This window comes from Prunus persica, chromosome G4 (assembly GCF_000346465.2).
Source record: "Prunus persica cultivar Lovell chromosome G4, Prunus_persica_NCBIv2, whole genome shotgun sequence".
Taxonomy (NCBI): Eukaryota; Viridiplantae; Streptophyta; class Magnoliopsida; order Rosales; family Rosaceae; genus Prunus; species Prunus persica.
Genome location: NC_034012.1, coordinates 11,004,609 through 11,073,409, shown reverse-complemented (window position 1 = coordinate 11,073,409; position 68,801 = coordinate 11,004,609). Strand labels below are relative to the sequence as shown.

The 68,801-nt window shown below is 36.7% G+C and overlaps 10 protein-coding genes across 10 annotated transcripts; 5 read left to right on the top strand and 5 right to left on the bottom strand.

Annotated features, from left to right (window-relative positions):
• Positions 1,422-3,524, bottom strand: LOC18780810 (peroxidase 47). The gene is made up of 4 exons (XM_007211588.2): positions 3,101-3,524; positions 2,412-2,600; positions 2,140-2,302; positions 1,422-1,938 (listed from the first exon to the last, which is right to left on the bottom strand). The coding sequence occupies exons 1-4, from the start codon at positions 3,311-3,313 to the stop codon at positions 1,556-1,558; spliced, it is 948 nt and encodes a 315-aa protein (XP_007211650.1). The 5' UTR covers positions 3,314-3,524; the 3' UTR covers positions 1,422-1,555.
• LOC18780465 (disease resistance protein RPP5) lies at positions 7,232-8,613 on the bottom strand. The gene is made up of 2 exons (XM_007214017.2): positions 7,896-8,613; positions 7,232-7,508 (listed from the first exon to the last, which is right to left on the bottom strand). The coding sequence occupies exons 1-2, from the start codon at positions 8,381-8,383 to the stop codon at positions 7,397-7,399; spliced, it is 600 nt and encodes a 199-aa protein (XP_007214079.1). The 5' UTR covers positions 8,384-8,613; the 3' UTR covers positions 7,232-7,396.
• LOC18779486 lies at positions 21,152-27,848 on the top strand. Its single transcript, XM_007213662.2, has 9 exons — positions 21,152-21,523; positions 21,656-21,835; positions 22,222-22,334; positions 22,819-22,853; positions 22,954-23,006; positions 23,115-23,267; positions 23,589-23,857; positions 24,154-25,943; positions 26,401-27,848. The coding sequence occupies exons 1-9, from the start codon at positions 21,465-21,467 to the stop codon at positions 27,442-27,444; spliced, it is 3,696 nt and encodes a 1,231-aa protein (XP_007213724.1). The 5' UTR covers positions 21,152-21,464; the 3' UTR covers positions 27,445-27,848.
• Positions 28,363-30,716, bottom strand: LOC18778888. Its single transcript, XM_007212674.1, has 5 exons — positions 30,646-30,716; positions 29,798-29,930; positions 29,559-29,662; positions 29,106-29,409; positions 28,363-28,932 (listed from the first exon to the last, which is right to left on the bottom strand). The coding sequence occupies exons 1-5, from the start codon at positions 30,714-30,716 to the stop codon at positions 28,363-28,365; spliced, it is 1,182 nt and encodes a 393-aa protein (XP_007212736.1).
• LOC18781349 lies at positions 34,475-36,594 on the top strand. Its single transcript, XM_007212062.2, has 3 exons — positions 34,475-34,710; positions 35,688-35,893; positions 36,074-36,594. Exons 1-3 carry the CDS (start codon positions 34,621-34,623, stop codon positions 36,330-36,332), a joined length of 555 nt encoding a protein of 184 aa, XP_007212124.1. The 5' UTR covers positions 34,475-34,620; the 3' UTR covers positions 36,333-36,594.
• Positions 46,474-52,842, top strand: LOC18779099 (WD repeat-containing protein 44). Its single transcript, XM_020562524.1, has 7 exons — positions 46,474-48,598; positions 50,138-50,228; positions 50,647-50,804; positions 50,887-50,938; positions 51,079-51,161; positions 51,353-51,446; positions 51,865-52,842. Exons 1-7 carry the CDS (start codon positions 47,036-47,038, stop codon positions 52,452-52,454), a joined length of 2,631 nt encoding a protein of 876 aa, XP_020418113.1. The 5' UTR covers positions 46,474-47,035; the 3' UTR covers positions 52,455-52,842.
• Positions 54,415-56,597, top strand: LOC18779061 (protochlorophyllide reductase, chloroplastic). Its single transcript, XM_020561741.1, has 5 exons — positions 54,415-54,687; positions 54,797-54,895; positions 55,153-55,672; positions 55,779-56,137; positions 56,248-56,597. Exons 1-5 carry the CDS (start codon positions 54,634-54,636, stop codon positions 56,401-56,403), a joined length of 1,188 nt encoding a protein of 395 aa, XP_020417330.1. The 5' UTR covers positions 54,415-54,633; the 3' UTR covers positions 56,404-56,597.
• Positions 56,545-60,338, bottom strand: LOC18778436 (lanC-like protein GCR2). Its single transcript, XM_007212246.2, has 6 exons — positions 60,016-60,338; positions 59,563-59,741; positions 58,234-58,345; positions 58,010-58,126; positions 57,606-57,920; positions 56,545-57,095 (listed from the first exon to the last, which is right to left on the bottom strand). Exons 1-6 carry the CDS (start codon positions 60,148-60,150, stop codon positions 56,757-56,759), a joined length of 1,197 nt encoding a protein of 398 aa, XP_007212308.1. The 5' UTR covers positions 60,151-60,338; the 3' UTR covers positions 56,545-56,756.
• On the top strand, positions 60,929-65,117 carry LOC18778677 (ribosome biogenesis protein BRX1 homolog 2). Its single transcript, XM_007211585.2, has 9 exons — positions 60,929-61,102; positions 61,197-61,417; positions 61,874-62,015; positions 62,312-62,390; positions 62,515-62,639; positions 62,796-62,897; positions 64,350-64,418; positions 64,501-64,599; positions 64,799-65,117. Exons 2-9 carry the CDS (start codon positions 61,215-61,217, stop codon positions 64,928-64,930), a joined length of 951 nt encoding a protein of 316 aa, XP_007211647.1. The 5' UTR covers positions 60,929-61,102; positions 61,197-61,214; the 3' UTR covers positions 64,931-65,117.
• Positions 65,477-67,021, bottom strand: LOC18781403 (stem-specific protein TSJT1). Its single transcript, XM_007211833.2, has 4 exons — positions 66,655-67,021; positions 66,189-66,429; positions 65,953-66,073; positions 65,477-65,862 (listed from the first exon to the last, which is right to left on the bottom strand). Exons 1-4 carry the CDS (start codon positions 66,867-66,869, stop codon positions 65,672-65,674), a joined length of 768 nt encoding a protein of 255 aa, XP_007211895.1. The 5' UTR covers positions 66,870-67,021; the 3' UTR covers positions 65,477-65,671.

The window sequence follows — 68,801 nt, the reverse complement described above, 5'->3', positions numbered from 1 at the left end:
GTTTGGGCTAAAGCAATCCCAGGATGGGTGACCCATTAGGAAGTTGTTCGTGAGTTCCCATAAACAAAACGTGAGGGCATGGAGTCCAAAGCGAATAATATCATGCTACGGCACTATCAAAAATCCAATTTGCATTACTATAGCCTTCTAGAACTGGTGGATATTTTGTATAATGTAATCCATAATCTTGGGTGCATTTCAAATATCTTAACACTTTAATTAATGCCTCCTAATGATCATGTCTAGGATTGCTTGTGTATCTACTAAGCCTGCTTACTGAATAAGCTAAGTCTGGCCTAATAGAATTCATTAAAATACTTAGGCTCCCAATTACTTGGGAATACTCAAATTGGGAAATTTCATTTCCATTATTCTTCTTTAACTTGCAATTTACATCAAAATGAGTCACAGCATGTTTGCAGTCAAATTGACCAAACTTTCTTTAAAAAAAATTTGCATAATGGGATTGAGTAAGAATTACCCATCTCTATTTCTTTTGATTTGAATTCCCAGAATGACATCAACTTGACCTAAGACTTTCATGTCAAAACTTGAATTCAACATCTTCTTTTATAGATTTTACTACATCCTTATTTGTTCCCATTATAAGCATGTCATCAACATATAAACATACAAGAACACAAGAATTCTTGTTGTTCTTTATGTAAACACACTTGTCAGATTCATTGATCTTAAATCCGTTTGACATCATTGTATGATCAAATTTTTGATGCCATTGTTTTGGAGTTTGTTTAAGTCCATATAAAGACTTAACAAGTTTACAGACTTTAGTTTCTTGACCTTTTACCACAAAATCTTCTGGTTATTCCATGTATATTTCTTCATCTAATTCTTCATTTAAGAAAGCTATTTCTACATCCATTTGATGTATGTCCATATTGTGTATGGCAGCTATAGCAATTAACATCTTTATAAATGTAATTCTTGATGCTGGAGAATAAGTGTCGAAATAATCCAACCCTTCCTTTTTGTTGACACCCTTTAGCAACTAAGCATGCCTTGTATTTATCAATAGTGCCATCGGCTTTTAACTTTCTTTTAAAAATTAATTTAACTCTGAAAGTGTCCAAATTGATTTTGAAGTCCAATCGGCTTCCTCTTAGCCCAACTGAGTACAATTTCAGTGAAAAACTTTTATTCTTTTATTTGGGTCAGTTACGTGATGACTGGGCCCGAGCTGGTATGGCCCAGCTCAAATTTGTTGTTAGGCTTTTGGGCTTCAGCTCTAATTTATTTAACAATAGATTTCTACATCATGGCTTCAGACCCAAAAATAAAATAAAATAAAATAAAGATTTCTACATATCATGGCCGGAAAAAAAAAAAAAAAACTATATATTTCTACAAAGCACATTTTCTCCCATTCATACACCGCTGTAAACAAGGAGAAATAATACAAATAAAACATAAGCTCAAAGGACCTTTATTATGTAATATACTATTTAACTATTAAACAATGACGGATGTTTTTAGCCATCAATACACAATGAAGAGCAAACGAATTCTTCAAGTCTCTTTACACAAAACTCCTCCCTTAATTGATTTTGCGGCAGTTTTGTCGCACTTCTCCTTTGAAACCTTCCTTAACATCCAGCATGCTCATTTTCACCATTGCCTGTTGAAAATCAAAGAAGAACATGGCTTGGTTGAAGGCATAACCATTTACAATGTTTCTGGTTCTTGCAGATGAAAAGAGAGTTTGATCAGAAGCCAGCAGTCCGGTGTTATGCTGCAGTGCATTGAAGTAAAGGTTATCGAAATGGTTTCTCGTCCCGTCGAAGGGCTGCTCGGTATTGTCCCCGGCACTGCAGGTTTTGGTCAGTTGCTTTGCAAACCCTGAATCTAAGTTTGGATCCACAGCATCAACCAATCGGTTTTTGAATGAAGAGCACCTGGCTACACCTAGTGTATGTGCACCTACGAAGTACAAAACCAATATATATGAACCCTTAAATTAAGAGAAAAACTTATGTGGAAATTCTGCCATAATGAGTGGCAGGTATCGTCTAGTTAAAATATAACATATGTTACATGATTTGACCGGACAATATCTGCCACTCAATCGGCTACATAACATGGTCGTTTGTAAATTTTAAGAGGGAGTATGTATATGTTTACCAGATAGAGCCACCATTTCTTGAGCAGTAAAACCATGTTGCCCGAACATTTTAATGAGTTGAGAGGCATTCAAGGTGGGTGGAGGCAGGTTGATTGTGTCTTGTATTTTAGACCTACTTCCGTCCTTTCTTCCTTTGGGTATGTCATATACTGGACCTCCAGCCTGTTGTTAATCAAATCCCACAGCAAACAGTAAAGTCTAATGATTAATTTCACACACATAAAAAAGAACAAAATTTAATTTATGAATGAGTTTATATGTCCTTAATTACCTCAAAAACTGCATATGTAGAAGCCATTGCAACTATGTCAGCGCATGAGACAACGCCAGGGCATTCTTTTTCAAGCTCCTCTTTTGCAGCGTCAATAACTTCATAGCCTCTCAGGCTCAAATTTGCAGGGGAGTCCTTCTCTGCTGTGTTGTCTTTTGTTGAATCTAGGAGAATTGAAGCATCACATCCCTAAATATTCAACAAGGAAACACAAGGTTTTATTTTTTTTGGTAATTTAGAAATTACAATGTGGAGTTATTAAATCCCTTAAAAAAATAATTTAACATGAACTTGGCATTTGAAAAAGAACACTTTACACAAGAAAACAAAACATTATACTATTTGGGTGTGTGTTGCGTGTAATTAATGTGCTGATTGAAAAGTAATATATGAATAACAAAGGAAGAGTGTAGATGTAGCACACATAGCACCCAATAGAAAAAGCATAAAGTTAAAAATAGTAAACTAAATGTTACTCTAATAGTGTTATGATATTACATTTAGTGGTTCGTAAAGAAGCACTCTTCTGTTTTTTCATAAAGCACTTTCAAATAAATATGCTAGAAAACCTTTTGCTTTTCTTAATAAAAATTTCGTGTACTTCTAACAAAACCTAAAAAATTTAAACAAATTTAAACAATATGCTTTGTGTTGTGTGTGGAGAGAGAGAGAGAGAGAGAGAGAGAGACCTCTATGAAGCAGTCATGGAAATGCATTCTGATTAGGCCTGCTGCTAAGGTTGGATCAGCTTGCAAGGCTCTGATGACTGAATTTCTGACGATCAATTCAGCCATCGGGCAGCTCATAACGTAATATCCCATACTCAAACCATGTGCTCCAAATCTGAAGCCACTCATCATTTCCATTACTAGAAACACACCAAGAAGCTTAGGAATTCCCATGTTTCTGTGTGTGTGTGGTCAAAACAAATTAGCTTAGTTGATAGAAGAAGGCGTAACTGGTAGAACTGAAGAGTGAAGAGAAGGCAATGTGCATTTATATAGATGCAAAGTAATGATTAAACAAAGTTTGCCGCCCCAAAACCAAAGGAAGAGAAAAAGTTGAAGACGACAGTGGTTTATGCTGATCAATTATCCACCTAATCAATCTCATTTGTCTAGATAATGCAATAATTGAAGTCAAAATCCATACTAATTACATGTAGATCGACACATAAATGCACCACAGAACTAATGAATGAGAAATTCACCGTAATTAGTAAATATAGTACAAATAACAGGACTAAAAAAATATTAATTAAAGCCAAATCATGCATGCATGAAATCAAAAATTAAAAGATGACAAAGATCAGACAACAACAAATGGCACTGTTAATTGATAATCACATTGTCACTAACAAATTAAATATGATATAATAAAGTGTTGAAGTTTTGCATGGATAGTGGATTAATTAATATAAATATGTGGGCTAGCTAGACATGGAAGTCAAATGTCAAAATGAAAGTGGAGAGTGTCAAGTGTATCGAGCACTATGTAGGCCACGACCAGGAAACACAGATAGGGCGGGCGGCATATATGTATGTAACTCAGCTGGCTTCCATTTGAAAAGGAGGAGCATACCTACTCTAGAGACGCCATGTCGTTTTGTGACAAGTGGGGAGAATTGTTTGGGCAAAAGAAAGATACATTTACGCGTGCAGATTCCACAGGCTATCCATTAGTGTCTTACACACGTTCAACAACATGTGGTGTGGTGGTACCATATTTTACTCACATCATATTATCATATATATATATATATATATATATATATATATATATATATATATATATACTTACATATGACATGCTTTCACTTCAAGCAAGCGATATATGTGGTAGTGGTGTCATGTCTTGTCTTCTTCTTTGTTTGGTTTTTTCTTTGAAATGCGGTCTGACTTTTTAATGGGTGTTTTTGGAGTTAAACTGGTATTAATTATAATAATCTTTATTGCAAGATGAATGGATCTAATGAAATCACAGATAGAAAACATTGAGAAAGGCATCCAAGTTAAAGGTCAAAAGGTGCAATATCATCCAAATATTCTTTGATGCCTTTGTGAGAAGCGGTTTACACAAATATTCCTTGAATCACAATGTCAGAATATGTGCTTCAAGGCCCATGACTCATGAGTGTGAATCATACCTTACGGTATTTCTTTTGACAAATCTTAGTAATAGTATATTTTGAAATAACACCTAATTTTGGTTTGAAGTTAGAATTGGATTTTTGGCTTCTCAGAAGCACATGTGAAAGCCTTTATAATTTGGTAAACCTCATTTTTAAACTTGTCAAATAAGAAACTTTGACTATATGGGATTTCTAAGTCCCATATCACCCCAAAATCATATCTCCAAAGTTCTTCACCCAAAAGCACCCTAACCGCTAGCGACTCAAGACCAACTACGGACATGCCCACACTTTATTGAATTTTTCAAGCTTTAGACGCCAAATTTACACAACAAAGTGGTCTCAGAGTACTACTTAACTTAATAGCTTCAACTTCAACTTCAGCGCTCACAAAGTTCTTTTTTCTTTGTAATTACGAAAATTAGTTTCTACAATTTAATCCACAGCCCATCACGTCTCAAGTTTTCAATTTTGTCCTTTCAATTAAAAACAAAACAAAAAAATAGAAAAATTAAAATTAAAAGGGAAAACGGACCCACCTCTCCCCTACCCCTACCCTTCCTCTCTTTTGCAGCTGACAATTCCATCAAAGACCCATGCATAGTCAACAACAGAGATTGAAAGCATAAGCAAGCAACCCTAATCTCTTGTGAGGATTCTCATCACTTATTAGTCAACTACTACGCTCAACTCTTATTCATAATTAACAAGTATTTGTTATGTGTATAACTACATACTACATATTTTAATTGAGAATGACTCCATGGCTGCTGTTTGCTTGGATCCCAACTCTATTGACGCTACTCGCCCTATTTTTAGGGTTCTGATTAATTCCAAAGATTTAATTAGTAGGAATTAGGTTCGCGTTTATTTTTACTTTTTTAGTACAAGCAATTGGAAGAAGGGGTTTACACAAATATTCATTGAGCGTCTGGGAGTTTTAAATCTCTGCCTGCATAGATGGAGATGAAAGAGCTTAACTAACTGAGTTATACTTCACTGGCTATGTTCGCATTTATTTGATGCGTTAAGTATGGCAAGGACCATAGCTATTCCTTTGTAGTTTTTTTTTCTTCTTAAAAAGGTTTCAATAACCTGCCTTAGTACCCGGGGCGGAACTAATAAGACTGATTGTGAAATTGGTTTTTAGATTGAAGACTGTTTATACCGGAAACAAACGGCCTATGACCACCGAACACGTGGACAGGATCGATATTGATCGCAGAAACCCTTCGGCATGCTGCCTACCGAAGCCGTTTTTCTTGACCCTTTTACTACCGGACACGTGTCATGCTCACAATCCGCGTCCACAGTCCCACATCGGAAATATGAGCACAGTGCACACCTCCCAAGGCATATATAAGAAGACCCCTATCCCCAAAAGGAAGGGATCAGAACGAACGGTACGCTACTGATTGATCTGTCAGTTAACATTACTAAAACCGTACTTACTAAAGCATCGGAGAGCTTTCGGTCGGTACCACACCGGTACCCCAAGGACTTACCGAACGCGTCCTTTTTGCAGGTACTCACCCTTCCGAAGCAAGACGTCTTCCGAAGATAGTCACCTGTCGAAGGCATAATATAACTAAGTTGGTGAAATATGTGTCGAACCACTTTTTCGCATCAACAAAGACCAACTAATCAAGTTAGGACATTGCATCACAACTTCACAAAAATTAATTCAAAGTGCTAATTTATTCACGTTTCAATTGGTCAGTTTCTTCAAAGTACCAAGCTATGATTATATTTGGCCATACCAACTCCCAATCTTCGGATTTTAATGGTTCATATTGTGCCACATTTATCCCATTTAAGTTTCTCCTTAATATTAATTTTTTAGAAAACCCAAGAGGAAATTTTGGATTTGGACAATGGAAAAGAAAAAAAAAACGAAGTTTATCATTTTTGGCATCTACTCAATACCTCCACATCAGTATCCATTAAAAAAAATCCAAATTTTTATGAACTTGATTGCATGACAACAATAAAAATACACATTAAAATAAGTACACTTGGAATTCTATTGTTAAATATATTTTTATTTTGATAATATGTGTTTTGCGATTGCATCTTTAATATGTATTTGTTTTATATTAAAGTTTACTGAAAATTCGAGTGGTTTATAAGATTTAAAGCATACTTTTATTTCTAGAAAGACTATAGAAACTATAAGCAAAATATAAATGATTATTAAATTTTAAGCTAATAACTGTAGCTAGTCTACTGGTTAACAAATTCATGGTTCCGCCCTTGCTTAGTACCAAACTTTTTTATTATTTTGAATTGTTAGATTGTCTTAATTTTGCTGTTAGATTGCTCCATTATTGTAATACAATCCCAAAATTTCTCAACCCAAAAAAAGAAAAAAGAAAAAAAAAGAAGCTGACGAATGAAAAAATGAAATGATTTTTGGACTATAACAAATTATTAGAAAAGGGAACCTTGAAAAGCATTAGAATTATATTTCTCTGAGAAGGTTTTAACGAGGCCGTCGTTAACATGCTAGTTCTTACCACGTAATGTTCATTTCGGTTGAATGAAAAACCATCTTTTCTCAAAAAAAATATAGGTTGATTACCAAAGCAGAATGAATTAAATTAATGAACAAATTAAAGATTGTGTCACACATCTTTATTAAACATTTTGTAATACATACAACTAAAAATAATTTAAAGTATACATGTTATCAGGTGAGCTTTACACGGTGCTCTACAAAGAAAGTTACAAATGAACAAATGGGAAGTAATTAAAGAAATGGATGTGTATATTGAACTTTTATTTACCAAACAAGAGGAGTAATGCAGAACGAATTAACGAAAGTAATCAAGGATCAGTTTGCTAGAGCCAGAAATTAGAAATGAAATGGAGTTTTCGGACGACGCATAGAATGCTTTTCGTTCTCAATCTCTATCAGGCTGTTGATTACAATATTTGCAGCCCTTGTTACAACATCTGCCAAATTCCTACAAAACCCAAAAGAAAAACCGATCGGAATTAATTCAGGAAATTCAGTAGGAAATTCTATGAAAATGTAGTAGTCATATCATGTCTTTGAATATTAATAATTACAACCTTAAAAACCAAATACTCAAAAGACAGTTATTTGATGAAATATTATTAGCACGGGTAATGTTGGGAAGACCATATAGTTATAGACCACCTTGTGTACTATCTTTCTAACAGAGGTTTGATGTGTGACCCATTATATAAGTGGACTCCACTTTTATTAGAAAAGTCGTACACAATGTGATCTATAAATGCGATCTCCTTAGCATTTTCTTATTAGCACTGCTGCAAGTTGAACCCTAAAAATAAAGAAGGAATATGCTCTGTGTGTTCATGGAACTTACCCTTTTGAGGAGTCGTAAGTCAGCCCAACAGTGTTCTTGGCCTGTTCAAGAGCCAACCTAAACTTTGGAAGCTTCTCCGGTGGACATTGCCCGTTCTCAACGACACGAAGCTGAGAGGGCTTAATATCACAGAAGATTGGAATAACCTTCTTCTTAGACTCCATGAAGAGGGCCAATTCATGAAGGCAAAAGTAAGAGTCGCAATATCGCGGTGAAAACACAGCAACGCCAACCTTACATCCCTTTATCGCACTATCAATTTTATCGAACAGTTTGTCTCCAGGTTTCATGGTCCTGTTATCTAAGAAAGGGCGCAAGTTGAGGAGAGAAAGATGGTCGTAAAGCAAAGAGACTATTGTTCTTTTTGTGTCTATACCTCGATGATTAAGGAACACATCACAGGGTTTGGTAACCCGTTTGGCCAATTGGGTTTGGCTTTGGAGGAGGAAAAGGTTGCGGTGGAAGTTAATTGCCGCTGAACGATGCATGGTTTTTCTCTGAGCCTGAGTTTTTGTGTTCGTCTCTTCCTTGTTCTTCTTTCTCTATGTTGTTATAATGAGAATTGTACCTTTTGTACTCGGATTTGCACGGCCTTAAATAGAGCCTCAAGTCCACATGTTTTTTTTTTCCTCCCAAATTTTCTTGTAGAAATTTTGTTTTTTTAAGATGGAATTTCTTACTGTTGAAGTTGATTTTGAAATAATTTATCAAGTATGCTGAAAAGAACAAAAATTTTGACCAGCGGTAAGCAAATACAAAGGGAAAAACCCTTCAAACACGGTGAAGGTCTCTCTCTCTCTATGTGAAAATGTTTCCTCCTCCACACCTCAATATAACATGCACTGGGTCCTGTTCTGGAAAAATTTAAAATGCTTCCAGTTTTTTTTTCCACCAAATTGTCGAGGACCAAAATATTAAAATCCCTGTGGAAAATTTAAATCAGCACATGCCTTGGGGAGTTCTATCCCCTTCGAATTTCAAGACAAATTCAAAGTACTTTAAACTGTATGTTTTTTTTCTGAGAAAATGAAGAAATTAATATATTACTTTAGTGCAAGTTATACAAACCATTAAAAGGGTTTCTTTGACTGTTTGAATGAGGTAAATATTCCACTGAAAAATTACACAGACCATTTTTTTTACATTGACATAATTTTATTTCTAGGCAGCTTCTAGCTAGTTATTTTATTTTATTTTTAATTTGTGAGAATTAACTGTTTCCCCGAACCCTTGATGCTTTGTCACTCATCTCATGTACGTCAACAAAAACCCTAGTTGCCGTACACTCGTTCCAAGCCTTTGGACCTTTGATTTGATTACCCCTTCTTACTTGACATGTATAGTTCCGTGTTGGCTTTGTTCTCCTGTCCCACTTGGTCAATATATATTATCTTACCAAATAAAAGATTGTAGCGATGGTGTTTGGAAAAACAGAGTGGTTTGAATTATGAACTAAATTACATAATGAACTTCATATGTAATTACGGGTACGACTGGCAATACATGTTTGTAGGGTGTGTTCGTGTTGTGTCACTTTGTGTTTGTATTGATTAATCAGTAGTCAGTCTTAACTGTATACATTAATTAATTGCGTCTATTGATTCGACACTAACACAACCCGTTTAATAATCATGTTGCATTAGGGCATGGTTGTTTATGAAATTTAGAAGGTCATGTGCAGAAATAAAAGATGACCCTCTTTTAGTTTAATATATCAAAGGACTTTGGAAACTAGAAATGGGTTCTTCTAATTTGAGATCAAATTGCCCCAATTTTATTCCAATTAATACTCCTATTAACAAGAAAACCAGCTATAAGGAGTCCTCTTTGGATTTCAGTCCAACTTAACAAAGAGAAAAACAGAACAAACAAACAAAAATAATGTACCAATGGGGTGTTAGTTGGATTGAGCTTAGTTTTTGGTGTGCTCCACGCGGTCTTGGATTCAGCTGATGTGTTTTCTTCGAAGGCCGTGGTGCCTTCTCAAAAATATGATCGGGCACTTTCCTTTGCAAAAGTGGTCAGGCATATCCTTGCAAAAGTAGCCGGGCATATCCTTACAAAAGTGGCCAAATGCTTCCTTCTCAAAAAGTTAGGCCGGGTACTCCTTGAATACCTTGGTCGGCCACTCCTCTTACAAAAAGCTGGGGTGAATATTTGAATATAGTCCAACATAGGGCCAAGCCCAACATCCAAATATTTGGAGCTCCCATACCACCCACCTTGGCGGATAGTCGGCAGATGGTCAGCCAACTCTAGAATTCTAAAACCTCAAGGGGCACGAGGTTCCACCAGATGTCAAGATGAAATCTCGGAGGTCAAGGCCCAAACCACGGATTCACGCCCAAGATTTTCAGAGGTTAATATGCATGTGATGGAGGCCTCACAAGGAAACAAATCAAGGAGATTGATGATAGTTCAGCACATTCCAAAACATGAGAGAATTAAGCAATCAGAATATTTCCAATCCCACAAATTCAAGGGGCTTCAAAAGAAAAGAGTTTTAAAAGAGTTGACATTTGGCCATTCAATGGCCAGCCCATGGGCTGACGGAAGCCCTATATAAACCTTACCAAACGAAGGCAGAAGACACAACATCAGACAAACAAACCTACTTTTCGTCTTGCACTTTTCTTTTCCTAGACTTAGGATTTTACTTTTCAAGCACCTAGTGTAGTGAGTTCTTCCTTTTTCTAGTGTAAGTTTATATTTTTCTTGTCATTTAAATTCTTGTTCGATTTATATTTCTTGTCATTTAAATTCAAGTTTATTTCGATTACTTTACCTTTCATTGTTATCGCACTTCAATTAAGTTTAATTTCAAGTTTGTTTTATTTTATCGTTCTTATCGTTCTTATCGTTCTTATCGTTCTTATCGTTTTTATCGTTTTTATTTCGTTCTTGCTTTATTTATCGCTCTAATTTATTTTATCGCACTTCAATTCTTGTCTTTATGTTTATACGCATATTTAGTTTAATTGCATTATTTTTACTTAAAATCCTAAAAATCATAAAAACATCTGTACGAAACCTAACCATCTTCGAGCCCGAGGAAGTGAAAGAATCTAGGCCAAGATGAGGTTCCTTGCTTGGCCGATCAATCGTTTGGTCAGAAGTTAGAAGCGCAACACATCCATCTATTCACATTCCATTTAAGCCCAAATTCGGGGCTTGGTGGTGGCACGCCCCGCACTCAAAAGAAGAAGGACCAAAAGTTCCTTCCGTCAACTACCTCGGCCGAAAAGAGGGAAACAATTTGGAACTGAAAGGAACATCAGACAAACAAACTCCATGATGAACTATTTACACTAGATGAACGTAGCATCACAGAGGAGTAACAAAGCTAGGCAAAAGTCTGGGAAATTTGAAGAACCCCACATCTTAAAAGGGTGAGACAAAATGTCTTGTGATGAGCCTCTTTATTGTTGTTTCCCTCTTTTAGAATTAATTAATTCTTTTTTTTTTTGTTGGGCCGTGTTTTGGGCCCCTTTGTTCTCTACCAATTGGTTTATCTTGTGCCACTTCGCTTTGCTTTGCGCTTTGTTTGTTGTTTTCCTTGCTACTCATTTCTCATGTTATTCAAAGGTTCCACTGTATAAAACAAAATTTATTATTTTTTCTCTAATGTTTTCGTCTAAAATAATTTTTTCTCTAATGTTTTCGGGTCGTTTCATGTTGTTTATATATATAAGAAGAAGGCCTCAAACGCTAAAAATATTGATAAATCCAAAAAATACCATTGATTAACTAAGGTGATAAGAAAAAAGACTACAAGTTAATACATACATGCACTCAAGGTCCTGTGTTTGAATTTCCTTTTCCTAATATCACTAGTATAAAATATAAAAAACTGAAACTAAAATTGAAAGTTACACATAGCAAACTGAAGACAAAGTAATACATGCTACAAAATTTATTACCCCATAGAACTAGATATGAATCGGTCAACAGAAGCAAGTGTTGGCGTAACTTGTGCACCATTGACTTTCTTTTCTTCCACACAAGGATTCCGATTATAATTGTAATTGATTTACTTTAATTCCTGATTTCTTACTTTAAATAGAAATATGAATTTATTATTTTATTTGGCCACTAAGGCTCCGTTGTATTATAAATATGACCTCCTACAAGGAGAGGAATACATAGAAAATTCCCACAAACAAATATTCTCTCATAGTTCTCATATTGTAGTATGGTATCAGAGTAGCGATCTTGGGATTACTGACTCTACTTTCAAACCCTCATCGCTGCCATGGGGGATGATGATTTTTTCATTCCTCATGGAGGTAGCACTATCGACCCCGCTTCTCAGTCTCACCTGACTTTAGCCAAATGAAGTGCTCAAATAGCTCAGTTCCTAAATATGTAGAACCAGTTTCCTACCCTAGTCAAATTGAGTACTCAGATGGCTCAGTTCCTACATATGTAGAACAAGACCCCTACCCTAACTGAATTGAGTGCTCAGATGGCTCAGTTCCTAAAGATGCAAAACCAGACCCTGAACTCGATCCTGACTCAAGATCCGCACCTGATCCTGTCTCGCTGTCTAATACTCTATTTGTTCCATCTCTATCCAATAAATTGATGTCAGTTAGTCAGATTATTAAACAATTGAATTATTGTGTACTAATTTACCTGACTTTTTATTTGCTTCAGGATATGCACAGTAAAAAGATTCTTGGTTGTGGTACTAAAAGAGGGGGGCTCTATTATGTGGATGAATTCAATCCTAGCATGGCTAACAGTGTGATACATCCCTCTGATAGAAAGCAAAAGCAAATCTGGTTGTGGCACTGTCGATTGGGACATTCATCTTTTAGTTATATGAAGCATCTTCTATTGGATTTATTCTCAATTTTCAAAGACTCCGAGTTCAAATGTGATACTTGTATTTTGGCCAAGAGTCACTATGTGCCCTATCCGTTAAGTCTGAGCAAGTGTACTACTTTGTTTACGTTAATTCACTTTGATGTCTGGGGACCCTCACTTATCACTGCTCCTTCTAGCGTTTGATGGTTTGTCATATTCGTAGATGATTGTACACGGATGACAATGCTTTATTTGTTGAAGAATAAAATTGAAGTGTTTTCACGATTTCAATTCTTCCACAAATAGATGAAAACTCAGTTCAATGCTTAAATGCAGATTCTTCGCTCAGACAATGGTGAAGAATTTGTAAATTATGACTTTCAGACTTACTTCCAACAACATTGAATTATCCATGAGACGACATGTCCTCAGATACCACAACAAAATGATGTTGCTGAACGGAAGAATCGACATTTTCTTGAAACAGCCCGAGCACTTCATATTGGCGCTCATGTTCCTCTCCATCACTGGGATGATGTTATCATCACTGCAATTCATCTAATCAATCGCATGCCTTTTGGTGTCTTGAACTTTAAAACTCATTTACAAGTGCTCGCACAACACGGGCCTCTGCCCTCTGTTTTGGTTCTCATACCCCAAATCTTTGGATGTGTGGCCTTTGTTCACCTCCATAAAAATCAACGTAGCAAGCTTGATCCATGTGCACTTCGTTGCTTTTTGTGGAATATGTCACTCATCAAAAAGGTTATTAGTGTTAGCACCCTCATAATCGTGAGACCTATGTCACTTTGGATGTGACCTTTCTGGAATATGAGATGTTCTTCCATGACCCAACATCCAATTCTATACTTTAGGGGGAGATACGGAGTGAATGGCAAAATTGGAGCAATTTGAAAAAAGAAGAAATTTGTGTCTGCACAGAAGCAATCGATCGTTCTTCCTCTGACGATCACCACGAGGTCTGGAGCATAGGGTTTCTCTCGGCCAAGAAACGATCGATCGTCCGGTGTTGGACGATCAATCACCCCAAGTCTGGAATGAGATATTCTTCTCTATCAAAAACCGATCAATCACTCATTCCCGACAATCGATCTCCTGATCTATGCGAAGTTGTTTCTGATTTGAGTTTCACTCCTACAAACAACCCAGAACAACAAGATAAAGACCCACCATCTCACTTAACATTACCAAAGAACCAATCTCCTAAGAATATCTTTGAGGTAACTACTCCTACCGCACTTGTGAATTTAGAAAATAAATATATTGGATATGAATTACCTTTCATGTAGAATCATGGGAAGCCACCAAATCGTTATTCACCTGATATTGCTAAGACATCAAAGTATCCAAATGTGAATCATGTATCTACTTAAAAGCTGTCTGAACCACTCAAGGCTTTCGTGCTTCAGTTGTTTACTATCCATATCCTAACCAAGGTTGCTGAAGCATTGAAAGATCCTAAGTGGGTTTAAGTTATAAAGAAAGAAATGAAAGCTCTTAAGAAAAATCAGACTTGGACACTGAAAACTTTTCCACAAGGAAAAAAGACGGTTGGATGTAGATGAGTGTTTACTATCAAACACAATGTTGATGGATCTATCGAGCAATACAAAGGAAGAATTATGGCAAAATGGTATACACAGACCTACAGTATAGACTATGAAGAAACCTTTTCTCTAGTTGCAAAATTAAAAACCGTCAGAGTTTTACTGTCCCTCGCAGCAAATTTGGATTGGTCATTATACCAATTTGATGCAAAGGATGTTTTTCTACATGGAGAACTCACAGATGAGGTGTATGTGGACATTCCTCCTAGATATAATACTACTCAGACTGGAATAATATGCAAATTCTGAAAGGCATTGTATGGATTGAAACTGTCACTGCGCGCATAGTTTGGACGGTTCACCATGGTGATGAAGAACAATGGTTTCAGACAAAGTAACTCAGATCATACTCTGTTTCTGAAACATCAGAAAAGGAAGGTAACAACTTTAATAATCTATGTTGATGATATGATTATTACTAAGAATGATAAACATGAAATATCTAAGCTATAAGACTATTTGGCTATTAAATTTAAGATGAAGAATCTAGGTGGGCTCAAGTATTTCTTGGGGATTGAGGTAGCCCGATCACAGTAAGGCATATTTCTCTCTTAAAAGAAATATGTCTTGGAATTGTTGACAGACACAGGAATGCTAGACTGCAAGCCTGTAAACACTCCTATTGTTCAGAATCATCATCTTGGAGAATACTAGGATCAAGTTCTAACTAGCAAAGAAGGATACCAACTATTAGTGAGAAGATTGATCTACTTGTCACATACTCGATCGGACATTGCTTATGCGGTGAACGTCCTCATTCAATTTATGCATTCTCCAAGTGAAGACCACATAAATGCAGTTCTTTGCATACTTAGATATTTGAAGTCTGCATCAGGAAAATGACTTATGTTCTCAAAACATGGTCATTTGAATATTGATGGTTATTGACATGCAGATTGGGCAGGTAGTGTAACAGATAGAAGATCTATATCGGGTTACGTCACATTCGTGGGAGGTAATTTGATGACATAGAGGAGTAAGAAACATAAGATATTTGCTTTATCTAGTGCAGAAGCTGAGTTCAAAGGCATGACTAAAGGGATTTGTGAACTTATTTGGTTAAGAAAGTTGCTTACTGAACTTGGGTATAAACCTACATCCACAATGAATCTCTTTTGTGACAACAAGGCTGCTATAGCTATCGCACAGAATCCGGTTCAACATGATTGCACTAAACATGTTGAGGTAGATCGACACTTCATCAAACAGAAGCTTGAGGCTAAAGTGATTCAGTTCCCTTTCGTGAAGTCCGAGAATCAATTAGAGGATATTTTGACAAAAGCGATTTCCAATAGAGCGTTCTACAATTCACTAGATCAGTTGGGCATTTGCGACATATATGCACCAACGTAAGAGGGATTGTTGGCGTGACTTGTAGACCATTGATTTTCTTTCCTTGCACACCAAAGATTTCTATTGTAATTGTAATTGATTTACTTTAATTCCTGATTTTCTACTATAAATAAAAATAAAATTTTTTATTACTTTACTTGGTCACGAAGACTCCGTTGTATTATAAATATGATCATTTACTATAGTACCTCCTGAAACTTCGGTCAAATCTCATTTTACCCCCCAAAGTTAAAGTGGCCCATTTAACCCCATTGACCTTGGTTTCGTGTTTCACTTTACCCCCAACCATCATCTTCATTAATAACTCTGTCAGTTTTGATGATGTGGCATACTTATTTTAGTCTTTTTTTACCACAAGTGATTATGTGTCATGTAAAGGGCCCACTTTTTTTTTATTTAAGTGAAATAAAATATATAATTAAATCATGTAATTACTTGTTTAGTTAAAAAAAATAAAAAAAATGGAAAAAGTTAAAAATGAAATTCTTTCTACATTAATAAAAATCTACATTAAAAAAACCCAAAAATTTAAAAATTGATAACACAGTACTCTCCTTTACGATCACCTCCCCAACCCATTCAATCACCACTACCTCATACAACCTTTACCTTTATCACCTCCTCCTCTAATTCAATCTCAATCTCTCTCTACCTTTATTCTCACAATCTCAGAGAACCCATCAACATATCAACAACAAGCCCAGCTTTCTTTGCCTTTTCTCTACATGTCATTCTCAACGGTAGTGAAAAATACTAAATCCCCCAACCCATCTCAATCGACGTTGTCAGCAAGCCTTCACAACACAGAGAACGAGATTGAGATCCTCTCCAGAGTTCACAACACAGGATTGTGATTCTGTGCAAATTCGGTAGTCGATGACCCACGATGAGAGGAGAGAGAGAGAAAGAGAGAGAGTTGAAATTGAAAAACCATCACTATTTTCTAATCTGGGTAGGCTAGTGCGACTGGGTTCAATGTTTTGTGTGTCGAAGGGAGAGAGAGGAAAAGAAGGGGAGAGGGAGACGGGTTGGTTGGGTTGTAAGGGGGGAGGAGTAGCTGTGGACAAAAACCAAAAGAACAAGGTTTTGTTCTGTGGGTGGTGGTCAGAAGAAATCGGGTTGCAAGTGGGAGAAGAGGGGGGAGGGGTTTGTGGGGCTGGGTTATGGGTTCTGCGGTTGGGTGGAAGGAGGGGAGATGGGTTTGTTTGATTATGTTATATTTTTTGTTATTTTTGTTATTTTTACTTTGTTTAAATGTAGTTTTTTATTTTTTATTTTAATTTTTAATTATTATAATATTTAATTATATTTTTATTTATGTGAAGGTGGATTCCACTTGCCTTGTCATCAAAGTTAACGGACTTTTGGATGGAGTTGACGTCATGGGACAAAATGAGTCATCAAACCTCGGTCAAGGGGGTTAAGTGGATCACTTTAACCTTAAGGGGGTAAAATAAGATTTGACCGAAGTTTCAGGAAGTACTAAAATAAATAAGCCTTATAAATATAATCAAAAAATATACAAAATTCTCAAAAAAAATATTCTCTCATAATTCTCATATTTAAACAGGAAATGCTATGAATTATTTAGATATGTTCATATTCATGCTCACATGTACAAGTAGGTCAAACCTTTACAACAACAACAAAAAAAACCTCAAATAAACAATGTTGGAATTTAATTTATGAATATCAGGGTATCCAAAGTTATGACACACTCAGAACAAACATATGGATAATCTGGCAGCAGGAAATGGAAGTTTTGTTTGTCCTCTGGTGGGTGGTGGTGGTTAAGATTTCATATCAGTTCTTAATTATTAAAAAATACACAGAATGAAACAGCAAATGGACCCAGTAATGTTACTTGTTTCAGATGGGTGTTTGGTCATCATCATCATAGACAAAATGTCATAATGTATCCAGCTAATGTAAGGTAGATTGTTGTTTCACAATAGTACTTTATGTCTGACAAAAATTTATAACATAAACTTTTTTTTTTTGGTCAAGAAATCTAACATAAACTTATTACCTTTTTCCTCTTTCTTTTTTTTTTCCCTTGTTTCTTTTCCTAACAATTTATGAACCAACTAGAAATAGAAATGGTTTTTAGATGGGGCCTTGGCATCATTATGTCATGATAATTTGCCCCAATTTTTGTTTTTTAAACTCACACATACGGATATCATAGAAATTTGAACCAATAACCACTTTAGAGCACACCAATCTAACTAACACCTCGTTAATGATATAATTTGCCCTAATTAGTTCCACAGAATCATGTACAAGCCGTTTTAAAGTAAACCTTAACTAATTTAAATGTTTAACTAATAAGGTTAAAGGTTAAGATCAACACTGTCTCAGAATTTGATACCAAAAAAAAAGTGGTGGCTGTTCTTTACTAATAAATTACTTAGAAAGTGGAGTGCTCACAAAACAAGTATTTCTTCGATGACTGTTAATGTAGTTAGGGGAATATGAATGTACAGAGAAACAATGAATAATTAAATAAATAAAAAACTCTGGAATTTGAAATTCAGTTTCTTTCCATGAAGTTATTCTTGGCAAATCATATACAAGTTGGATGGTAGTTGATATAATTATGTTTGCAAATCATCAAAGGTAGCTTCAGTTTTGGAAGTAGCTGAAGAAAATAATTCAAAGTACATGAAGAAAGGTGAGCGGTGATCATTGTGACTAATGAACTTCTTGACGTTCTTGTTAGCATGTAAATTCAAAAACAGGTGTAGGAATCGGCCCTCGATGATTGAAAACCAATTATGGCATCATCTTTTTTCAACTATGATTAATTAGAAATTAGAAGTATATATATGATTTATGAAAACAAGTAGCAAACTTTAAAATTCCTCATCATCATGATATATTATCCACTTGCATAGTTAGATAAAATATTAAATTGTATAAAAAGGAAGGTTATGGCCTAATAGACGAAATCAATAATTGGAACATCACTTGAGACTGGAAAAAGCTAAATTGGCCTTGTAATTTGCCTTACAATCCACACCAGTAGAAGAAAACAATTAACTCTTGAAACTTTTTATATGTCCAAGAAAATGAAGGGTTGGTTTGGAACTGCTTTTTGGAAGTATTTCTGCTCATAAGTGCATCTAAAAAAATACTTTCGTTATAAAAATTTTAAATTTTCATTAAAAAAAAGATGGGAGTGCTTTTCTAGGAAGCACTTCTAAACTTTTTCTGTCAAAGGCTGTTAGAAGCACTTTTAGTTGTTAGAAAACTCTTTTAGCCTTCCAGAAGCACTCCCAAACATGCCCGAAATCATCTTCTTGTTTCAATTTAAAGAAAGTACAATCATTTATTGATAATTATGAAGAATTACAATCTTCAAATAAAACATTATGAATAAACCAGGGGGCCAATCAACCCAACTAATAGAATCATCATTAGGAAGAGTATAGGCAACTCCATTATAACTTCGGGGAACAAGAGAAAGCCCTTCGTTATCAAAATGAGAAAGAAAGTCCTTAAAATGATTAATGATGTTTTTGGATAAACCAATGTCTTATGTTTATGGTGCAATCTAATCTTGCAATTCTTTGATTTTTCTTTTCTCTCATTCTTTCTTCATCTTGTTTGGATAACTGAAGTTATAAATGATGGAATTTAAAATGATAGAAATTAATATTCTAGAATTTGTAAAGTTTCTTGCTTAGATAACGGATTTAAATACGGAATTTAACATTTATTTGTAAAGTTATCTTTTTTTAAAGAAACTCAATCTCTCTTGTAATTTTAGAAATGACGACTTTTAGATAGAATTTAAAGTTTGAATTTATGACCACCAAATTCTATTTATTTTCCCATGCAAAATTTCTACATTTCTGTGTTTTTTTTAAATCCAAATAAGTGAATTTGTTCATGTCAATTTAGAAATTCTGACTTTTGTCAAAATCCCAAATTTATTTTCCTCATCCAAACGCACCATTAGAGAACTAATTTTGTTTGAACTACAGATATTCCAATGGCCAACATACGAAGATACAATTATTCTAAATGTGATTCCAGGAGAGGAGAAGCTTAATGGGAAATAAGGTAGGGGTCAAAGAGAAGGGACAAGGCTTTTCTCTTTTATTCCTCTTAGTATTGAAGGGATCCCAAAATTGTCATTTTCTAAAAAAAATCTATGTTTTATTTATAGGGAGAAGTAAATGAAAACAAGCTGGTCACCTCGACTAGGAGGCGAGCCATTTATATCACATCGAATTTGTCAGATGATGGGCAGTCGGAGTCCATCCACGTTCTCTGCCCATGATGACCTCTATGTTTCTATTAGGGGGCAGGGTGTGGGCAGAGTAGCCTGTTGCGCATGGCAACAGTTCCATCTGGTCATGTGGTGATTTAGGCAGTTTACACCTGACTCTTCAGGAGACGTGGGTACATTCTATGAGGTGTGAGGAACCTGTAACCGGGGAGGTCTTGTCATCGACGTGGATGATTCGCATCCTCTTGAGTTTCCTAAGATAGCTATGAGGCCGAGGCCGCGAGCGATTTGTTGGGCCTACATATACAAAGCTCGTGTATTATATTTTTATTGGGTGAATGGACTCGGTGTGTGCCGAACGTTAATAAATTTAATAAATTGCGGTTGAATGAATAAGAGGGAAAGGGGCTAGTTAAGAAATAGAAAAGTAGTATGCTATAGGAGAAATTGGCATTCAATATTTGGGGTAACTTTTTGCGGTTGGTGCTTGACAGTGTTATGATTCCTTGTCCACTCCCTCACTCTATTTTGCTTCAAAGTCTTCAATAGTATTTAGTATCAGTAAAGCAACACCATAGCTTTTTGCTCACACTCACACACACACACACACTATTCTGTGTCACGTATTCAGCATGAATGCGAGAGGACCCTCTTTCTCTTTGTTTCTTATTACTCTCTTTAAAAACAAGCTTCCAAAAGAGCGAACCCAAGACATAGACTTCTCAACCCCTTTTTTCTTCTTAATAATAGTATATTATATTCTTATAGACTCCGAAAGATAGAATGTTATATTGTTAGATTGTAAAATAAAGTTATTAATTAAGTGTAAATATGTATGAATATGCAATCTTCTTTTTTGGAATAAATCAAACTCTCCAACAAAAGAATATTTATTTGTATTTAAGATTAAAATGTATGCGAAGATGTATTAAAAATATTTAAACGATGTGATAAATCGAACATATATTTATTCATAATTGTAATGATGTGAGGTTATATTTGTATCATATTTATTGGTTACATTGTTAACCACCCACCCTGTAATACAGATGGATCCTATATATTGGTTGCTAAAAAAATGCTAGCCACAAATATTTCTATAATTACCTTTACTATAGAATTGCAACATATAATCCTAATGTTTTGTAAAATACATGATGTAGATTGTGCGGAGGGGAGGGGGGTTTAAGAAAGATTGGACACCTTAGATTCATTCATCTTTTCATCTTCGTCTTCATCTTCTTCCGTGAAAGCAAAGTGAAAGTGAGAGAGGGAGTGAGAAACGTAAGATAGATACGTTTCTGTCGGCATTGTCACGTGGGATCCACATTCAGAAACAATCTAAAAGTGCTCCTCCGACGCTCTCAAACTTCCCCCATGTGCTCAGCTTCATCACCTCCTGCTGGCACTCTCTCTCCCTCTCTCATGTGTTCGGCCCCATTCTAACAAAACATCTCCACCCAAACCTCCATACCACATGTCCAAGCTCACATTTTGAACCTCTCTAAATCTCTCTCTCTCTCTCTCTCTCTCATATTGGCAATGGATTCTAGGACTCGTCTTGATCATGCTCTGTTCCAACTCACTCCAACCAGAACAAGGTACTTTGCTCACAAACACACACACAAAGACGCGTACTTTCATATTGTTCATGTTGTTGTGTGCAATTGAACAGTGAACATTTTCTGGGTTTCGGCTAAAATTGAGTTTTCTATCATTGATTTGTGTTAAAGATGTGAATTGGTGATATTTGCTGCTGCTGGTGGAAGCGAGAAATTGGCTTCAGGGCTTCTAGAACCATTTCTTGTACACTTGAAATGCGCCAAGGATCAGATTTCCAAAGGAGGCTACTCCATTATTCTTCGTCCTCCGGGCTCAGGTGCCTCCTGGTTCACCAAAGCCACTTTGCAAAGGTAATTCTGTGTGTGTTTGTTTGAGTTTGTTTCTCAGGTATCAGTTAAGTAAGAATTTTTTGTCCAATTTTCAATGGGTTGCTTGCATATTCTAGCATAATTGAGTGAAAATTTCCAAATTTGATGATGACCAAGTTTAGATCTGGGTTGAACCCATTAATTATAAAAAGAAAATCATATATTATAATTAATTTAAGTGAAGATCCTGGTCATAATTGTGATAACCAAAAAATGACATTGGAGTCAGAGCACTCTTAGATTTGATGTAAAGTTCTGTTCTTTAGCTTGTTATAGTTGCATATTTCATCATGTATGAAGTGCTAAATAATTGTTCGTTGTTGACAGATTGTGTAATTGGTGTCATTTTATTGATGTACATGCAACAGGTTTGTGAAGTTTGTTACCACACCAGAAGCTCTTGAAAGATTTGTGACTATTGAGAGGGAGATTTTGCAAATTGAGAATTCGATTCAATCGAACGAATTGACAGAGGCAGAAGGTGCATTTTGGAGATGCTTACTTATACTTTATCTCTTCTTGATATTCTTCAATTCATTTACCTGCGGATTGCATTTACTGAATCGATTCCGTTCTTGATCTATTGAACTAAATATCAAATTCATTTATGAAACCCTGTTTTCTATTCTGGGAATAAATTCACCAGCTAGAGATGAAAAAATGTTGGGCTCTCTTTGAACCCTTAAACATGCATTTACTACAAGCAATGGATAAATATGAAAAAAGAGTTATATTACTTTAATCTCTCTGGTAAGGCTGCTCAACTGTGACATGGAGGTCGCAGGTTAAAAATAGGATGATGCAGCCCCTCCGCAAGCAGGGGTAAGGCTGCTTACATCTGAACCAACTCAGACCCTGCAATGGTGGGGAGGCTTGTGCATGGCCCACCCTTTCTCTTTATTACTTTAACTTCTACAGTTGATAAAACCTATCTTCTGACTTTTAGTTTGTTAAAATATCCACAGCTGATGGGAATCACAATAAGTCAATTGCATTGAAGGTATGCATCATTTGGCAATTGTATGTGAAATACTGATGTTTCTTTTTGAAGCACTTTCCATTATAATGAACCATTTTATTGTGTTGTGATGGTGCATTAGTCAAACAGTGAATCCAATGTAACCATTGATGCTGTGCCAGAAGAGAATTCCAAGTAAGTTATCTGGATTGTCATTTGCTTATATGTGAGTACATAATTGGTTACAACTTACAACATAATGCATTTTCATGCATTGATTACTCAGCTGCTGTTGTTGAACAGGATTCGTCTCCAACGTGTTTTGGAAACCCGGAAGGTAGTACTATGCAAAGAACAAGCGATGGCTTATGCTCGTGCTTTAGTAGCTGGATTTGAACTGGACTATATAGATGATCTTATATCTTTCTCTGATACTTTTGGAGCTTCACGTTTAAGGTACAGAAAGTTGACTTGACTTGGAACTGTCTTCCACAAGTTTTTTGGCCATGTACCTTTTCAAATTAAAGAAAATAAGTTAGGACACTGAACAATAAAAAACATATCGAGATATCTTCCAGGAAACCATTTTCGGGGGGTATATAGGGGATAATGGCTTTTAAATGCTTTTATCCTCTTTCCATAAATTCATGTAATAAAGTTCTACTTTTCTTATTCAGAACTGTCTTTCTTCTTATTCTTTTTTTCTCGTTTGGAGGTTTGGTGGGTGTATATTTTGTTAAAGGATGAAATCTGTGTTTGTTTGTTTGTTTTTTTCAGGGAAGCATGCATTAATTTCATAAATCTATACAAACAAAAGAATGAAGATAGGCTTTGGATGGAAGAAATAGCAGCAATGCAGGCATGCGCTCACCCAGAACTGCCATACTTGGGAACATCAGGAATCATTCTTGCTGGAGAAGATAATGACCCCAGTCAGAATCTCATGATAAATGTTAACCATAGTACTCTCTCTGTTGGGAAAAATGGCTCACTAGACACATCAGTGTCTGAGTCAACAAGTCATGGAAGTCTGGATGTGAACCAAGGTATGGTTGAACATCCATGGGTCTTTCCAGTTTCTGCTTATAATTTGGATGTGATCTACTTGCCCAAAAATTTCATTTGCAAAATATGTGACATGGTTTAAAAATCGTAATCCACAGATATTGCTATAATCATCTTCATTTTCGTTTCACATCTAACAATCTTATGAGAGAAGCCAGTAATTCCTGTCTGTCATCTTAAAGGCTATTGTGTTACCCATGTTAGAGCTACTTTAGGATTACAATATGAGAAAAACTGAGCTTCTATCTCCAACAACATCTTCTCTTGTCTTGTGCAGATAATAGCTTGCCAGCATCGGGTAAGATGTCATCAACGGATGGGAAAGCTCAAGTACCAAACCCATGGCCAAACCATCTTCCCCAGTACATGCACAATTTTCAAGGTCCTGTATATCCACAAATGCACCCCTATCAAGGTTACATTTTTCCTGGTATGCAGGTTCCACCATATTATCCAGGGAATATGAAATGGCCTCCAAATGGGGAAGAATCTGGCCCTACTTTTGATCAGGAATCCGATGGTCGTAGGAATCATAAATCTCATAGGAATAAAAAGAAACATTCTCATGGAAAAGTGCTGGAAACGTCAGAGCAAGATGGATCCGATCAGAGCACTGGCTCTAGTTATGAGAGTGAATCTGATGATCCTATGGAACATGGAAAAAAGTACTCTGGAACAGAGCAGGTGCATAGGAAAAAGCATGGGAGGAAGTCCTCGAGAAAGGTTGTTATCCGTAATATCAATTACATAACCTCTAAAAGGGATGGAGAAACAGGCAGTGTGTCTGAGGGAAATTCATCTGATGAGGATGAGTTCATTGATGGCAAATCCATTAAACAGCAGGTGGAGGAAGCTGTTGGGTCATTGGGGAAGAAACATAGGTCAACCTCACATCATCAAAGAAAACAAGATGGGAGCAAGTTTCCAGGCAACGTAGATGATTCAAATGGTGCTGCTGATCAGGAAATTAAAAATGGAGTTGCAAATAATTACAAGGGAGAAAAACAAAATGACAACTGGAATGCTTTTCAGGACCTTCTCATGAGGGACAAGGATTCAAGTTCTTTTGATATGGAACCACACAATATACAGGTTGAGGAAGAATATTTTTCAAGTAAGAACTCTGGTGAAGGAAGGTCATTTGCATTTAACCAGGAACAGACGAAAGTGACTAAGCAACAAGCAGATTCAAGTGATTTTTTTGTGGTGACAGAGAGGGATCCAGGTAATGAGAGTAAAACGCACGTCCGGTACTTTGAAGGTGACGAGAATGCTGCTCGGATTACCAAGAGAACTGATAACACATATGAGGATGTATTATTTTCACGGAGAATTGAAGAATCGGGGAACAATTCCCATGATACTGTATCTGGTTGTGCCAATGAATCTTACACAACCAAATGTCCTAATGAAGGGGATTGGTTCATCAGCAACCAAACAGATATATCAGCAAATCAGGATGCCAGCAATGATCTGAAACTTTTTGATGGTGTTTATGCTTCATCAAAGTTAGCAACTGACAGTATTCATGCTGAGAAAAATAAGAGAGATGTTCTTGTGGATGACTCTTTCATGGTTCGAGACCAATCAGTGGTTGATCAATCAGATTCTCAGTTCAGGACAGATATAAGCATCGTTCCAGATATTATTGGAGCTACTCAATATGAATATGGCATGGAGGAAATTTCAAATGATAAACCTGAGGCCTTTAGCACCCATGAACCAGATGACCTTTACATGATGCTTGACCGTGGTTCAGCTGTGGAGCATGCTGTGGCACCATGGACTCCCGAAATGGATTATGAGAATAATGTGTCATCATTTGAGGCCACTAAAAAGAATCCTGGCACTGAAATGACTGATTGTGTTGAAGTTAAGAAACCTTCTAATAGTAAGAGAAGGAATGATAAAAATAGTGGAAGTCCTGGAGATAAAGTTCAATCCAAAGAAGCAAGGCCTAAAGTTGTAAATGGATCTTTGGGGAAGAGCAAATCTGATATCATGTCAAGAAGCACAAGACCTACTTCTGTAAGCAAAAGCACAGTCCCGAAGAGCAAATTTGAAAAGGTATGTAACGAACATTTTCGTTGCAAGTGGTTCATGGAATAATGTGGGAAGGGATAGAAAGTACTGAAAGATAACTCCCATTGTAAGATTTGCAAAGCTAGATTTCCTTTCCAACTCTTTTTTTGGGGGGAACAAGAAAGAGTGGCATAATCTGTCCCACAAATTTGAAATAGTTATGCTTTAGACACCAGTCTGTTTTTTCATTGATATCATTTTCAGTGTTTTCCGAGTTTTTAAATATTTTATACTCATTGCAATTTTTTATCTGATTTTTCCTAATTCCTTTTGATGAACGCAATATGCTGTAGAACTTGTTTTTGTTACCCAGACCAAATGGACTTGCTTCTTTTTCTTTGATGTCACAAGACTAAACCTTTGTCCACTATTACTAACACTCCCCTTCTTCCTTTTTCCATTTTGCTGGTTTTATTCACTTTCTTTTCCAATATATTTTTAGGAAGAAGAACAGAGAAAGAGAATGGAGGAGTTACGAATTCAACGCCAGAAGAGAATTGCTGAAAGGAGTGGTTCTAATACAGCAACGTCTAAGAAGGCCCCAGTGGAAAACAAAACTGCCATGACTAACACGAAGAGTGAGAAGCTTAAAACTCAATCCTCAATCCAAGAGACTAAGAAATCAGATAAGCCTGTCCTCCGGAGTTCCACCCTTGAACGCCTTGCAACTGCTCGGGTAACTGAAAAGCTGTCAACCGCGGGGGTGAATTCTGGCCAACCCAAAAAACAAAACATTAAAGCAAATGGTGTAGTTGCAACTGCCTCGTCGCAGAAGGCAGCTGGTGCTATGAATAAGAAACCAAGTCCAAACAAAACCAAACCTTCAGATGTGAAAGACGACCTGAAGAATTTAAATCCATTAATTTCGTCTGACTCTTATGTCCAGGAAAAGGTTTGCATAGAAGCTACAGAAGCACTGCCAATTGAGTCATCAGCTGCACCTGCAACTCAACCCGCTAGTTCCATCAATCATTTGGAAGAGACTAAGGAACTCCATGGTACATCTTCTGTTGAAAAGAGTGAAGGAAATCTGACGTTACAAAGAGAGGCCTTGGAGAACGGAAGCTGCAATGGGTATTCTCCCAATTTGCGTCTTTCTGTGCCTTTTGAAGTGAACTCCGCAAAACTGGATCAGTTTACAGGTGATGCTGAAGAGTTGCCTCAGGAATTTCCAGTTCTTAGTGAAGACAAAAGAAATTATCTTCCTGAAATGAGTGTGTATCCTCCTATTCCAAGATCACCTAACAAAACTTCAATTGTTTCCGCCGTGAACATTGAAGAAAATGGTCCAATAACTAAGAACTTACCAATCTCTTCTGAGATTTCTGAGATAGAAATCTCTACTCCACCAAGTGATGAAACACTCAGAGAACAACTCCACTCCAGGAAGAAATGGAACAGTGATGAAACCTCTCCTAAAGCTGCCAAAGGGTTTAAGAAGCTTCTATTGTTTGGGCGGAAAAGCCGAAACTCTCCTGTCAATTGATATTGTGGAGCTTAGTTAATTCATTGCTAGTAGCTTTTGATTGCAGTTCATATCCTAATTCTTCGGCATTGGTTTCTGGGTTATTCAAGTCCAAGGGATGGACCTTTCAATTGAAATGCTTGATAATGCAGCTGATGCATGCCTTATGGCTGTCAAGTGAATAACCTCACAGCTCTCATACACAATAAGGCCTCGGGTGTTGCTGCCACACAAGGAGAGCACTGTAAGTTATCTTTTTGTATATCCTAGGAAGACACAAACAAACCCACCTGTTTATTTGATGTAACTAGTGCATTTGCATTGATAGTCACTGTGAGTTATTTTCTGCATCTCTTGTAATTTTCTTATCAAAAATCTGTTTGTATGTGTAAGAAAGCAGACATCTTTGCACCTTTTGTTGATCGGCAAGTATATAATGTTTGTGGGGTTTAAAAAAAAAACTTATCCACACTGGCTCAACCGGCCAATCTACTTATTGAAAATAGCCCTTAGATTAATATTGAAATAGGAAGTTGTAAAAAGAGTATATAGTGACATGATTCAATATTGTTGATTGGGTTGGATTTTTCATGGAGGGTTTGACAGTTCTGACTTATTTGTGCATGAAAGGATAGAGGACAAGGAAAATGTGAAGAGCTGCGGAGATATCAACAGAATTTGTTAATTATGTTTCCTGATTTCAGTTTGTTGATGCTAAACCAATTATAATTCTATATCTGCATAAGCAAAATGTGCATAGAAGAATGAACCGTTGGATTGCTGAGATTTTACATTAAATACTACCCTATTCTGTAACAAAAAAAGGTTACGAAAATACAACTCAGTTATCATTCACCCAATTCCACGACCTAAAAATCAATTTCACTAATATTTTTGAGATTTTGATCAAATCCTATTGCTGCATCCTTCTCAAAATATTCAGAAAAACGAGAAGCTTTTATGATGCCTATACTCTGCCTTGAGAGAACGAAGTTTGGCCACTAGATCGTCATATTCTGGAAGCTTGGGGTGGACATGGCAAGGAGATATTCCCTTTGCGATTTTATGTTCGTCAGCCGAACTACTGAAAGAATGGCGACCCTTCGCCAACATCTTGGAACGATCTTTGTTCGGAGCATCCATCGGGGAGAGATGGTCATACCGGATTTTGGACGGAACCATTTTCCCAGTTGGGCTTTTTCTAGGTAAACTAGTCATGGCATATGTTCTAAAGCTTGCATTTCTACCCCCTGAGTCAATATTTATATGTATGTTTCCATTGCTGCGATGATCTTGATCTTCATTTTTCTTGGTTTTGGTTGAGTCACCTAAACCATAAGTAGTATTTGAGCAAATTTGAGAATGGGATGGAGTAGCCACTGAGAACTTACCGTTTGACAGAGAACAGACTATCCCAGTTTTCCTCGCTGTCTCCAATTTTGGAATTTGTATTTGAATCCCATCAAATTTCTGCTTATCCTTGAAATCTTTGTCTGAAAAGCTATATTTCTGTGCCATGCATCAGAAAATGATGTAACACAGAATTCATAGAGTTAAAAACATCAAGCATCCAAGATATATTATAAAACCATACTGTAACACAAAGATTCGTGCTATCAGTATGACTGCTCGTTAGTCAATAATGTAACGAATAAATGTGGTACAACTAGCATTACTCTCACCTGACGTGCGGTGCCTGGTCGATCCTGGAGCGTCATCTGAACACTGCTCTTGTTTACTAGATCACTTAATAACCCTTGTTTCACATCATCGGGAATCAGATTTATGCATAGTTTCTCCTTCAACTGAGAATTTACAAGATTCCCAGGTCGCAATTCAACGCTGGTAATGTCAAATTCCCATCCATATTGCTCTGTAAACAGGCCACGCAGCAAACGCAGCTCTGGCAGTTCACCACATCTTGAGGCAGCAAATATCAAACTTGCCATTGCTTCTCCAACACTACTAGGCAAATCTTGCACAGTCCTGCAGCAACCAATTCAGCCAACTGAAACACTAACTTAAAAAATGAGTAATATTATATACAATCAATTTATTGGTTCATGAAATTTATCTCAACCAGTGAAGGAATGATTAAGAATTTAAAGTAAATTCCAAGTCAAGTACTTAATTACTTGTTTTTGAATACATGGACAATGCTGATGCTTATGCAACTGCAGAAATGGTCAATTTGATCATAAGCAGCCAAAAGGCACTGGTCCTTCTGGAGTGTCTCAACCTGGACATAAAAACAAGAAGTTGACATTTCATGAGACTTCAAATCAAATTAGAGTCTTTTGGGTGCTAGCCAAGAGGTAAAACCCAAGTGGTTAGTGCTACATTTGAATTTGATTAGCAATATAAGATTAATTACCCTAGCTAAAGCTTGCTGTGGCTGGCCATTTTGAAGAAGCTGGGCAATGTCCACACGTGCCTGCCTTATAATAGCGTCTCTCCTGTTCTTTTGGATGGTTAAGTGCATTTGAACTTGCTTAACCAGGCTCTTGCTGCAATACAAGCATGTTATTAGTCACATGTGCTACCAAAAATGGCCAGCCTATGTGAAAAATATTTAAGTTTTTTATTATTTGGACAACATCACTCGTAGAATTGAAACTCATCTATTCAAGACTTTTATATTTAAATAATTTTGTTTAAACATATTATAAAAAATTAGATTCATCGGCTTATAGCCTAAGTGGCTAAAAATATTTATCCTTGCATCCCAAAGTTTTAAGTTTGATTTCTCATTTTCCTAATATCGTTTGTATAAAAAAATAGTAATGATAATAATAATCTACTCAGCCATGCGTATCCAAAGTTGACAAGTCAATGTCCTACAAACACTAAGAAATAGGATCATAAATTAGGTTTGCAAGTAACAAGGTCTCCACCAACTCTTCATGGAACCCCAAAAACTAGAGGGAAGTAGATACAAATTAGTTTGAATCCCTTTTTTTTTCTCTTCTTAAATCATAGAAGAGCAATAAACAAACAAGAACTAAAATGACAAGTGAAGCAAGAAGCAGGAAAACATTCATCCAAAAATAACAGGTTAACCCATTTCAGGGCAATCTCAAACTATAATTTTGTTTTCATTTTCACAGTGGTATAAAAATATAGATGGACATGTTTTTTTTTGCGCTAGAAAACCGATGAAGGGTTCTGCAAGTATTTTGTGGCACGAAAAACTTAAGAGGGTCGAGTAAAAGTATAGTTTACCATTTGGATACTTTCCTCCATCTTGAAGCCTTGGTCCATATAAGCGCAGCTCGAAGTGCACCAGACCACATTGTTTTCTTACTTTTACAAAATGGCTTTGACACTTGTGCACTTACTTTGATTCAAAGAAGAAGAAGAAGAAGAAGAAAATCAAGAATTTTTCAGAGCCTGAATTTTTGGGTTCCGGATTGTTTTGGGATAAGACAAGTTTTGGCCTTTGGGGACACACACACACACACACACACACACACACATATATATATATATATATATTATGGAAAAGTAATCTTTTGAGAAAGGGCAAAAGATCGCTTGAATATTGCACTATAATTTTATTAATTGTCATGACAAAATGTTCAAAAAATATTTTTACTTACAATTTTAACTCAAGGTGTACCATTATCATCCTATTCATCACCTGACACATGTCTATAGACGTAACCGTAGTTAATTTTTTATTTAATATTTATGAAATCATGATTATACTCATGAACACGTGTCAAGTGTTAAGAAGAATGATGATGTTACACCTTAATTAGTGTATTAGAAATGGATTTTATTTATACATTTGCCATTTATTAGTCCTTGCATTAAAGTCCAATTTCATTTCTTTATAAACAAACTAAGTACGATCTTGTTACCAAAATACCTAGAGATTGTGTCTTAGTTAGCATTCATTTACCATATTAAGTCCAACAAGTCCAAGTCCAAGGCTCAAATTAAGTAAGAGATGTCACCGTCGGAAACAAAAGGAATGCAAAATAATACAATATCATATCAGAGATAAGGAGAGAGAAGGGCGGTCAAATCCAAATGCATCATTCTTGCCCTAAAATAGAAAGAATCAAATGCATCATTTCCAAAAGAAGAAGCAAATCCATCGTTTCCAAGCTAATGTCGGTTTAAATCAGTAACATTTTTACTTTTTTTTGGGTATTAACGTTTTCGATTTTTTTTTCTTTTTTACTATTGAAGATGAAACTAAAATATAAAATATGAAGATTGGCTATCCCAAATTCAATCCAATTCATCCAACCGACCGGTCAAATCCAATTCAATTTATAATTCAATTTATAAATTAGAACAAATACAATACAACTTAGCAGGTTTCGGGTTTTTTTTTTTTTTTTTGGATCCTCTAGACATTAAAAAGATTATGAATAATTAAATCATCTGATGGAGTTAGCTTTGTCCTTGGTAGATCGGAATTGCAACATCAAGGCATGAATATTATAGCTTTAGCTTTATGTATTATTTATTTTCTTCAACCCTTCCTCATCTCTAGTTTCCTTCCTATTTTGAATTATTTAAAATTTTAGTTGGGGCAAGATGCAAAAATGAGAATAACAACAGAAGAACTCAAACAAAATTTAAACTTTTTGATTGGAATGTGAGCAATGACAATAGAATCACTCAAATAAGATTTAAAATTTTAATGCAAAACCCTAAGTAGAGGGATAGTTCCTACTGCTCCACAATCAACCGAATATCTTTTAGTTGAATTCACGAATTCCATGTCTTTTTACTTAAAAGAATGCTCAAGGTCCAAGAACCTCAATGGGGAGAAATTAAAAGGGAAAGTGGTGTATAGCAAAAAATGAGATGTGCCTTGAATTTGTTCTTCTTAAGTTTCTTTAGCTAAGTACACCCTACTAACCATATTCAACCCTAATCAAGGGATTCCTCGGTGCCTATCTTTGTGATCCGCGAGTTAGAATGGCTTGGAACAGATTGCTCAGTGCCCATCTTTCTTCTCAGACTTGGCAACTTGGATTAGACAACTTAAAAAGCAGCGACACATCTACTAGACAACTTTTAGAAGGGTGCTTTTGACTTGGCTGTTGTCAATGTTGATTAGTTCTGCATATTGATTGGAGAGCTTCTTGCTGTTTCTTGATGTGAGTAAATAACATCAAGGTTTCAATCTATTCTATACACTTTAGAATCCAATTAATCTATTTGAATTGTGGCCAATTTTTCCTCACAGCATTTGCACAAGCCATCAGCTCCTATAGTTGTACGCAACACAGACCATTTTCCTTTTCCCAACCAACCCTGCCCATGCCAGCCCCCACCCCCATTCTCAATTGCCTCCCTTATCAATCTTGGATCCCATTTTATTTTTCCCACTCTTGCAGCTTCTTTGCTATGAAACTAGTTCATAATTAAATTGGCAGTAGACGGTGAGACATTCCTTACACTTGTTCTTAGTTTGTGCAGCATATAATACACCTTGTCACCTTTACCGACTCCCACACTCACTCGTAAGAGGGCCTCTAGTTCAGGCTCTTCTGGATAGACACCATGCTCCAACATGTGTTTCTCAACAGCAAATGCTTTATCAATATCTCCACTACGGTAAAAATAATGCTACAAGTATTAGGGTGTATCAGGGGTATTTTTGATAATTCTATAAGGTGTACTTAGTTAATTTTATATTTTAATTAAAATATTATGGTGTACTTAGATCATATGGTGTACTCAGTTAATTTTAAGATTCGTTTAACAGCACTCTTAAATTTGATGGTGAATTTGAAGTCAAACCGATTGAATCCAGACCATACCAAGTCCGTGGCATGACGTGAGTTATTCACTTTGACGGCCGTAGACGAAGTGGATTGCGGCAAATCAACGGTTGACAGCCAAAAAGGTGAGGGCGTAGTTGATGGTGAAGAGGCTGCAGTGCATGGTATAGAAGCCAGAGGAGACGGTGAAAGACAACCCACACTGAAAGCAAAGGTTCTGGTATTCTTTCGTCTGTTTCACGCGTCCATAAACCCCGCCAGATCAGCCGTTGGATCTGATCTATCTTCTTGATGAAAAAGGCAGGCTGCTGCACTTTTACGCTTAAGAAGCATCCATTGACTCTCTCTCTCTCTCTCTCTCTCTCTCTATCCAACAACTGCTCTGCTCACACAACTCCTCCCTCACCGACAATTGCTTGCATCATTAATCATATGCGAGAGCTTTCTGGTGGGGTTTAAATCCCTAAATGCCAAAATTGCCCCTGAACTAAGCTTCCCTTCAAGTCTTTCAAAATAATCAAGGAAAATCACGTTGAAAAATAAAATTTTATTATTTTGGATGTCTAACTATGACATGATAGCCTTGCTGCACATGCATGTTATGTTTATAGATTCATTTTCCGACATTAATTGGTGACAGAATCATTGTTTTTACCTATTCATTTTTTTATTAATTAACAAAGATTAGAACTATTGACATTCTCTTGTAATTTCTGTTCTTTGTTTGCCGACATTCTCTAATAAATTTTCACACCACACCTTAACATAATGAAGAAAAAAAATGATCAAAATAAAATACAAAGATGTATCATAACGAAAAAATTCAACCTCGTACGATCAATCAAAGTTGAACTTAGAATCCGTCATTTTCTTATCTTAACTCTATTGTCGCTTGAGTTACAACTCATCTTTCTTATTATTTTCAATTTAAATGTTCAATATGATGAACTGACATAATGTGTTTCCACATATTTCTAATTTCTACCACGCCAATTAAAAAATGTCATCAAAAGAGAGGACATGAAATGAAAGATAAGTTGAACTCCTTTACAAACTCACATCATTGAGCAAAATTTGTTTTACTTTTCTTTTCTTTTTTTTAATGCACTTCCAATTTCACTGTGCTTGACCAACACTGGCTATTTTGGGAATTTCGTTATTACAGGTGAAATACCCACATTTCAGGCGAGTGGTGGGAAGTAGCTTTCTGTTGGTAATAAATCTATTCACTATTTTATTATTTTCTTTAATTTGTAGCTTCTTCACTTTATTCAATCATTTTTTCACAGTTGTTTTGTTCTGTGTATTTAGAGGGAGAAACAGAGAGACAGAGTAGAGCAGGCCAAGAGAGAGAGACAGAGAGACAGAGAGAGAGAGAGAGAGAGAGAGAGAAGGAGATTGAGAGAGATCTGAGAAGTAATTTCTGAAGCTAGGTGCTTAACTAATAACCATGGCTTCAAAGCTGTTGTTGATTGCAGTCTTCATCGTTAATGTCATTGCTTTTGGGCTGGCTGTTGCAGCTGAGCAGAGGAGAAGCTCTGTAAGTTCTCTCTCTCTTTCTTTCACTTCATATTAAGCCCCTTCATTGTTATTGCTTGTCTTTTTAAACATTGATTCTTTTGCTGAACATATTAGTATATAATTGAAGTTTTTTTTTTCTGTGTTTGTTTGTTGATATTTACTGTTTGTTTGCTAAGAAAATGCAAGGAAAGACAGGAAACTCGATATGTTGTATTTTAATTGTTTGGGATTGAAGAAGATAAGAAGCAATCCATTTCTTGGATGGACCTAATACTTCAACTTAGGTATTTGGATCAACTCGCCATAGGGGTTTTTCAAAATAGTGAGAGGCAAGAAAATTGTGTTCTTGCTGACCCGGATAAATTGAATCAACTCTCTATGGCTTGTTATGTGTTTTCAAGAAAATTTGTCAAATTAACCTGTTCATGCATATGAGTTTCTTGGAGAATTTGCCATGAATACTTCTGGAACAAATTGTAATGAATGTTGTGAAACATATAGAGGCATATGAAATTGAATCATACAAATAAATTTGATTCCAAGAATAAGATGGGTGTTCTGAACTTGAATGACAACTTGTTTTGTGAGATTTTCCAGCCAAATAAGAGAAGTTAACCTCTTTCATTCAGAGTGGTTAGTTAAGCATAAAAGTTGTGGTTAAAATTTTAGTATTACCCAAAACTTCCCACTTATAAATCTGGCTGCAATGATATTTTTTTCTCTTCTTATATTTCTGGTGTGCCGTACCTTCTATTTGGTGTTCTGATAAAAACTAAATTTATAGTTGATTTGTTTTCATATCTCAAAATTATACAGTTTTCCCCTACCCACCAAAGTTTGAATTATGAAATCTTGACGTGAGCCAATTTAGTTGTACTTAGCTTTATTGAAATACAGGAGTTTTGCCTTGGGTTGGGACCTTGACAATGTAGTGATATATAACAGCTTGCTGCTTGCTATACAATAGTAACAATCCAATCGTGCCCTTAATGACAGGCAAGGATCGTTCAGGATAATGAGGTGAACTACAACTATTGTGTCTATGACTCGGACATTGCAACTGGCTACGGGGTTGGTGCATTTTTGTTCCTCTTGGTAGGTCAGGTCATTATAATGGCAGCAAGCCGATGCTTCTGTTGCGGGAAGCCATTGAGTCCTGGAGGGTCAAGAGCCTGGGCAGTCATCCTTTTCATAACCTGCTGGTATGACTTATAACATACCATAGAAAACTGCCATGCCAAATGGATCGATTCAATTAGCTCAACATGGATGTTCATATAATTGCAGACTGAATTTTGATTTTAACTTCCACACCAGCATTTAAGGTTCACATCTTGCAATGGATCTTTACTTATACATTTTTTTGATGTGTTTCTTAACAGGATATTTTTCTTCATTGCTGAGGTGTGCTTGCTGGCGGGTTCCGTGAGGAATGCCTACCACACCCATTACAGGACCATTTTCAGTGAAAACCCTCCAGATTGCCAGACATTGAGAAAAGGAGTTTTTGGTGCAGGGGCAGCTTTCATCTTCCTCACCACAATAGTTTCTGAGTTCTACTATGTTTTCTACTCCAGAGCCAGGGGAAGCTTCCAGCCATATGGTGGAGAGGCTGCTGTTGGTCTGGGAACCTTCAAATGATGCCATACATAATCAATGTGATTGATTGATGATCATTAGTTTGTAATAGATTTGAGATTTGACAATAGTCTGGCCTCCCCCAGTTGCATGTTTTGAGTTGCATAAATATGTGCTAAGGGTTCAGTTGAGTCTGTATTATAGTGGTATTGTACTTCACATTCTTTTCACTCTATTGTGAAATTCTTTTTCTTTTCTTTTGTCTTTTTTTTCTGATTGTCAAATACGGTATTAATAATAGAAAATCATTTCTTGTGATGTTATACATGCAGAACTGTTTACAGGGAAATGCTTGATATGTTAGAAGAATATTATGATTTGCTTAATACGTGTCAATGTATGATTAGCTTAAATATCCCATAATTCTAAACTAAGACATGGTAGGAGGGACGAAGATTCATTTCCTTCCTCCTTGTGTGAGAAGGCAAATTTTGTCACCCATAGCCTTAGCTAGATTTGTTGTCAGTTGAAGTTTTTCAATAGTTTAAGGTGACCTCTGATTTATTCAGCACGTCATTGTTGTTGAAGATTTGAGAATGCGAGGTGAGGAGATATTACGTCTTTGTATGCTTTCAATTAATTAGAGAAACCTATATAACAACTTATAGAGCTAGCAACGGGGTCTAGCACATTGGAATGGAAAGGGTCTTGACTTGCAGCCTCGTGGAAAGAATCTTGACTTGCAAACTAGTGGTCTTAGATTCAAACTCCCATGGCACCTTGACAGTGTGTGAGAAAATCTCCTCTCCCAATATTACTCGTATAAAAAAAATAAAAAATAAAAACAAAATTTTATATGCTTTGTATGACGATTTTGCAGTGAATTAACCAAAGTTGTGTGAGGATGAGGTTAAATTTATGATAATTGATTAACCAAATCATTTTGTGTTGTTGCCTCCACAACTATATTTTCTCGTATCTGACCCTAACCTAAATATATGCAACTGGATCATCCTAGACCGGACCTTTTAGGATATGGAAATCTCCCAAATAAAAAACTTATTAATCAACATACATTTTGATGCAAAATTCATCTACCGGCCCACATTGAAAATGGGCTCCAGATATCTTGTCACCTACAGGCCTCTAGCCCACAATTTCTCTCTGACATTTTCCGCTTTGTATATTTGAATGTGTCAAACTAAAAGCATAAGCAGCTTTGGGTCAGATTATACATATCAAATGGCTTATGCAAACGTAGTCTAGGTGTTGTGACCAAAACAAAACAAAAATGGTCGCTGTTTATTTGTGCTTCCCTTGATACATTGATACTACTGCAAACAAATCGAAAGTTGTTTGGTCATATAAAATGTGTATACGAAAAACTCAGCTTGTTAAACATAATTGAAACGAAAATGTTGATAATCAAATTACTAAACTATTTTCGATTAAAGTAACATCTATATAAGACCTCTATAGTCACCAATCGTAACGACTAATCTAAATTTGTGTTGGGTTACACAAAAATTAGTTTAAGCTTCTTAATAACTTGGAATCCAGTCGAAATGGAACTAGACAAAGTATTAAAACAAACCCAGCAATCCGTTATATTCCTTTTCTCTTTGTTGGTTTCTAGCTAGTGGAATTCAAATGATCAGCCTCATCTCCTCTCACTTAAATGCCAACAACCATTTGAGCCTTTTTGAGGTCTAAATAGAAACTTCAAAGTGTCAGTGTCTTGATGCAAGCATGCAGCTTTTCAAACTGTACCAGAGGGAGGCCCTCTCGAGGCCCTGCCCTAAATTGTACTTGGCATATAGGCTGCTTGGCTCTAGTTTGTGAAAATTTTGCTGCCATCAAAAATCTGAGATCCTCTCTCCCCCTCTCCTCCTCCCCCCAAAAAGTGATCTCTGATCACGCATAAAAGCTGCAGGTTTTGAGGTAACCATTGCGTCACAAAATTTGATCCACTCTCCTGCACAATATAGATCTTCTGAGTTTGAAGAAGAAATATGATGCACCAAAATCGATTTTGAGCCCAAGGACAATGATGCCTTCTTACAAATCAGCATGGATTGTGGGTTAGGTTTGATCCCGCAGGGAGTTATCTTGTTAGGAAGCAAAAAGAAAAGGACAACACATGACATATGAAAGAGAAATACTAATCATTATTATAATTTCATACGCGCGTGAGCGACTGTCAACTGTTGATGCATGTAAAGACGCACATTTAACATGTTGTAAACTCGCCTACATTTACCAATTTTCTTGTGTATGTATGCATGGAAATATGAGGAATTAGCTTTCAGTTTTCACACATATTTGTGCTAATATTACAAATTAGAAAGACCAAAAAAAAAAAAAAAAAAAAGGGTTCAGAAATTATTTGATATTTTGGTTCTTTTCAAAACAAGGGCCTTGGCACCTTAAAAATCAGCAGAGAAATTAGGTTTAATTCCCGAGGGTGTTATAATTCTATTGTTAGCAATCAAAAGTAAGAGAGAAAAACATAATATAATAAGAAAGAAAAATGCATAATTACAATAAATAAGTGCGCATAGATGACTAATCAACTATTGATGCATGTCTAATCATATGCATTTAAAATTGTCATGTTCCTGTATGAAAGAAGGAAGGGGAAAAAATTCCGGAATGATTGATTCATGATACTTTGATGCATGTCAAAACAGGGGCATTTCTTTTTGTTGAGCAGAAAATAAGTGATTCTCCAAAATTGTCAAAATGCCAACCCTCCATATATGTTTCCCCTCTTCTGCTGCTTCTTTTTAATCTTTTAATTTAATTGGGGAAATAGTACAGTGCACATGCAAGCTTTAAACATGCTAGAATATGTTACATTGTCATGTCTCCTTATATAGCATGATTGTAGCTGCCACATGCTCTCAGTTTTTTTCTGCAGCAAAGCCACATACATGCATGACGATGACGATGATGATGACGCATGTCCAGAGGGTAGTTTGGTCTTTTTCCCGTGTCACTTCGGAAACTTTAATCTGAGAAAATTGTGCGGGACAGATTTGATGAAATATGAAGCAATGTGTGAAGGGGTTTTGTTGTGGTTTTCTTCAAAATGCAACCAAAAATAGAATATTGAAACAAGCCCATTATTAGATTGCTGCATCTACATCTTTCGAATGAGTAATGATATGCTTTGCCACCTTCACTGTCTAATAATTCATCACATGATGCATGTATATGACTCGGACATTGATCTATCATTTTTAAAAGGGCAAAATTTTATGGTCCTGCAGGCTCTGGCAAGTGCTTCTCCAATCCCATGTATAGTCATCATTTGCATGCATTTACAACTGCTGCACCAACCCAATAAGTCAAATTGCATCCCAATTAGTCTAAAACACCACACACAACCATTGACATCTATTCATGCAATGCTTTAAAAAGTTCTACATTGTACATATACCAGTACCCCGGAAAAACAGTAAATAATCAACCTGATTAATAGTTCAGATTCAGTTGCATAAACATCTTATGTTATCAGACAGTTTGACAAGAGAACATTTCCCCTTTCGTCTGCTTATCTAATATCTATGGACCCCTTTCAGTTTAGACCATAAACAAAACCAATTTTTTTTCTCATATCTTAGATGGCTCTGTGCTCAGAACCATCTAATTCTTGTTAACTATTATTTGTCCTTAGCAAAATATACATATATATACACATCTGGTGTGGCAGAGGGTATTTAGTTTTTTTATATATCAGGTTTTAATTAAAATTACATGAAAATGTCCAGCAATAATAATTCACTAACCCCCATGATCTGCTGTCGTATCAGCAAATCAGCAACAGTATAGGATCTTCATGCTCCTTCTGAAACAGTTAACAATGGTGGTTTTGTCACCATTTTTTTGAGTCTTTTCATCACATGAAGGGATGATTGATGAATTAAATTAATTAATGTCCAGTTGATCAAATAAAATTAGTATAATTACTGAGTGACACGCATGACAATCTGATGATGGGAATATAATTAAATTTAAAACCCAAAGCATAAGCATATTGTTATATATATAATCAATTTACTAATGGCATTTCAATTTCCTCACTTATCCTCAGTGATATGCAATGCATACTTAATCAAGAACCTGTTTCACGCACAAACAGGCTGTTGGGAATCAAGCCACGTGGTGTGTTTGTTTATATATAATATGATATTTATGTCTCTAATCTGGGTTTAGTCTTTTAATAATAACTTAATTATCATTAATCAATCTATATTTACGATTGTGGAAACCTTATAAAGCTAAGCAAAATTTTGCTTAGGTAATGAGCAGGAGGCTTCCCTTTCATTTCATGTCAATGACAGCACCGGCTCATCTAATTTATTTTGAATTAAAAAAGATAGTGGAGGCATTGTGCAAAAGCTTCCTTCCAGGTCATGAGCAAACCAAGCCTTAAAAAACAAATAAATAGTTAATTTATACATAATCCGGTGTTTTAAGTAATTATACTTGCAGTGTGGCATTGGATCCATTTTTGTTTTTGCTGTAGGGCAGCAAGATGCTAGTTATGTATCGATTTTTTTAGGCTGGAGATTTTTTCGTTTTCCTTTTATCCACTTACACTCTTTTTTGTTTTTTAATATTTTTTTACTATAATATTTAAAAGAGTGTAAGTGGACAAAAAAAAAAGTGAGAAATAATTTTCAACAAAAAAAGTGTAAAACGAATAAAAAACGAGTGAAAAAATTAGGTCCCTTTTTTCATATCTAGATTTATTTAAAGAGTTTAATGGGAACAAGAATGTTAAGGGAATAGATTGTTCTAATGCCCATTCAAGCAAGTTTTGATGCTATTTTCAATATATGTTGCATAAAAAATGTGTGGAGGCCTACTTTTTCCTTCCTCTTCTCCACCATCTATATGTTTTTATAGCATTAATTTGTCACTCCAACAACTAGCAAAGACTACGGTGTAAAACAATTCATTAGACGGCATCGGTTGAAATTAAGCCATGTGTCTTTAATATATTTGTTTCGTCTGTGCATTGGATGCCTCCAATTGTCATGAATCTGGTTTGACAAGAAATCCATGAATCCTACTTGGTACAATTAAATTGCTGTTTTGATAAGGCGAAAGAAAATGTTGTCTTATCAGACGTGATGTACCTATATTCTTAATTTCAGCTATTCATAAGATGAGTAGTTGCTTTAACAAATATTTGTTGTTTTGCGAATAAGATTTATTCGAGTGAAAAATGACTTTAAGAGCAGTTCTAGTAGAGAAGGCAGGGGACGGGTTGGGGGCGTTTTGAGCCCAAATTACGTTTTTAGCAGTAAAGGCTTGCCCCGGCAGGAGGTGGGGGCCACGAGTCTGGGTTGGGCCGAGGGGAAGTTCAGCCGGAGCGCGAGCCTGAGTTTTGGCTGATGTCATCACTGACGCCAAGTTGGTGTCAGCCCACTCATTTGAATTTTTTTTTACTGTTGCCATGTGGCGTCGTCTGGGCTCTCCGATCGGATTTTTTCCTCAATCCAATGGCAAACAATTTTTTTGCAATAAATTACTGAAAAAAATACCCAAAAATTAATGAATTTTTTTCTATAAATACCAGCCAATTTTTTAAAAAAATTTATATGAAATTTGAAACTGAAAAATTTATTCAGTTATGAGATATGAATAGCATTGACACGTAGAAACCCAAAAATGTTATCGAAAATCTTATCCAAATTAATTGTTTAGGTAAAAACATTTGTGAAAAAAATAAAAAAAGAATAGTATTTGTCATGGCAAAGGGCAATTGCTGGAAACACACATTGTTTTTTGCAAGAGTAGCCACTATTCACGTGAATAGTAACTGCCCTAGCCCCCCTTGCCATGGCAAAAGGCAAACTGCTGGAAGTGCTCTAACTTGTAGATTAATAGTCACAGGTTCGAATTTTCATGAAACATTGGCAATACTTACGTGTGTGTGAGAAAACCCACTTTCCCTTTCTAACTTAACAATATATCTTGTCAAATATCTGTTAAAGAAAAATTACTAATTGAAGAGTTGCTAATAGTAGAAGTCCATTAGGGAATGAAGTAGATTTCTTTTGAAGTATAAAGTAAAGTGTGAAACATGCTTGCCCAGTGCCCAGCAGAAGCTCCTCAAAGTGCTTTTGAAAGATGAGAAGTGAAAGGTGAACAGAATCATAGTTTTGCTATAAAAAAAAACTTTAATCAAAGAGAGAGTGGAGCACCAAGTCGGTGAGAAAAGAGGATATCTCTGCTTTTGTTTTTGCTTGGGCCTCCATGACAAAGCACCAAGATCCTTTAGGCTATCATTTTGACAAGTACCAAGCCTCACTTTTAGCTTTACGTGCAAGTCTTGTCCAACTGTCTGGGGGTTCGTTATCGTTACACAAACATCACCATAATAATAATAATAATTTGACACTTTCCATGTTTGGTCAACCACATCATCGCTTGGGTTGACTTGATTCTTCTCTATTTTGTTGGTTTCGTTGGGGGGAAGTAAGTTTAAACCACAAACTCTCAATCTGTCTACCAAAACTACGTGGATGAGTTAACCACCAGTGTCCCATGGAGACTGATATGTAGCTCAAGTCAATTGGTTTTACTTCTTAAGATAGTATCCAATTAAGTTTATTAATGTCAAAATTTGGTTCAACTACTTACGTATTAGGAGGAGCTTATGATCTCATTGAAAATTTACTAGGCTGGTGTAATAAGCTAATAATGTATATCACGCTAATACTTTCTATTACGTTTAGTCTCATTTTACACTTGAAGAGACAAACATATGCATACAAAAGATATGCAACCTATGGCCAAAATGTACTCATATCATGTTAGACAACCGTTAGATCCCAAAAATTTAATAAAATTTTCAAGAAATGAGCCCATATTGAGGAATGCCATCGTATGCTAACCATGTATTCTATACATTAAATTAATCTGAATGGTCTAGTAATACAAACAAACTCTCTGTCTCAAACATTTCCTAAGCACATTTGATCTGGTTTATAATCTGAGGTGGTGGTCTGGGCCGGCCACCGCCCAAAACCCTTTCTTGGTATCTTCCCATCTCTCTCTTTTTTTAATCTTAAGCTTTCACACGAGCTCCCCAAGCTTCATATGCAAGAATGAGTTGTAATGCATTGTTTGGGAACAGGTCAATGTCTTTTTTAGCTGGAGATAGAATAGTATTGCTCAAGTTTGCTTTACTATATTTTAGTCTTAATAATCCAATTAGATGCATAGCCTAACAAACAAGGAAACCATCGGCATGTTTGGATGTAAAGCTCGGCTATCAAGGTATACTATACGAGACAACACAGCCTAGTTCTTCAGGACTTTGACTATCCAGGTTGGAGTAAAAAATCATATAAAGTTAGACTATTTTTCTTTATGAAAAAGGAAAAACCAAAGTGTCCCAACCCTCAATTGGAGAAATTATTATATAGTATTAAAATATCGATGCATAAAATAATTCGTTAACATATTATAATATAGAAAGATGACACGGTTAAAAATTATTATCTCTTATAATATCTGTAATATTTAAATGTATCCAAATTATAGTATCACACTATTCTTTATTTGTCTTGATATTCCTTAACTTTTAATCTCAATCACATATTACAAGCACGGGGTGCGCGATCTAAATCAAAAATACCTATTTTTGTGTAGTTACCTTTTCATGAAAAGCTTTAAATAAGTATACCAAAAAAATGCCTTCAAGAACGGATAATTTTTTTCTATGTATAGGATCCTCATTGATGTCATAGCTCATAGGTTATGGGGGAGGGAGATAGATAGGCATATCGTCTTTGACAAACCACCAACCCACCCACTGCTCTGTAAAATATAGTCCAAACACCTGCAAGCAACACGTGATTGAAGAAGAGGTGGGTGATCAATAGACATAGAAATGGGAACAATTTATTTTGACTTGTTTCCTTTTCGTTGTGTGTTGACAATTTAATCTTCAGCCTACTCCACCATATAGGCTTAGACTTGCGTCGCAAGTTGCAAACCCTAGTTTGAATCTGGCTCTATAATTAAAAAGGCCTAGGACCTAAACACTACCATAAAATTTGTAGCATGCTCTTTTCCTATACCCTTTCCTGTTATTGCTGTCTAAATGACACCTCACTCACCACCCACTTTATGCAAAAAGTCAAATGGGATAAAACTTCCCTATAAGTAATGATTTGATTTTAAGTTGTAAGAAACTTAGGATTTGTCATGACTCTCATGAGGTTTTCATGGTCAAGGACCTCAAATTGTTATCAAAGATTGCAAGTTTCACCAAACATCAAGAAAATTATTTCGACCATATTGCTGATCACATGTCTCTGTAAATAGATGCTACTTTATTTTATAGACTGTAATCAATAATATGATTAGTAAATACGATACATGGTTTTCAATTCGACCTCTCCGCGGATTTGACCTAATGCATGTATGGTGCTCGGGATTTTGGTCTAAATGCTCTACAAGATCCACCTACCAGCAGCATAAAGAGAAATACACAGAATGTGTCAAATGAATACTGGCAGACATTAATATACTTATGGTCTCTGTGTCAAAATAATTATTATGAGTAAATTATTTGGTCCCAAGAGCAGTTGAAGCAAGTAGGAAAGGCATTAGGGTTGTTGTCACCTTCACTTAACAGTAATGGGCTGGACAGCATGTGACAGGTGAGATGAATGGCAAGTAGTTGGCCATGAATAGGCTGTGGAAATTAGTACTGCTCCTCCAGCATTCAATTTACTGGGCTTACTGTTGTGATGTATGTATTATTTAGGCCCATATAGCCTAGCCCGGGACTAGAGGTAAACTCCTTTTGGAAAGTTTGGGTAACATCACCATCATCTTCCAATTTTTACTTTTCCCTCCCATCTCCATCTACAGTACCATGTTTGATTTTATACGGTGTAAATTACACCAAAACATTACATTTTCTTTATGGGTTTTGGAAACTAAATCTCTAATTGAAAGTGAGTTTAGTGCACAGGTTGAACTACATTTAAGCCACAATCAACTTGATCAATAATCTAAATTATATTTCTCGAGATTTAAATGAGGGTGGGAAAAGTGATCGAGAAAGAAAAACAAGTTTTAGAATATTCACATTTTATTCCTTATTATGTAAATTTTAAATTATTATTATTATTATTTGATACAAGAGTGATATTGAAAAATGGGTGTTTTCTCGCACACACACATTGTCAAGGTGTCATGAGGGTTCGAACCTTAAACTACTGGTCTGTAAATCAAGACCTTTTTTATTGGGCTAGACCCCGTTAATAATTTTAAATTATTTTTGATATTGTACTTTTAAGCTTTATGTATAAATGACATGAAATAGTGGGGGGGGGGGGGGGGGGGGGGGGGGGTGATAATAGAGATGTTAGGTTCTAAAGCAAAGAATACGATTTCATGCAGAAACACATGTGCTTGTCTCATGAAGATGAGGCTTGTGCAAGTCACATACTTACTATTATCATAGATGCACCAATAAAATGCAACAAAAGTTGGAATTCCCTTTCAAAAGTAAATTATACAAAAAAAAATGTATATCAATTGCTTGTTATAATAAAATAAAATAAAAATAAAAAACAAGAATTGGTCACTCTATATATATATATTTTTCAATTTTAATTTGTTGTTTTCCGATTGGGGAGTGACGTTAACAAAAAGAGGGTGCTCCACATGTGTCCATGCTGGCGATTTTCTCAACATAATGGTCAAAAAAACAAAACAAGGTACCTTTTCATTACATTTTCTACGGCATCCATCCTTCATATTAATTGGATGTAAATCAAATCATAAAAAGAGAGTTGGATTACATTTTAAAGCAAGTAATTTTTGGAATGTTTTGATTGTCAATTTTCTCAACTATTTAGGGATTGAAGCACAATTAGCAGTTTCAAACTTCCTTTTTTTTGTTGTTGTTGAAGATTTTCAAACCTCAATCAAAGAACATGAAGAAAGTTAAACCTTAACATCCAAAAGAGAATTCAAATCTTCAAAGAAATTAAACCCACACGTATTATATTCATATAAAAAAGTTTTAATTTCGAATCCCCTCTCCTCTCTACGATGAAGAAAATATTGAAAAGTTCTAAATAAAAAGGAAAAAAAAGAGAGAGGTTGTGTAGTTATTTTCTTGTTACACGAAGATGAATCGTTTGCAGAGTGACAATAATATCACACTAAAACAAATTGAAAACTAAAATTTGTTTTTTTGTTAATACATATATAGAAAAAAATTTATTTCCAACCCTCAAATCTTAAGAATTAAAATCAAAGTCTAAAGCCAAACGTTTCCTTTCCCACTTTCCCACTTTGTCACCCATTTTGCTTTTTAATAGAAACACAAACAAGAAAATTCCTCTCTTCTCCTCTCTCTCTCTCTCTCTCTCTCTCTCTCTCTCCATACACTGATACACACAACAACAACAACAACAACATTGCTCAAGCCCCAACCCAAACAACCCCAAGCAGCATAGGGCTTTGTTCCCCGCTCTCTCTCTCTCTCTCTGCCCGTTATCGGATCTGATTCACAACCCGAAACCCACACACTTCCACACCCGTTTCTTGTCCGATCCCATCAAATTCCCACTCCACTTTCTCTGGAACCAACAAACAGTTCGGCCGATTTTCCAAACCATCATCAAAACGCCACCGTTTCGGCCGCACCCGGGTCGGATCCGATCGGCGTCGGCGAAATTTCTCGGGCATTTTCATTACCAAATGGGAATGCCCAGTAAACGATGAGCAAGGCCCGAGGGGAAGAAGACGAAGACACCGAGTGCTTCTACGAGTCTCTCGATCGCATTGTCTCCTCCTCTTGCTCCTGCTCCACTTCCAACTCCGGCTCCGACACCGAGTCCGACCCGAACCCGAATTATGCAGTACCCAAATTCCCAATGGGCGCCTCCATCAAATACGACGTTTGGATCTCCGAGCCTTCCTCCGTCTCCGAACGCCGTTCTAAACTCCTCAGCGAAATGGGTCTCACCGGCGACCCGGTTCTTACCCGGGCCAAGCCCCATCTTGGTTACGCCGGCGACTTCGGGCGGTCGGTGTCGTCGGACTATTTGATCAGTCAACTGAGTTCTGGTGGTGGAGGCGTTAATGGCATCGTCCGTTCGAAATCCGACGGAGGCGACCAGTGTAATAACGCTTGTTCTACTTCATCTATTTCTTCTCCTCCAATTCTTTCGATTCGTTGTGCTTCGGGTGAGGCTGAGACCGAGCCTGAACCCGAAACCGGTTCTTTTGTAAATAGAAATTCAAAAAATTGCGTTTTGAAGTCTTCAAGCGGTAAAAGCAACTCATCTCCACCGAATAAGCCGCCTTCCGGAAAAAATTCCAGAAGGGCAGACGAGATTCGAAGCGATTCCAAGGTTGATGAGGAGTTAGATTGTAATGGGATTGTTAAGGTTACTGATGGCAATGGCAATGCCCAAGTTTGTACCATTAGGAACCTTGACAATGGGAAAGAGTTTGTTGTGAATGAGATTAGGGAAGATGGTATGTGGAACAAGCTGAAGGAAGTAGGGACTGGGAAGCAGTTGACCATGGAGGAGTTTGAGATGAGTGTTGGTCATTCACCAATTGTTCAAGAACTCATGAGGAGGCAGAATGTGGAGGAGGGTCATAAGGATGGTTTGGAGTCCAATGCCAACGGGGGCAATGGTGGAGTTTCAAAGTTGAAGAAGAGAGGGGGTTGGTTTAAGAGCATCAAGAGTGTTGCAAGTACCATGACGGGTCATAGGGATAGACGGAGTAGTGACGAGAGGGACACGTCGTCGGAAAAAGGTGGTCGGAGGTCGAGCTCCGCCACGGACGACAGCCAGGATGTGTCCTTTCATGGGCCGGAGAGGGTGAGGGTGAGGCAGTACGGGAAATCATGTAAAGAGCTCACCGCAATGTACAAGAGTCAGGAGATTCAAGCGCATAATGGGTCTATTTGGAGTATTAAGTTTAGTTTGGATGGGAAGTATTTGGCCAGTGCTGGTGAGGATTGTGTGATCCATGTTTGGAAAGTAATGGAGAGTGAGAGGAAGGGTGACCTGTTGATGGAGAAATCAGAAGATAGCAATTTCAACTTGTTATTTTCCAATGGGTCACCGGAACCATCTTCAGTCTCGCCGAATGTGGACAACCATGTTGAAAAGAAGAGGAGAGGGAGGTCGTCAATCAGTCGAAAATCGGTGAGTTCGGACCATTATGTGATTCCGGAGACTGTGTTTGCACTTTCAGAAAAACCCATTTCTTCATTCCAAGGGCATCTTGATGATGTGCTTGACCTCTCTTGGTCCAAGTCACAGGTTAGTTACTGTTCTGATATTGTAGGAGTTTGTTTTAATTTCTCCTTCTGCGCCTTTACATTATTTGCTTGGATGTTTCTTGATGCCAAATGTTGGCTGGATTTTTAATGGATGTTTGTTTCTCTTTCATATGATCCAAGGACACCATTAACTTTGTGTATCCAAAGCAATCTGACTGACCTTCCTTACTACTTTGTAGCCTAGGATTTTGTCTTTATTTTCGTTATGACTAGATACACATGGAGAGGGATATATGAATTGAGTCATATGAAGGGTCCAAGAGGATAGGTTTTACTGAAGGTACAGATAGTTTTCTCTTTGTTTTCAGTTGACATTTAACAGAGAGGAACTTTAAAATACGTAGGTTTTCATTATGATTACACCTTCTAGGTTTTGTTATGTGCACCTTGAAATTGGTGAAGCTGCTCTGTTAAGTTTCTAGGAACACAGAGACAATAAATCATTGATACCTTTTACCATATTTGGATTAGTCAATAGGAGGTCTGATAAAATGCCACAGTAAAAATTTGGGGAAGGATCGTTGATCTGGCTCAGGAATTATCCGATGCTGGTGCATATGTTATCTGATTCTGGAACTATCCTTACTCTAGTATATATGCTGTTTATTTCCCTAATTCTAGGCACTTTCAAAGTGAGTGCATTGGTGGAGTGTAGATATCTGATAAATGAATGAAACATTTGACTACCACTTGACTGTTTCCATAGTATAAATATTTGATTGCTCATGTCTCACTTTATCTGTATTTGAACTTGGACAATTGCTTTCTTGAGATTTTCGAACAACATTATTTTAAATTTTAAGTGTATAAGGATGTATTCATGATTACTTTTCAATGGAATCATCAAAATCAGATTAATAAAGGGTAGGAGGATCTAAGGTTGAAATAAACTCTGTCACAGATAAGTGGTGTGATGGTTGCTTATGTTCGTAGGATCCTCAATAAGTTCAAGTCTTGGATATGCCATTACTATTATTTTTTAGTCATGCGTGGAAATTAAAACAATGCACGTTTCTGTTCACTGCCTTTTGGTAATTGTGTTTTAGTGGATCCAAAGGGCGGGCATAGGGAATTGGCTATAATCATTCAATGTAGCAATTGTTTAATAAAAAAAGGATGACTGTGGAGGAAATGGCGTTATCAGTATTTAGATAGAGTAGCATAGTTTTTATGTGAGGCACTTTTTATTTATTTTTATCTCTAACTTTTGATTATTTTGAGAATACTCAAAATTTCAAATTATAACCCTAAACATCTTCTGGTCAAGAAAATCCCTCAAAACCTTATTGACTTATGTGTGCCCTTTTTCTTCTTTTTACCAAATATAAAATTTCTTTTAGGATATGTTTTTGTAAATAAGTCTTTCCTTAATAATATGTGTAGAAAGATAGACGCAGATTCATTTAAATGGTGTGAAGAGTGTGATGGAAATAATGTGGATAGTTTTTTTTTTATTCTCGCCTATTTTTTCCTTTTGCAGAATGCCTAAGTAAGATTTTTTTCCTTTCCTTTTCTCCAGCACCTGCTCTCATCTTCAATGGACAAAACTGTGCGCCTGTGGCATTTATCTACCAAGACTTGTTTGAAGATATTTTCACATAGTGACTATGGTAAGCATATTTGGCCTGTGTTCAGCTATTACTCTGCCATTTTATTTGGCTCCTACATGAACAACTGTTGCATAAAAAGGCGCTAATGTGCACACGGCTTCCTTCAGGGGTTATAAAACCACTGAAAATTCAAGTACTTACATTTGATGTCAAGGAAAAGGAGTTTCATGTCTAATATTGAGTATGACCATTTCATTTTGGGCTCATGTGGTAAGGGGTGGGAAGGGTATTTGTTAATCTTGCCAAGAAATTTTGTTTTGAATCCTTCCTTAAGTGTGTTTATCCGATTTCTTATAGTTTGGTGGTTTAACATCTTTTCTGAAACAGAATAGTATAAATCTGCAAGAGATATGCATATCTCTCCCCATCTCTTATCATTTGTTTCTGATTACTCTATTTTGCATTTGTCTTGATGCAGTAACTTGCATCCAGTTTAACCCTGTTGATGATAGATACTTCATTAGTGGATCACTTGATGCTAAGGTTCGCATATGGAGCATCCCTGATCGCCAAGTGGTTGATTGGAATGATCTGCATGAGATGGTCACAGCTGCTTGCTACACTCCTGATGGTCAGGTTAGGCCGTATATTTTGTGCTGTCTTTATGTAATTTTTAATTATCGTTCATATCTCAAGACATTTGTGTTGATATTTGAAGGGTGCCCTAGTTGGTTCATACAAAGGGAGCTGTCGTTTATACAACACATCCGGTACAAGTTGCTCTCTCTCTCTTCCCTCTCCCTCCCTCTTCTCCTTTCCACCCCCTTCCCTCCCCCCCCCCCCCCCTCTCCCTTTCTCCCTCTCTGTGTTTGTAGCACACTCGACTAATAAATGTTTTCAACCTTTTCAGAGAATAAGTTGCAACAGAAGAGCCAAATTAATTTGCAGAACAAGAAAAAGAAATCTCATCAGAAGAAAATCACGGGTTTTCAGGTAATAATTGGCTTGATCCCTTTTACTCTGTTCAGATGATACTTTTAGCCATGACAATAAAGGGTGCTGATCCTTATTCCCCTCTTACCATTACAACTTGGTTTTTTTCCATCGTGTACTTTCATTCTTTGATTATTTGAGTGGCAAGTTTTATGGATTCTTTTCAGTTGCTAATTAGTCTCATTTGATAGTTTGCACCCGGAAGTTCATCAGAAGTACTCATCACATCTGCGGATTCACGAATCAGGGTTGTTGATAGTATTGATCTGGTTCACAAGTTCAAGGGTAAGCACATGTTGTTCTATGATTTTTGTCATTTGTTATTTTAGCTATTTCAAATTGTATGATATATGAATTTTTGCCCCTCTAATCTGATATAGTTTCTGAAGCCAATGGTGTTACCAAAACTTTATGCTTTGTGTTTCTTTACTTCCATGACTTTTCTCGGGTCATTTATGGAAGCGCTATAAATGGTGTCAGATTGCTGATATTATATTTTTCTTCAACTTTGGTTTGTTACCCAGTTGAGTGCATGTTCAGTAACAAGATAATATAATGGAGCAGAGAGATGTGTTTTCTAGGCAATAGGTGCACGATAATGCTTTGCCTGCTAGATCCATGAACATGTTATCTCAAATATCAGTGCATGCATCTTAGAGGTTTGCGTTTTTCATAGGGTGACTTGGTCTTATTTTTTTTACAGGATTTCGTAACGCAAATAGTCAAATCTCAGCCACCCTCACAGCAAATGGTAAATATGTGGTATCTGCTAGTGAGGATTCTCATGTATATATATGGAAACATGAAGCTGATTCCCGACCTAGCAGAAGCAAAAGCGTTACCGTCACACGCTCCTATGAGCATTTCCATTGCCAAGATGTATCAGTGGCCATCCCTTGGCCTGGAGTGGGCGATTCATGGGGATTACAAGATGCAGAACAAAATGGGCTTGACAACAATCTTGATGAGGTCTCCACAGCCAACCATCCCCCTACGCCTGTCGAGGTGGCTAATGGCAATGAGGGTTCACGTTCGGCATCTGGTTGCACCAATAGCCCTCTTCACGGAACCATTTCAAGTGCATCCAACACTTACTTCTTTGATAGAATTTCAGCAACATGGCCCGAGGAGAAACTACTTCTAGCTACTAGGAACCGAAGCCCGCGTGTTAGTTTTGATTTTACGAATGGTTTTAACCAAAACATGTCAGCCTGGGGTATGGTGATTGTAACTGCTGGCCTTCGAGGTGAAATTAGAACTTTCCAAAATTTTGGATTGCCGATTCGGATTTAAGGAGCCAAATAATTGTGTCCCTTGATCCTGGGGAAGTTGAGTTGATAATGCTACAAAGGAGCCAGTCCATTTTCCCTATTGGCAAATGTGTATAGAGAGAGAGAGAGAGAATGAGAGAGATCTGGTGAGATTTGTAATATTAGAGCGTTCCATTTGTTACCCTTGTGCTTGTTGTGCCTATCGGATGTGGAGTTCAGTTGGAGAGCCAGTCCGATCGGACAACAAGAAAGAAAATAGATTTGTTGGAAAAAAAAAAATTTGAAAAAAAGAAAAAGAAAAACTACACCTTGAATTTAGAAACCGATGAATTTCTGTAATCGGGAATTGTAGAGTTATGAGATGGGAAAAGCTTATTTAATTTTAAAATGAAAATTCTTTTTACAGTTTATGTGCGCTAGTCTTTGATTTTCTTTTCTGCCCTCTGTGTACCTCGTAATTTTATATTATAATGACACTTGGCCTTGGAGGAATAAAATTTCAATTAAGTTATTTACACTGAAAAAATAAGAATGTTCAACATCCTAAATTTCTGAAGGCTAGCACTAAATAATTCAAATTTCTTGAGCTTGTATGGAATTCTTTTTTCTTTTTTGTTAAATAAGGGGCAATAGAAATTTATTCGATCAACGGATAAATAGTATACAAAGAACAAAGACTGTAAAGGATTAGGCAAGTATTCCTAGACATAAGGGCGAGGTCTTGCCTGATAAAGGATTGAGCTTGCCTGGAATTCTTACCTTATAATTAAGCAGCGGCAAGTTTGAAAGACCAAGCTCAGCTTTGTCTGCAAATTTGATGCCCCCATCAATCCAAACATGAAAATTTCACAGTGGACACCTTCCCACCATCAAAGCTGGAGCTGAAATAATCATATGTACATGCTGCTATGTAACATATAAATGTTTGCAGATGATGCATGCTTTACGGAGTTAATAACGCAAGGGAGGAGAGCATTTTTGTGCTTCAGTGCCTCCTATTAGGGAGGAGGTTAATGAAAGCTTTACGTTCTAATTTTAGTATAATTTGAATGGAGGAGATCCCAAAACTATAATTTGAATGACTCAAAAAAAAATCATTATAATGATTAACAAAAAAAAAGAAGTGTAATTTTTGGTTATTCTTAGTCATGGTCGAGCAAAATCCAGAAAATGTAATCCCAACAAAAACTATAGTTCAAGGCAGTTACTATATCCATTCATTTCACTTTAGATATCGAGAAAAGCTTTGAGTAGTACATCTTTCTATTTTGGTTTTATCTTGTTTTGAATGTTTTGAGATAATAATTTCTTAAACGAAACTGAATGGACGTTACTCAATTTACAAGTAACAACAAATAGAAAACCTGTTAAAGCACAAATCTTTGAAAATCATATAGGAGAAGCAACAATTTGAGGATCACCAATTTTGTCTTCCATAAAAATGGATTGTAATGCAAAAAAAAAGAAAAAAGGAAAACAATGGAAGAGATGGGCTTGAACTTCTTAATATGCGCCTGGATATAAAAGCCCAAGCTTACAAGCAAAATGACATTGGCAAAAAGCCCATGCCTTTAGGCGAAAAACAGACAAGGCTTCTACTAAGGTTCAAACCAAATTTCTTTTTCACTCCCTATCCCCAAAAGGGGGCCAATTCCAACTTGTCATAATATCCAATAAATCCAGAAAATTGAGGCAGACTCCAGAGCAAACCTGCCAGCTCTGCCCCTCTAAACCCACAACTCTCTGTCCTTTTTTACAACACTTTCTCTTTGCAGGCACAGCCCATAACACTTAGGATAGGAGTGGTGGAACACTCCGGTGAAAAAAGACCAAAAAAATATCCATTCATATAATCCCATGTTTCTAAAGCAAGGAAAAGATATTAAGAGACGTATCAAAGGAAATCCAAATCTCACAACCTCATTGGTTGCTTGAAATTGATGTGGCAGACTCACATGCTGCAAATTATCTTATCCTCTCTGCCACTCATATCCCAAATATACTATTTTAGTGTCTTGCCAAGTGCCAAAACCACTCTGTATAAATACAAACTGGTGTTTCCTTTTCAAGTACTTGAGCTCAGCTTCACTCTGCTCACCCCACCACACTATCTTCTTCACTCTCTTCTCCACTTGTGAGAAAGTTCAGAAAAAAGAAAACCCAATTCAAAGTAGTCAAGAAGCTTTACTTTGCCAGTGTCGATGGCTCTTCAGGCTGCTTCTGTGGTTTCCTCTGCTTTCTCGGTTCCCAAAGAGGTTTTTGCTTTTATCAGTTACTTTGTTCTGAGAAAAGTTTCTTCTTTGTTGTTAACGCCTAAGAAGCTAATGGGGTTGGTTTTCTTGGATATTTTTTTTTTTTTCTCAGGGAAAGTCCAGTGCATCTTTCAAGGAATCAAGCCTGTTTGGAGTGTCATTCTCAGACAATCTCAAGGCTGAATTCAGCTCTGTTGCATTAAGCTGCAAGGTAGGAAAATTTACATTTTTTTCCTTCTCTTAATTTCCCTTGTTTATTGTTTGTTCTGAAGAATAGAAAAATATCTTGAAGTTCATTAAGCTTTTCATCTGTCATTTGCTATAAATGATGAGTTGAGGCAATTGGTTGTTACTTTCCAAAAAGAAAAACAGTATGTCTAATTACGTGCTGAACATGGGGTTCTGTTAATTTATATTTGGATAATTCACTGAATTTTGTGTGGATAAAAAAAATGGTTTTAATTACAGAGAGAATTCAAGCCTGTCAGAGCCCAGACAGCGGCCACGGCATCCCCAGCAATCACCAGGGGTGCATCAGAGGGGAAGAAAACTCTCAGAAAGGGCAGTGTGGTGGTCACTGGTGCCTCCTCTGGACTGGGTCTAGCCACAGCCAAGGCTTTGGCTGAATCAGGGAAATGGCATGTTATAATGGCCTGCAGGGATTTCCTCAAGGCTGAAAGAGCTGCCAAGTCCGCTGGCATGCCCAAAGAAAACTACACAATTATGCATCTAGACCTTGCTTCCCTCGACAGTGTGCGCCAATTTGTCGATAACTTCAGGCGATCGGAGAGGCCACTTGATGTGCTTGTGTGCAATGCTGCTGTTTATCAGCCAACTGCTAAGGAACCTTCATTCACTGCTGAAGGCTTTGAACTCAGTGTTGGGACTAACCATCTCGGGCACTTCCTTCTTTCGCGGTTGCTGCTTGAAGATTTGAACAAATCTGACTACCCATCAAGGAGGCTCATCATTGTTGGCTCAATTACAGGTACTTTATTCAAATGAAGAAAAATAGTTCTTGTACATTATGTACTCTGCTTTCTAAAATATGTGCTAAAGTTTGTAGTGTTGTTTGCTTCTGTGAAATGGTACAGGGAACACAAACACCTTGGCCGGTAATGTGCCTCCAAAGGCCAACCTTGGGGACTTGAGGGGACTTGCAGGGGGCTTAAACGGTCTAAACAGTTCGTCCATGATCGATGGTGGAGACTTTGATGGTGCCAAGGCCTACAAGGACAGCAAAGTCTGCAACATGCTCACAATGCAGGAGTTCCACAGGCGCTACCATGAGGACACCGGAATAACCTTTACTTCCCTTTACCCGGGTTGTATTGCCACAACCGGTCTGTTTAGAGAGCACATTCCCTTGTTCAGACTTCTGTTCCCTCCATTCCAAAAGTACATCACCAAGGGCTACGTCTCAGAAGAAGAAGCCGGAAAGAGACTTGCTCAGGTAAGAACTGGAGGAGCATTAAGAGAGCTTCTATAGTAAATGGCATGGTGCATATGTTTTTATTTATTTCTCTTGTGCATGAATTCACTTGGTTGTTTCTGATTACTTAGGTTGTGAGCGACCCAAGCTTGACAAAGTCTGGAGTCTACTGGAGCTGGAACAAGGATTCGGCTTCCTTCGAGAACCAACTCTCCCAAGAAGCTAGTGATGCAGAGAAGGCTCGCAAGGTGTGGGAAGTCAGTGAGAAGCTTGTGGGTTTGGTCTAGTTCAGAATCTTGATGTTTTTGTCAACAAATATTTGCCTTAGAGGAGGAGGATGTCACCAGATCAGGCCCATTGTAGAGTGCAGAATTTGAAATCAACTGCTGTAATGTCATGGGCAATTTTCTCGTGTGGATGACTAGTGTTAGTTACAAATGTCAATAAAATCACTCTCACCTCTGTTGCAAAGTGCAGATCACCCCATTTCTTACAATTTTTTATTTTTTATTTTTTATTTTTTGCTTTTATATATTTATCTTATTTACTTAAACTATTTACAACACAAAAGGTATCAGAATGTCGTAAACAAGTAAATGCGATGCATTTACGTCTTCTAACTTAATACATGGCAAGTAGTTTAAAGTTCATAAGCAGGAAACCGTGCTTCAGATGGTTCAGTCATGTCCAAAAGGAGATGAGCCATTCCTCCAACACCTTCAAATAGGGAATAGGGCCGATCTCCTCCATGCATCGCCCCCTCTGATATGAGATTTAGCGCTCTATCATGTAGAAAGCAAGCAAATGCTTTGGCTCTGTACAAGTATTCCACCTTACCCGTTAATCGGTAGAGTGAAAGAAACACATAAGTGTTCCCACTGATGCCATGGCAAATGCCAACTCGCTTTAGGAGGCCCCGGTTCCACACCACCTCCCCTGCATCTATGGCAGCTTGCAGAAACTCCAAGTCTCCAAAAACCTAATGGAATAAAATGCATAGACTAAAGAGTAAACCACACCGCAAGTACGTTGATAGATTATTATTATTGAAGTTGAAAAAAACCATCCAAGGCATACAACCATAAAACAAAAGTCTCATGTTTGGACTGCAGACCACATCCATAAACAAAACGTATATATCAACTTATTTAGGTACACTACAAGAAAAAACCGTATTTTACTGAAGTTACTAATAATATGTAATGGCAAGAAACCCACCACTTTTATCTCATTTTGTATTATTTCAGTTTTCAATAACGATGAGAAAATAAAAATAAAAATCTGTCTGCGTGAGTTTCTCAATTGATTTTACTATGCAGTACTCCCAACCACACTGCTTTGAAAACACAAATGAAGGAGGGTGAAGCCTTTTCAGTCTCACAGAATTAAAGCAATATTTAGTTCTTTGCCTCTATTTACCACACAAAACTGTAATATCCAAATTTTAGTCCAACAAGTTTTCATAAGATATCAGCCTGATTATAATTACCTCAGCTGCTCTCACAAGTGTAAGAGCAACTCCAGGAGCACCATGGCACCAGTGCACAAGACGGTCTGATTCACTTCCTTCACTTGAAGGAAAGTTGCCGCTGGGAAAACGATTCTTAATCATGTAACGGAGAGTACCCTTAACATCCTCCACCTCATCAGGTTTGAGTTGCATGCTCATCAAAACATGCATAATCCCTGCCAGTCCATGGGCAGCACCCCAGTATTTCTTCCCATGCCATTCGTACATCAATGAGCTTCGTCCCTTCTTAGCCAATTGTCTACCAGCCTTTATAATTTCATCCACAACTGATCTCTACACAAATTACTTGGCGAATAAATGGATAAACAACTCAGTGTATTCAGAACCAATCAGAAGAAAGATTTACGGATAAATTGTCTTACCATGTAAGTATTAGAAATTGTCCCGTTTCCTATATGCTTGTTTAAGAATGAACAGGCCCATAAGAACCCAGCTCTACCATATAATAACTCATTTGGAAGATCACTAGGCAGCTTGATCTGCTCTTAAGAGCAAAATAGAATGTCAATAGAGGCAAATATACCAAGGCCAATTTTTAACAGGAATAGTGTCTTAAGTGCAGGAAACAAGTGATACTGTGAACCACCTCTTTAAATTGTGATAAGTAGCGGTCAAGTAACATTTGATCACCAGCATGCTTTGCCACGACAGCACCAAGGGCACAAACGCCAGCCCGCCCACATGTGAATGACACACGCCTGCAAGCCCATGCAGAACATAACAAAGCTACTCAAGTTAAATTACTCATTCCCCAAAAGCAAGGACGACAGAACTGAAACGACATCCAATAATTCTAGAAGCATGCGACTACTCTCTACTCCTCATGGTTGGTAACAGTGGCGGATCTGTTCACAGGGCAAGATGGGTGTCTGCCCATCCCAAAGTTTTTTTAATTTTTAAAACCTACATATGTTATAAGAGCAGCCTCAAATTTAAAAAATTAAAAGCTAACCCAATACACATGTTGCCCATCCAAGAGAAAGTGGTCCATATATTTTCTCTCCCTCTTTTGGCTACATCACATCAGCTTGTTTATCTCTTCCATTCTATGGCAATCCGAAGCAGCAACATCATCTTCTTTCCCCCTCTATTTGTTGCATCTTCCTATTATCTTGTCTGGGCAGTGGACAACTTGACAATATATTTTCCCCTACTTTCTACAAACAAAAGTATTTTCTAATTCTCTAATTTTTTTTTTATATCTTTAATTATAGTTTTAATTTAAAATTGAGTATTCTAGGATTTATGTAGGGATTGAATTAAAATTTTGTGATTTTGTTGAAATTACTTGTAGTTTTTATTTTTGTTGTTAAGCTTTTATTTATGTATAGATGCATTTAAGGGTAAGACTCATTATGTTCCCATGACTAGGTGTATCTTTTTCTGCTTATTAATGAAATTCACTCGTACCGTCGAATTTAATATGTAAGTTCTGCCCAGTTAGCTTTCCAATCCTGGATCCGCCACTGGTTGGTAAGCTATGTTAAACTGCAATTAGAAGTATTACTTTCGATATTATTCATAAACTTCAAAACAGATACCAATCCACCACCAATACTAACAGAATAACAAAAAAAAACGCTCCGGCTCATCACTTAAGCTATATGATCTGGTACTGCTTTTACGAGGGCAAGGTGACACACAAGTGAGGTTTACGCTAATGAAGCAAGCCCACAATGAAACACAACCTTAGTTTATATATATTTTGTAATTCAAACATGGACAAGCTGAATACTGTTTGCCTTCCATAGAATTGCTCATTTCTCATGGCAGGTTAGCTAATTCATCTTCACACCCACTAAAAGAGCTAAATTTACCTATTATATGTCACAAACAAGGACGATTCAAACTCAAAGGTGCATGCTTAGAGAGAGAGAGAGAGAGAGAGAGAGAGAGAGAGAGAGAGAGAGAGTACCCAGATCCTCTGGAAGCAGAATCACAGGCTTTGACTATTTCACAGCACAATTTAAGATCATTTTCATTCTTGGTGACTTGGTAGGCTTTAAAGGCCAAGAAGGCAGTCCCAAGAACCCCTGTGTACAAAGTATAATCTTCCACACGCTTTCCACTTAATCCCCATGTCTGCCTCACCACCTAAAACCAAAACATAAACCCAAATCACTTACATGGCATTCTCAAAACCCAAATACTAACAACCCACAAACCCAAAGCCCAAAATTTACTGAAAAACGAGAAAAAACCAAGTCTTTCTCAAGTTGGTATCTCTAAAATTTCCAATAACCAAGAAACCATAACTAGAATTCACGAGAAAAAAAAATAATATCTGTATGCTGGGGGTTCTAAAATCTCAAATAAATGGAAAATTAAGTGAAAAGAATCATCCTTTTGTGTGTGTGCAGGTGAGTACCGTTTCTTTGAGGTCCAAAGCCGAGCTCTTGAGCAGTTTTGTGAGTGCGTCCTTGGGTCTTACAGAGGCTGCCTCGTCTGCTGCTGCCTCTGCCACAAAGTCTAGCATTTCGTTCGGGAAATATCGATCCGCCATTTCTCGCTTACGCACAGAATCAAGGACAACTGGTGGCGTTACTTTGCTTCACTGGGTTCACCGCTGCCAGTGTAGGCTGTGCTCGAGCTCTCTCGAACTACTTACACGTGCGCAGGCTGCAGCTTAGTAGGCGTCTGGTTCGCGGGTATTCTCGGATAGGGGTTGAGCTTTGAGAATAAGAAATTAATTCCTTGCCGTACTTAATATAGTGAGAAAATAACACCACGTAACGCTATAATTATCGGTTCAAAATTTATTCGAAGATTAGGAATTACAATGCAAAGCCATATATTATAGAAATAAAATTGGACAATTGTGTTAATATTTGATGTGGTGATATTTTTCTTTTCAATTTTATAAGAAATTTTAAATTTAAATTTCATATTCACGAAATTAAAATCTTTAAAATAATAAAATAATCTCCTATGACAACATATGTCAACTTATCTCACGATCTAGATTATTACAATTGAACTTGACAACATCAAATCTCATATTCCACTGACTTTCGAAAACTACATAAATTTAATCGTATTCTTGCAAATGTTACAATTTAAAAAAAAAATCAATAGAAGTTTTAATAGGGATTCAAATTTGAGACTTTTTCGATCCTATAAGGCCCAACCCGACACAGCAATTTTTCATGACATTTTGTATCATGTTTACACGTTGTGTACAATTTTGAAAGGTCTACCTAGAAGCTATACTTGGGCCGGGCCAATAAAATGAGAAAAACCAGACTTGGGCCGGGCCAGAAAAATGATGTGATGATGGTTCCATCTAAAAGGCAACCCACACCCACACCCACACCCAAAACGCACAACATAACCTACCCGCCTGCTCCTTTTCTCTCTAGTCAGTCGTCACTATCCTTGTAAACCCTAAACCCTGACTTTATTGCTCTCATCTCATTTGCAGAAGCCTCCGCTCCGATAGCCCCCAACTCTCTCAGGTCAGTATTGCTCACCTAAAATCCTCATTAGGGTTTTGCTTCCCAAGTATGTTTGCTTATATTTACAGCTAACTCTTCTTGTAATGAAAATCAGATTTTTCAACAAAAAGTAATGGGGAAGAAGAGAAAGCACAGCGAGGCTGAGGCTGCGACTCGAGAAAAGAAGGAGGAGGAGGTCGCTCCAGAGAGGCCTAAGCGAACGCTTTCCGGTTGGAAGGAGAAGAAGGATGACCAAGTAAACCAAACTGAATCAACGACATTCTTTAGGAACAAAGAGAAGGTTTTGGTTACTTGTTCTCGTCGAATTAGCTACAGGTCAAAATCGAGTTCCATTTTTTCCCTGCTTCTAGCTCGTTGTTCAATTTATTCAAAACTAGAATGATTCGTTCATACTCATCGTGCAACTTGGTGAGAATTGGGGAGGTCAGAGAGGTAGAGGTGTGCGGAGGTCACAGGTTTGGTTGAGAGAGGAAAGATGAGAGTAAAATACCAAATTTATTGAAAGTGGAACAAAAGAAGAAAGGGGGTAGTGTATAATGGATATGCTATCTTTCTATCCATTATCAAATTTGGTTCAAAAGGGTTGGAGTGTACTGGACAGTTCATGAACTTCCAACAACAAAGAGGGGTTCTACAATAACCTTATAGATTTTCCCTGTGATGAATGATTATGCTAATAATTTTGGCTTATATTTGTATGTATGTCTGTATCCATATGTGTATATATAGATATGTTTGTATATGCTTGTATGAATGATTATATATGTGTAGGTATCGGCATTTGATGTTGAATGTGGTGGACCTATTGCCTCATTGTAAGAAGGACAATAAAGTTGAGTCTAAGTCAAGTAACGGCGCAACTCTTAATGAGCTGGTCGACCTAAAGAGTTGCTCTTCCTGTATGTTTTTTGAGGTCAGTTTTCTTATTATTTCTTTCTTAACGGGTTTAGCATTTGTTAGTTGATATTATTTAATACAATACTATATGTCCTTTTTTAATTAATAAATTGATAGTGTTAAGATTTTAGTCGGTGACACCATTTACATATGTACAGATAATTTTACCAGTGGTTAAGCAGTTGATAGAACTCCACGTTTAGGACATTTTGGGTGTTTGAGATAGGGATAATAGCACATTGAGGTTGCTGGTTTTCTTTGGTTTTCTATGTGCTGATTTGTACTTTTGTTTGGGGACTCTCTGAATTACAGTGCAGGAAGGGGAAAGATCTTTATCTGTGGATGTCAAAATGTCCTAATGGGCCATCTGTGAAATTCTTAGTGAATGCTGGTAATGTTGCTACTTTTTTTAATTTTGCATTAAGTTGATTATCAAGAAAGATTGGCTTATCTCATCCGTTGTTAAAACTTTTGGGAAAAATTGTGATCAACGCAAATTGTTTGATGACTTTCAGTGCACACAATGGAGGAATTGAAGCTTACTGGAAATCATCTAAAAGGGTCACGACCTATTCTGACTTTTTCATCCAATTTTGATAAAGATGCCCACTGGAAGCTTTTGAAGGAAATGATCACTCAGGCATGTCTATTTTGCTTCCTCCTTATGTAGCAATAAACATTATCCTGATTGTGCCCTGCTTGGTTGCTTGTGATCTGTTTGCCTGGTTAATTTAGATATTGTTTGGAATTTGTCCTATAGTATATCTTATTTTTTCCTATTAAACTTTATACTCAGATATTTGGCATTCCAAAGGAGCACAGGAAATCTAAGCCCTATCATGATCATGTCTTTGTTTTCTCTATCGTTGATGACCACATTTGGTTCCGAAACTATCAGGTACTGATTTTGTAGATTACAGTTTTTTGTTGAAGACAGTTGTAGTCTGACTTACATCTTATTATTGAATATTAGAATTGATTTTGGGTCCTTTATATTTTCTGCCCAAAATATCAACTGTGGCAGCTTTAAACCTTTTCGAGTTTAAATGCCAGTGTTGCCCTTGCGCAGGCAGCGTAGATGCTCCTATGTGTTTTATGTATGACCTTTTATTTTTAGAACTTTTAACTTGCAACATAGTAGCATGACCTCTTCTCCGTGTTGGATGTATTATTAAGCAAGCATCCATGTATGAAGGTATCAAGAGTTGGTAGTTTGCTTTAGATTTCAGAGTCATTTGTCAAAATTTGTTTATCTGTCTCTTTGCAAGATCACTGCCTTTTAGTAGCCACCTCAACATAACAGTTATGAAATTCTTAGTTACCAATTTGAGTATGAAGAATTGACAGTAACATATACATCACCAATAACCAGTGGGTTACCACAATTTTTGTGGGTAATTGAAAAGTTATCAAACGTGTGATTACGGATGGTAGGCATAGGAAGGGGGGATCAAGGAAATAATTTGATATTTTATCTGATAGTTGGGGACATTTTTATGGTTAATTGACAATAAGCCCTATGAATTTAAAGTGGTACTATTGCCACCCCAAATTCTACCCGCCCACGTCAAACCAAATTTTGAAAATACCATCTTACTCAACCAATCCCCCATCATTCCCATACTCCTAAATCCTATCTATCCCTAATATTTGTAGTTACTTTAAATGGATCTGGCCATGGGTCGAGTAACATGGTATTTTTCTTCGGGGGTCAGTCACTACCCTCCCTTGGGAGCCCAACTCTGGCCTCCAGTTTGAAGCCAGCCGCTGCTGGCCTCACTCACCCAAGGCGCAGCAGTCATTGCTTTTTTGGATTTTGTAAAAGTTGTCCTTAAGAGTAATTTTATGCTCGGATATAGTTGTGATAATTTTTTAAGAAAGGGTGGGAAGTGCATGATAAGGACTGCCGACAGTGTCAGTCTGAATTTCTTGTAAAACATTGATGATGCTTGTGTGTTAGTGGTTTTAACTAATTATACTCTAAGCTGATAAGGACTGCCGACAGTGTCACTCTGAATTTCTGCATGAAATTTTTTGATGGCACCCTAGTTTTCAGGTTGTAGCATATCAAAATTTGGTAGTGCAGATTCCGGAATAGAATAGGCTTATAAAAGAACATATTACTAACCATCCATACTCTACAGTAGCTAACAGAGTGGTAGTGTAGATTCTCAAATAACTACAGAATTAAGATTTGCCTCATACCATATTGTGTAAGATTCGCTTAATACAACATTATGTTTGTGTGTGCTCAGGTTACGTATATTTGTTAGTCGTATTATTATTATTTTTTAAATTGCTGACACTACTTCTGCATACTTCTTGACCTTTCCACCCCTTTAAATTGCAGATATCGGTTCCACATAACGAATCAGATAAAATAGCTCGAGGGGGATTAGATAAAATGACCCTTGTTGAGGTTCGTAGTGATACTTTGGTCCGGTTCTTTATATTAGGGTATCTATGATGACAATTTAACTCAGAGAACTGGTTGTATATAGGTTGGACCACGATTTTGTTTGAATCCTATCAAGATATTTGGCGGCAGCTTTGGAGGACCAACATTATATGAGAATCCATTTTACATATCACCTAATCAGGTGAGATATCTTTATATAATTTTTTGTTTGCATCTTGAATTCTTGAATTTGTTATGTCCAATTATTTATGCCTGCATGGATGAGTAGCAATTAACAGTTAATTTTTAGGGTTTAGGGTTTGAGGTTCCTTGGGAACTCTCTCTCCCCCCCATATGCAATGGTTTACTCTTATATTGATGGAATATTTGTAATGCTACAGATTCGAGCACTGGAGAAAAAGAAGAAGGCCGGGCATTATGTGAAGAAAGTCAAGGCAAAGACGAGGAGAAAAATGCATGAGCTTGACAACCCACTTGAGGCTGATGAGTTTTCTGAGATGTGGAAGGAATGAAAACTTTCAACTCCTGTTCTTCCCTTTGAAAAACAGAATTATGATTTACAAGTCATGTTGTATCCCATACATGGAAATGGCAGATTTTGGTTCTAACTGCCCATGCTCTTCCAAATATTAATTCTGTCCCAGCTGGATTATTAGCTTTTACATACATATGCAAGCGTGGTTTTGTTGCATTTTCTTATCTTTTCACTCTACATGTTCAATTTTTTTTCTTCGCCAAACTTGGGAATGGGGAGGGGGAAAAACACACACATGGGTATCATGGGTGGTTTGAATGAACTTAGGATTACTTGAGAGCACACTAAAGACCTGAGTGAATCCAACTAACACCCGATTGCTTACATGTTTAAATTATTTACTAGGCTTTGTTTTGTTTTTATTTGATGAAGTAAAAGCGCGAGCGCAATATTTTCGTTTAGGGATAATGCAGGTTCAGATGAAACCCGAATCACGGTGGTATTTCTATCCTCATATTTTCAGTCTGAATATTTTAATTGACATTATTTTCGTGTTTTCATAATAAAAATGAAAGGGATAACATGCCAAAATATAACACACTCAACTTCTGAAAGATCATACCAATATTTATATCCTTGTTCGTAGATAGAAAATAAACAAAAATACAACCAGAAAAAAAAGGAAAAAGATCAAAGGACAAACGAAAAAGATTAGAAGCAAGTTATTTTTTCAGCCATGGTGACGGTGACAAAGCAAAGCACAATGATACTTGTCCTCCTAATGGGAGGCCCACTCAGTCCAGTTTGCTTCACTTCCGACCCTCGGAATGCTGTTGACCCTCGTATACTTATCTACATTGAAGGTGGCCCCACACATGGCCCCTTCACTGTCTATCCTTGGCATTGGCTTCATCTTGTTCATTGGATGCTCAAAGCTCATCAATCCTCCCTCACTATGAAACAAGCATCCTGCATAAAAATCAATCAATCACAACCCTTGATTTTAATTAAAGCAACCTCTGCAATAATTAAAGCTTAAAACATAATTAATTAAGGTACCTTTTGGGAAGGGAGCAAATGATTTAGCACACCCCTCTTTTATGACCTCTAATTCATCAGAAATTACAACAGATCCATCAGCTGCAATTCCCCAGTAAAGCTGCACTCCACCATCAGAACCCTGCAATTACAAAACATTAAATTTATGAATTTCATCCAAATTAAAATGATCCATAAACTTTTGGGTCCAATTTGTTAAAAACATTTGCTCTGCACAAGAAACTAAGAACACATACCAGTGCAGCAAAGACATTTCCACCCTTGCTGTCATAGACAACAAAAGCAAAGCTTCCATCAAGATCCTTCACAACCTGATCAGCTGGGTAGGGACCCCTGTCACGAAGGGTCCTATAAGCTTCAATCACAAACATGGCCTCATTGGTATTTTTTGTTAGACCATACTGCTTGTTTAGCAAACACAGATTGTTCAAGCTCCCCAAGAACAGGCAGTATATATCATCAAAACCACAGAACAACCTGAAAATTGATCAAACCACCACACAAAACAATAAATATATATAATACAATATTATGGAAAATTAAATTAAAATCAACTAAATTTGAAGTGTTTTTGTGTGAATATAAACGATAGTCTAAAACTACAAGGGGTTCAAACTTGAGATTATTGATCTGCAAGATTATTTTCCTCTGAGCTAGACACCGTTAGTATAAATTTGAAAATTTTGGATGAAGAATTAGTACCTCTGGTGTTGGGAGTAAAAGGGTTGGTCTGGCTTGACATAAGCAAGCACTGCAGCACGGCCAAAGCCCATGGAGAAGGAGTTGTGAGGATGGTGGTTGAGGAACTCCGTGAGAGTCTCTTCTGGGAGCTTAGGCTTCTTGCTTCCATTGTGAGAAGCAGGACTGTTTAGCTCCTCTGGTGGGTGAGCACAAGCCTTGTGGAAAATAGCCAACATTTTGGAAAAGAAAAAAAACTATGCAGATCAATCAGCCAACTTCTTTGCTTGAATATACTTTCTTTTTTTCTTTGTTGCTTTTTTAGGGCAAGGAAGGAGATTGTAAATGGAGTTTTTATCTCTTTATAAGGTCTCACCTTCTTTTGGTAAAAGTAAACCCACTTGGGAGTATTATATAGCTGTGGTGACGTGGATCTTAGTAGTGTGTCGATGGATAAGCTTCTCGTACTTCAAGATATTCTTATCCTTTTGTCTTATTTCGACTCAAGAATTTCTTGCATAGTGACCCAAAATAAAGATAGAAGCAGTTTTGGTTGCCGACCCTCTTGCTTGCAAATACTGTGGGAGCAGTAGCTGCTTGACTTGACTTGTAGTTGAAGAAATTGAAGTTCTTTTGGACCATGCCATGGGAAATTTAATAAATTTGGGGATAATTCTGTTCATCTTTTGTTTTCTAATGAGGGATGGAGTTGCGTGAGATATTGGTTTATTTGACAAGGGACGAAAAAGAAGGAAATGGAAAAGTTAACTGGAATGGCATCATCATAACAAAAAGACAAGAGGCTAACTAGGTTAGCTGTTTATTTTCGTCTTTGTCGTGCGGAAAAGGACGAGCTCACTGCTCTGTTTAACTAGCCTAACTCAGATTTGTGTTCACTTTTATAATTAAAAACTTAAAAGCAATAATAAAATTATACTTTAATCCAAATGTTTTGTTCCATCAATCTTGAGTTTCAAGGCCTAACATCCCTAGTTTCTTTAAAAGCATGTTTAGAACCAACTCAGATTTAGAATAAAGTGCTTGAACAAATTTAGAAGGAAACAATCAAAGCAAGTGTGGGATTAGCTGGCTTTTTTTGTTTTTTAGTATAAAATTAACCATGATTATATTTAGGAATACGTATTAAGTATTAAGAAAGGTGGTAAGTATACACCTTTATTAAAATGACAAGCAAAAATATTTCTGATGCTTGTAAGTCAGTTTTTTATATATATTTATTGTCTTGATTTGGGGAGATTTTGATGTTAATTAAAAAAATGAAATTGAGAAATGGTTTGGCATGGTATGGTGGGCTCTTTTAGGCTTATCCAAAGCAGCTAACAGTGACAGGGATAAGAGTCAGCTAGCTCACCTGCTGCAACACCCCAATCACCTGGGGCCCAATGTAGTTTTTGAGTGCTTTGTGGGTTTTGGGATTTGTTACTTTTTAAGCTTTTATGATTTTGGTTCTTGGAGAAGATGCTCAAACCCACACCCCACCAAAAAAAAAAACGAAAAAAAAAGAAGAAAAAAAAGAAAAATAAAAAAGAGAGAGCAAATGCTGTTCCCTAAAACTAAAATCACATTTGGTGCATGACCCACCTCATGATTCATGATGCCATGACAGATACAGACCACCCATCTCATGTTCAATAAATACCTTTCAATTCTTGACTACTTATTCCTTTATTAATTAAATATTTTCAAAATTAAGAATGAAATTAATTAAAAGAATAATTGATCTAATTTTAATTCTTTTTATTCCAAAGTTCCTCATCAATTCATGATTTCCCTCATTCTTAATAAGTAAACCTGTCATAAATTCTGAGTAATTTTTTTTGTTAAATTATAGAAACATACAAGAGACATTATCCAATTGAAACTTACCCCTGAAAAAAAAAACATTATCCTAAAACTGATGGGCTATAGCCTCTGGTTTGGTGATTTCTATATTATAAAAGTTGAATCTCATGCGTCAATCGTTACCTATTATTCTATAATGACTTCGAAAATAGGTGGATTATCAGGCAATGCATGCTCAAAATTACTAAAGAGACTATATATGCATTCAAATATGGCTGCATCTACCACACTTAAAAATTATTAATCAAACATGAGTTTATGCAAGTTGGTAAGAGTTGGTGTGCTTCTCATCTCTGCATTCGAGTTTG

Excerpts from the sequence above, each read along its gene's own strand:
- LOC18780810 (XM_007211588.2), bottom strand. The coding sequence starts at position 3,313 with ATGGGAATTCCTAAGCTTCTTGGTGTGTTTCTAGTAATGGAAATGATG. Across the intron at positions 2,303-2,411 it reads CTACATATGCAGTTTTTGAG|GCTGGAGGTCCAGTATATGA; the intron begins GTAATTAAGGAC and ends GATTAACAACAG. Across the intron at positions 1,939-2,139 it reads AGAAATGGTGGCTCTATCTG|GTGCACATACACTAGGTGTA; the intron begins GTAAACATATAC and ends TGTACTTCGTAG.
- LOC18780465 (XM_007214017.2), bottom strand. The coding sequence starts at position 8,383 with ATGCATCGTTCAGCGGCAATTAACTTCCACCGCAACCTTTTCCTCCTC. Across the intron at positions 7,509-7,895 it reads ACTTACGACTCCTCAAAAGG|GAATTTGGCAGATGTTGTAA; the intron begins GTAAGTTCCATG and ends TGGGTTTTGTAG.
- LOC18779486 (XM_007213662.2), top strand. The coding sequence starts at position 21,465 with ATGGATTCTAGGACTCGTCTTGATCATGCTCTGTTCCAACTCACTCCA. Across the intron at positions 22,335-22,818 it reads CGAATTGACAGAGGCAGAAG|CTGATGGGAATCACAATAAG; the intron begins GTGCATTTTGGA and ends AAATATCCACAG. Across the intron at positions 25,944-26,400 it reads CGAAGAGCAAATTTGAAAAG|GAAGAAGAACAGAGAAAGAG; the intron begins GTATGTAACGAA and ends ATATATTTTTAG.
- LOC18778888 (XM_007212674.1), bottom strand. The coding sequence starts at position 30,716 with ATGTGGTCTGGTGCACTTCGAGCTGCGCTTATATGGACCAAGGCTTCA. Across the intron at positions 29,931-30,645 it reads TGGAGGAAAGTATCCAAATG|CAAGAGCCTGGTTAAGCAAG; the intron begins GTAAACTATACT and ends CTTGTATTGCAG. Across the intron at positions 29,663-29,797 it reads CACAGCAAGCTTTAGCTAGG|GTTGAGACACTCCAGAAGGA; the intron begins GTAATTAATCTT and ends TTTTATGTCCAG.
- LOC18781349 (XM_007212062.2), top strand. The coding sequence starts at position 34,621 with ATGGCTTCAAAGCTGTTGTTGATTGCAGTCTTCATCGTTAATGTCATT. Across the intron at positions 34,711-35,687 it reads CTGAGCAGAGGAGAAGCTCT|GCAAGGATCGTTCAGGATAA; the intron begins GTAAGTTCTCTC and ends CCTTAATGACAG. Across the intron at positions 35,894-36,073 it reads ATCCTTTTCATAACCTGCTG|GATATTTTTCTTCATTGCTG; the intron begins GTATGACTTATA and ends GTTTCTTAACAG.
- LOC18779099 (XM_020562524.1), top strand. The coding sequence starts at position 47,036 with ATGAGCAAGGCCCGAGGGGAAGAAGACGAAGACACCGAGTGCTTCTAC. Across the intron at positions 48,599-50,137 it reads TCTCTTGGTCCAAGTCACAG|CACCTGCTCTCATCTTCAAT; the intron begins GTTAGTTACTGT and ends CCTTTTCTCCAG. Across the intron at positions 50,229-50,646 it reads ATTTTCACATAGTGACTATG|TAACTTGCATCCAGTTTAAC; the intron begins GTAAGCATATTT and ends GTCTTGATGCAG.
- LOC18779061 (XM_020561741.1), top strand. The coding sequence starts at position 54,634 with ATGGCTCTTCAGGCTGCTTCTGTGGTTTCCTCTGCTTTCTCGGTTCCC. Across the intron at positions 54,688-54,796 it reads CTTTCTCGGTTCCCAAAGAG|GGAAAGTCCAGTGCATCTTT; the intron begins GTTTTTGCTTTT and ends TTTTTTTCTCAG. Across the intron at positions 56,138-56,247 it reads CCGGAAAGAGACTTGCTCAG|GTTGTGAGCGACCCAAGCTT; the intron begins GTAAGAACTGGA and ends CTGATTACTTAG.
- LOC18778436 (XM_007212246.2), bottom strand. The coding sequence starts at position 60,150 with ATGGCGGATCGATATTTCCCGAACGAAATGCTAGACTTTGTGGCAGAG. Across the intron at positions 59,742-60,015 it reads CTTTGGACCTCAAAGAAACG|GTGGTGAGGCAGACATGGGG; the intron begins GTACTCACCTGC and ends TTTTGGTTTTAG. Across the intron at positions 58,127-58,233 it reads ACTTATCACAATTTAAAGAG|ATCAAGCTGCCTAGTGATCT; the intron begins GTGGTTCACAGT and ends TCTTAAGAGCAG.
- LOC18778677 (XM_007211585.2), top strand. The coding sequence starts at position 61,215 with ATGGGGAAGAAGAGAAAGCACAGCGAGGCTGAGGCTGCGACTCGAGAA. Across the intron at positions 62,391-62,514 it reads GAAATTCTTAGTGAATGCTG|TGCACACAATGGAGGAATTG; the intron begins GTAATGTTGCTA and ends GATGACTTTCAG. Across the intron at positions 62,640-62,795 it reads TGAAGGAAATGATCACTCAG|ATATTTGGCATTCCAAAGGA; the intron begins GCATGTCTATTT and ends CTTTATACTCAG.
- LOC18781403 (XM_007211833.2), bottom strand. The coding sequence starts at position 66,869 with ATGTTGGCTATTTTCCACAAGGCTTGTGCTCACCCACCAGAGGAGCTA. Across the intron at positions 66,430-66,654 it reads TTTTACTCCCAACACCAGAG|GTTGTTCTGTGGTTTTGATG; the intron begins GTACTAATTCTT and ends ATCAATTTTCAG. Across the intron at positions 65,863-65,952 it reads ATTTGCTCCCTTCCCAAAAG|GATGCTTGTTTCATAGTGAG; the intron begins GTACCTTAATTA and ends ATTTTTATGCAG.